The sequence below is a fragment of the Microcebus murinus genome, chromosome X (genome assembly GCF_040939455.1).
Source record: "Microcebus murinus isolate Inina chromosome X, M.murinus_Inina_mat1.0, whole genome shotgun sequence".
NCBI lineage: Eukaryota > Metazoa > Chordata > Mammalia > Primates > Cheirogaleidae > Microcebus > Microcebus murinus.
Window position 1 is genome coordinate 67,430,003 of NC_134136.1, and position 72,089 is coordinate 67,502,091.

At 39.2% G+C, this 72,089-nt stretch overlaps 1 pseudogene; it reads left to right on the forward strand.

Annotated features, from left to right (window-relative positions):
- Positions 1–40,556: 40,556 nt before the first annotated feature.
- LOC105863100 (large ribosomal subunit protein eL15-like) lies at positions 40,557–41,354 on the forward strand (annotated as a pseudogene).
- Positions 41,355–72,089: the final 30,735 nt, after the last annotated feature.

Here is a 72,089-nt window from a genome sequence, read left to right on the forward strand (position 1 = left end):
ATGCATATATATAGTGTGTTACTGTCTGTACAAAAAGGTGAATATATATATATATATATGTGTGTGTGTGTGTGTGTGTGTGTATTTCACACAAATGGTGACATGCTGTGTGTGCTGTTTTGCGCCATGTGCTTTTCCCTTAACAGTAATCTTGGAGATCTTTCTATATCATTGTAGTGAGAGTGTCCTCATTCTCTTTTACAGCTGATGAGCAACATCTAATGGGAATGTACATGTTGTAATTTATTTCACACATTCTCTTGTGATAAACTGTAGAATTGTTTTCAGTCTTTCCTATTTGTTGGGCTATTTTTAAACTTTTACACATTTTATTTATTATAAAAATTGCATTAGTATAGACTTTAAATTGCAAATGACAGAAATTCAACTTAGATTAAATAAAAAATGGGATTTGTTAGAAACTTGAATAACTTGCAACATCAGGAGGAACTGAAGGAACCTGAGTAGTTCTATACACTTCAAGGCCTGGAACTGGGGCCTAAACAAGCTAGAATAGTTCTTTTCACACTCTCTCTCTCTCTCTCTCTCTCTCTCTCTCTCTCTCTCTCTTAGACTTTTCTGTGTGTTGGGGTTTTGATAACTCTGGGGCCATATTCTTATAGTGGCAGGCCAGAGAGGGAAAACAGATCTCGCCTCACTACTCTAGCAGGAAAGTCTCAGGAAAGATCTTGAGTTGACTTAGGCCATGTGGACATCTTCTGACCAATCACTATGGCCAGGGTATAGGTTACTTAATATGACTCAGTATGTGTCACATGTGCCATCCTTGGAATCAGGGGTAAGATCTGTTACCTGAAGGAAGTGAAGAAGTGTAAAACAGATAAGACTATAGCCACTACAGCCATGAGTCTCAACTTTGAGTAACCCATGGCCTTATTTAAAAGGCAAAACATCTCAGAGACTGCCTACTCACTCTGATTTAAATTAGTTTTATTATAACATTCCTTAAATATGGAAAAATCTAAAATGTGTAAAAGCTCTTAGCTCTTATTACAACTATAAAATGAAAATAAATTTATAAATTAAATATAAATAAAGCCATGAAACCAATAAAATTCAAATGACCACCATTGATGTGATGGATGATGTTGTTTTGTGGAAACAAATATATGGCTTGCAACTGAATATGGCACAGATTCTTTTGAATTCTTTGGTGTGATTATACTACTGACTGGTGACTCCATCTTCTCTTCCTTTTTTCCATTCAAGCTACTTTTTTCCATTCAAGAAATCTTTGCCGTTACAACAAACATCTGGCCTTTGCTTCTCTTCTTTACCCACTAGCCCAATACAATTCAAGTATCAATGCTTAGAACCTCCTTGATCTTAAATCAAAAGCAGACTCAAGCCCAGTTATCCTATGTTAATCCTGTGTTATAAGGTGGCCATCCAGATTATTCATAACATGTCTACCTAAAGGTCTTTTTAGATAAGCATTAAAATAAGAACACAAAATTATAATATTCTCATAGAAAACTCATATGTTCACAGGATTATTTCTCAGAGTACCAGTGGGGCAAACATTGGACTTCAGTATGTTTCCAGGAACATTTTAGGTGTAACAATAGAGGTCTGATTACACAGAGAAGGAGAGGACTTAATCCAAGACAAAAATAGGCATTCCTGATGAATGAAAAGACTTGCCCAAAGAGTGGGGAGAGTCTGTACTTCAGGAGCTAGGCAATCCTGCCACTCTTAGAAGTCAGCTTAGTGGGAGGAGCAGTTGGTTTGCCCTGCATCCAAAAGTCATCCCACCCAGTGTGTGTAGAACTTTATAAACAAACAAACAAAAAAGACCTTTGGAAGGGCTGGAAAATAGGCCTATATGAAAAAAAGTGGAATAAATTGGTGTTATTCAGGTTGTGGATGAGAAGAATAAATTAGAGTAGAATATATAAATCAGGATGAAGATCAGTTAATCTCTGCAGGAGGAAGAGAAAATAAGCACCCTTCACTTGCAGATAGATTATAAATGAGGAAATACCATCTGACAATTAGAACATTGAGCAATGGAAAAGGATTAGGAGTCCTTTTGCCTAAAGGTAAAAACCAGCCATCTGTTTATGTGTAGAAGCAAGGTGGTAAATCAAAGGACCTTGATGCACCAATTTTAAGCATAATGGTAATGCCTATGGCCCTCACTAAGAGTTGAGGTAAACTGGAAATGCACTATTGATATCTTTGGGGACTTGAATCAGTAGATAGAACCTACAAAAAGATTCACATCTCTTCCTCAAATCTGATTTAACTGTTCAAATATTAAAGTTACAGGTTTATTCACTTAGAAAATGGCTGGACCCCTTAGAAGAGAAAGAATGATGGATTCTGCTATTTTGTCTAATCTTAAAAGCAACTGTGGGGCTGGGCATGGTGGCTCACACCTGTAATCGTAGCACTCTGGGAGGCCGAGGTGGGAGGATTGCTCAAGGTCAGGAGTTTGAAACCAGCCTGAGCAAGAGTGAGACCCTGTCTCTACTAAAAATAGAAAGAAATTAATTGGCCAACTAAAAATATATAGAAAAAATTAGCCAGGCATGGTGGCGCATGCCTGTAGTCCCAGATACTTGAAAGGCTGAGGCAGGAGGATCTCCTGAGCCCAGGAGTCTGAAGCTGCTGTAAGCTAGGCTGATGTCACAACACTCTGGCCTGGTAACAGAGTGAGACTCTGTCTCAAAAAAAAAAAAAACAACTGTGGCAAATGTCACATTATCACTTGATTGAGTAAATTGCCTGGGATTAATGTTATTGCATTGTATCTGCAAGACACACAACCTGACATTTTGTCTGTTTTTCCCCCAAAATCAACCCATGGTGCCATACGCCTAGGATGATCTTGTTTTCTGAACAAGAATTGTTAACACATAGTTTGAGAAGAACACCCTTAGGGATAGGAGTGTGGATATTTCTATTTATTCATTCAACAAATATTCACTCATTCTGCACCTACTACATACCAGGAACTATTCTTTCAATAGATGCAGAAAAAGCATTTGACAAAATTCAACACCCCTTTATGATAAGAATGCTCAACAAAATAGGCATAGATGGGGCTTACCTAAAAATGATACAAGCCATATATGACAGACCCACAGCCAATATCATACTGAATGGGGAACAATTGAAAGCATTCCCACTTAGAACTGGAACAAGACAAGGTTGCCCACTATCTCCACTTCTGTTCAACATAGTGCTGGAAGTCCTAACTACAGCAATTAGACAAGAGAGTTCAATTAAGGGCATCTAAATGGGACCAGAAGACATCAAACTCTCACTCTTTGCTGATGACATGATATTATACCTAGAAAACCCCAAAGATTCAACCAAGAGACTACTTGAATTGATAAATGCATTTGGTAAATTCTCAGGATACAAAATCAATACACAGAAATCAGAGGCATTCATATACGCCAACAACAATGAAAGTCAGAACCAAATCAAAGACTCAATTCCCTTCAAAATAGCAACAAAGAAGATAAAGTACCTTGGAATATATTTAACTAAGGAGGTTAAAAACCTCTACAGGGAGAACTATTCAAAACTGAAAAAGGAAATAGCAGAGGACATAAACAGATGGAAGAATATACCATGCTCATGGGTTGGCAGAATCAACATTGTTAAAATGTCTATACTATCCAAAGTGACCACCTACAGAGTCAACACAATCCCTATCAAAATGCCATCATCATTTTTCACAGATATAGAAAAAATAATTTTACGCTTTGTATGGAAGCAGAGAAGACCCCGTATACCAAAATTAATCCTAGGCAATAAAAACAAAATAGGAGGTATCAATTTACCATACATCAAAGTATACAACAAAGCTATAGTCATTAAAAGAGCTTAGGACTGGCACAAGAACAGGGACATTGACCAGTGGAACAGAACAGAGAACCTCGATATAAAACCATCCTCATATAGCCAACTAATGTTTGACAAAGCAGACAAAAATATACACTGAGAAAAGAATTCTTATTCAATAAATGGTGGTGGGAAAACTGGATAGCCACATGTAGAAGACTGAAACAAGACTCACACCTTTCACCTCTCACAAAAATCAACTCACTCTGGGTAACAGACTTGAACCTTAGGTATGAATCTTTTAGAATTCTAGAGGAAAATGTTGGAAATATCCTTGTAGACATTGGCCTAGGAAAGACTTTATGAAGAAGACCCCAAAGGCAATCACAACAGCAACAAAAATAAACAAATGGGACCTGATCAAATTAAAATGCTTCTGCACAGCCAAAGAAACTGTCAAGAGAGCAAGCAGACAACCTACAGAATGGGAGAAAATTTTTGCAAGCTACACATCTGATAAAAGGCTGATGACTAGAATCTATTTAGAACTCATGAAAATCAGTAAGAAAAAAAATCAAACAACGCTATCAAAAATGGGCAAAGGACATGAACAGAAACTTCTCAAAAGAAGACAGAAGAATGGACAACAAACATATGAAAAAATGTTCAACATCTCTAATCATCAGGGAAATGCAAATCAAAACCACAATGAGATATCACTTAACTCCAGTGAGAATGGCCTTTATCAAAAAGTCCCCAAACAACAAATGGTGGCATGGATGTGGAGAGAGAGGAACACTCTTACACTGCTGGTGGGACTGCAAACTAGTTCAGCCTCTGTGGAAAGCAATATGGTGATGCCTCAAAGCGATACAGGTAAATCTACCATGTTATCCAGCAATTCCACTACTGGGCATCTACCCAAAAGATCAAAAGTAACTTTATGAAAAAGACACCTGTACTCGAATGTTTATAGCAGCACAATTCACAATTGCAAAGCTGTGGAAACAACCCAAGTGCCCATTAATTCATGAGTGGATTAATAAAATGTGGTATATATATACCATGGAGTACTATTCAGCTTTAAGAAACAACGGTGATATAGCACCTCTTGTATATTCCTAGGTAGAGCTGGAACCCATTCTACTAAGTGAAGTATCTCAAGAATGGAAAAACCAGCATCACATATACTCACCAGCAAATCGGTATTAAAGGATCAACACCTAAGTATACATATAGGAGTAACATTTTTCAGGTGTCGGGAGGGTGGGAGTGAGGAGGAGGGGATGGGTATATACAAACACAATGAGTGAGATGTGCAACATTTGGGGGATGGACACATTTGAAGCTCTTACTGGAGGGGGGCATTGGCAATATATGTAACCTTAACACTTGTACCCCCATAATATGCTAAAATAAAAAAAATAAAAATAAATATTTGTAAAAAAGAAAGTAAGTAAATTGTATGGTGTGTTAAAAGATAATGAGTGCTACTGGGAAAAGAAAGGGCAAAGCCATGCAAGATGGGTGAAGCATACTGGGGTGGGGGCGGAAAGTAAGGTGCAGGGTTAACCAGGCTGAATAGCATAGACCTCTATGAGTAAATGAGTTTTGAGTAAAGACTTAAAAGAAGTGAAGAAATTATCCATGTGGCTATCTGGGGGCCAGAGTGTCACATGCAGAGGGTACAGCCAATGGAAAGGCCTTGAGGCAGGAGAATTCCTGGTCTATTCAAAGAATAGCTGGGAGGCCAGTATGGTCAGAGGGCAGGGAGTGAGATAGAGAGTAACAAAATGGGAGGGGAAGCTCATGAGGACCTTGTAGATCACAGGAATTCTTCGGCTATTACTGTGAGAAAAATGGGAGTCATTGCTGTCTTTTGAGCAGGAATGTCGGCTAATTTCTATTTTAAAAAAATTACTGTCTTGCTGTGTTCAGAATCAACTGAAAGCAAGTGGCATACACATTTCCCATATCCATGAATTCAGTTGCCATAGCTTAAATAACACCAGCCCCCAATAAAACACTTCAAATCTCAGTTGTCATCAAATATTAAATAATTGCATAAAGTACAATTTGTGCTGATCACTCTTTTCAGTCCACAAATCACTGCATAATTAACAGATGCATATTGTGATCAGTGATTAATCACATTACTTCTTTTGAAGACTTTTCAAGTCTATTGGTGATTGATCACTATTCATGTTATTCAATTCATGCACAGACAGCAAAGTGTGTACTTGTGTCACCTCCTTGTCTGACAGTGATAAACCTGCATGATATTTTGCAATAATGAATGATAAAAAAAAATCAGAACTGGCCAACAAAGATTAAAATGTGGCAAAGAAATGAAAAATTATGATACTCAAAGCGAAATTTAAATCTGAGGCATGTGGAGTTACAGAACAAATGGCCTACTGTAGGGCCATAGAAATGTTGACACTGCCACCATTTGAGAGACTGTAGAAATGCAACCAGAGAAACTTAGTGACGGTGAGCTTAAAACTGACACAAATGAGGAAACTTCTTGTGACAAAAAGGACAAAGATGTCTCAGAGGAAGTGATGCCAGCAAAAAGATTCACATTGAAAGAACTCCTTAATATATTTCATACTACTGACAGCACAAAAGATAAAATGTTGAAAGTTGATCCAAACTTCAAAAGGAGCATGACAATTCACTGAGGCACAGAAAAGGTGCTTGCTGGCTATCATAAATTAAAGATGCGAAGAAGGCGGCAAGCACTGTTCAAACTATCCTTGATGAGTTTTTTAAATTTTGAAATATTAAGGGAATACAAATGTTTTTGTTACATAGACACATTGTATAATGCTTGAGACAGGGTTTTTAGTGTGCCCATCACCAGAATAGTGTTCAGTGTAAAATAGGTAAGTTTTTCCTTTTCACACCCTTTCCCCCCACTCCCCTTCTTCGTTTCCAATGTCCTTTACGTCTCTTTGTGCCTAGATGAGTTTTTTTCTTTTTTTACAAAGGAATAAATCACTTTAACTTTCAATGTTTCTAATGTTTTCAATTACAATGTATTGAATAAATATTAGTTTTACTATTTTGTTTTCATTCCACTATATATTTATAATGGCATGGACAGTAAAGGAGTTTTTAATGTTTTGGCAAAAAATTTTAAAGATGACAATTGTAATTTTTCCCACTGATTAAGATTGCTTTGTGTTGTTTTAGCATACAGTTATTTTCAATATCTACACCACCATGCACACTGAAGACTGCCCTGTGTTTATGATAGTGACTACATTTGGGCTTTGACCTTGGAAGTGAGTGGCTATTGTGAAGTGGAGCTGGCTTTGCAGCTGAAGGCTTTTTGGTGCTCCTTTTCAGTAGAAAAAAATCTAGAATCCACAACATCTGTCAGAGATTTTTTATCAGTGACTTGTTAGTATAACCAACCAATCAACAGGCTGTTTAGTGGTGTGAAGAGAGGGGCCAGGAAGGTCCCACAGTCCCCACCCTTCTCTTCTTGTTGCCACTGTATCTTAAAATGCCACTGTTAGAGATTTAGTCGTTCAGGTTAAGCATTGCCACTCTTGAATCTTTAAAAAATATGTACCTAGAAATATTGATACAGCAAATAAGGGCACTAGGAAACTACAGGAAGACAGGAATACTGAGGTTGGCATAAAGGAAAGTTTCATCTTTTTAGAAAAAGGAAGACATTTGGCAATATATAGCTAGAGCCTTAAAAATATGTGTTCCTTTTGACCCAGTAACTACACTTCTGACAGCCTACCTAAAGGGAAGCAGACTAAGAATTATGCACAAAATTGTTTATCATGTTAATCATTTATAACAGGTAAATGTTAGAAATAAGAGTGGAGGACTGCTTAAATAAGTGCACAATACATGTAAATAGGACAACGTTATACATTCTTTAAAATTATATTTATCGAGATTGGGAATTATCTTTGAGTTATGAGAATATCATGGGACACATTTGTGAAACAATATAAATTGAGAAATTAAGAATACAAAATTGTATATACTCTGTGATCTCATTAAAGACTGGAAAAATAGAAAAAGATTGGAAGAAAAAATGCCACAATGTTATCCTGGTTACTTTTGTGTGTAGAAATTGCAAGAGATTAAAATACAAAAGAAGTACATTAAAGTACAAAAGAAGTACATGTAAATCGTTAAAAAATAATAATTCACAATAATACAGACTCTGGAGTCAGACTGACAACCGGCTGTTTTGAACTTGGGTAAGTTCCCTAGGTTCTCTGTGCCTCTCTTACCTCATCTATAGAATACAGATAATAGTAGCATTGACCTCCTAGAGTTGTTATGATGATTTTTTTCCTTATTTCAGGGGTACAAATTTTAAGGTTAGAATACATGCCTTTTATCTAATCTACAAGTCTGAGTCTCCAGCATGACCACCACAAGTCTGAGTCTCCAGCATGACCATCCCCCAGATGGTACACATCTCACTCATTATGTATGTATGTACCCGCCCCCCTCCCCACTCCCACCTGCCCAATTCCCTATTACTGTAGTACCTATGTGTCCACTTAGGTGCTGCTCAGTTAATACCAGTTTGCTGGTGAGTACATGTGGTGCTTGTTTTTTCATTCTTGGGATACTACACTTAGTAGTATGGGTTCCAGTAGTATGGGTTCCAGTAGTATGGTAACCAGGAAAATATAAGATGTGCTATATCACCGTTGTTTCTTAGAGCTGAATAGTACTCCATGGTATACATATACCACATTTTGTTAATCTATTCTTGGATCGATGGGCACTTGGGCTGTTTCCACAGCTTTGCGATTATGAATTGTGCTGCTATAAACATTCGAGTGCAGGTGTCTTTTTTGTAGAGTGTCACTGGATCTTTGGGGTAGATGCCCAGTAATGGGATTGCTGGATCAAATGGTAGATCCACTTGTATGGCTTTAAGGTATCTCCATATTACTTTCCACAGAGGTTGAACTAGTTTGCAGTTCCACCAGCAGTGTAGGAGTGTTCCTCTCTCTCCGCAACCACGCCAGCATTTATTGTTTGGGGACTTGTTGATAAAGGCCATTCTCACTGGAGTTAAGTGATATCTCATTGTGGTTTTGATTTGCATTTCCCTGATGATTAGAGATGTTGAGCATTTTTTCATATGTTTGTTGGCCATTCTTCTGTCTTCTTTAGAAAAATTTCTGTTCAAGTCCTTTGCCCAATTTTTAATAGGGTTATTTGATTTTTTCTTGCTGATTTTCATGAGTTCTAAGTATATTCTAGTTATCAGCCCCTTATCAGATGTGTAGGATGGGAAAATTTTCTCCCATTCTGTAGGTTGTCTGTTTACTTTCATGACTGTTTCTTTGGCTGTGCAGAAGCTTTGTAGTTTGATCATGTCCCATTTATTTATTTTTGTTGCTGCTGTGATTGACTTTGGGGACTTCTTCATAAACTCTTTGCCTAGGCTGATGTCTAGGAGAGTGTTTCCAACATTTTCCTCTAGAATTCTAATAGTTTCATACCTTAGGTTTAAGTCTGTCATCCAGCGTGAGTTGATTTTTGTGAGAGATGAAAGGTGTGGGTCCTGCTTTAGCCTTCTACAAGTGGCTATCCAGTTTTCCCAGCGCCGTTTATTGAAAAGGGATTATTTTCCCCAGTGTATGTTTTTGTCTGCTTTGTCAAAGATTAGATGGCTATATGAGGATGGTTTTATATCAGGATTCTCAGATCTGTTCCACTGGTCAATATTCCTATTTTTGTGCCAATACCAGACTGATTTAATTACTACAGCTTTGTAGTATAGTTTGATATCTGGCATATTAATACCTCCCATTTTGTTTTTGTTGCCTAGTATATGCTGTCTTCAGGAAACACATCTAACCTGCAAGGATGCATAGAGACTAAAAGTAAAAGGGTGGAGATCAGTATTCCAAGCTAGTGGAAGCCAAAAGAAGGCTGGCGTGGCAGTTCTAATTTCAGACGATTTAGTTTTTAAACCAACCAAAGTAGTGAAAGACAAAGAGGGTCATTATATAATGGTGAAGGGCACAGTTCAACAAAAAGAGATAACAATTTTAAATATATATGCACCCAACTTAGGTGCACCCAGATTCATAAAGCAAACCTTACTGCAGCTAAGCAAATGGATTAATAGCAACTCCATAATAATCAGAGATTTCAACACCCCACTGATGGCACAAGACAGATCCTCCAAACACAAAATTAATAAAGGAATAATAGACTTAAACAAAACTCTAGAACAATTGGGTCTGACTGACATCTATAGGACATTCTACCCCAAATCCACTGAATATACTTTCTTCTCATCAGCTCACAGGACATTCTCTAAGATTGACCATATCCTAGGACACAAAGAAAACCTCAAGAAATTTAAAAAAATAGAAATCATACCATGTATCTTCTCAGATCACAGTGGAATAAAAGTAGAAATCAACCCTAACAGAAACTCACATTGCTACACAAAAACGTGGAAATTAAACAACCTTCTACTAAATGAATACTTCATAAATGAAGAAATCAAGATGTTATGATGATTAAATGAGGTAATACTTATAAAACATTTATAAGATTGTCTAGTATATAGTAAGGGCTTAATGAATGTTAGCTATTATAATTATTATTGACATGTATGTAGTTAAAAGATGAAAGTTTATTTTTTATTAATTCTCTACATTTCCACTCTTCAGGAATAATCACTGTTAACAGTTTGATGGGTATCCATGCAGTCCTTTTTATGCAAACAAGCACATATATATACATATATGTGTATATACATGTATATATACATATGGTATATCTGCATATATGAGTGTATATACACACTCATATTTGAAATAGCAATGGGATCATGCAATGAATACCATTAAGCAACTTTATTCTCTTAACAATGTATCAATACATTATGGACATCCTTGTATATCAGGAGTTCAGATCTACTATTTTTTTTAATGGCAGCATTAGTATTCCAGAATATATACTATATTTTGTTTAACTGTTTTCTTACTAATAAATATTTAGTTTATTCTCAAATTTATCACCTTTACAACTGATGCTGCAATGATTTTAAACTTATACATATATTTTTATACACTTATATGAATATTTTTGTAGAACAGATACCTACAAGTGAAGTTATTGAGTTGAATGGTTTATGCATTTATTATATCAACAGATATGTCCAATTTCCCCCTCTAAAGGTAATGTACCATTTTCTCAATATATAAGAATGCTTTTTCCCTAGTCTGGATATTATCAATCTTTAAAAATTTTCCTACCTATTAGAAATATGGTATCTCATTAAGGTTATAATTTTCATTTCTCTGATCACTATTGAGGTTGAGCATCTTTTCATATGTATATTGGTAATTTTCATTTCCTCTTCTGTGAATTGCTTGCTTAAGTTCTTTTCTGTGAGTGATTTTCTTTTTGATTTATACTTCTCTGTATTTAAAAAGAAAGAGATAAATGTTTTGTATTCTTTAAGTACCCTTGTGATCTATTCTTGATCAACCTCCTAACAGAGGAAAATATTTAGTCAATTCAAAACAAGGGTAAAAAATGAATATTTTTTGTTATTAGTTTCTTTTAGGAAGAAGAGGAACAGGAACAATTTTAATTGCTTAATTCTGGTTTTCTTAACTTAATATGAAAATAATCCTCCTTTTATTCCCTGGGCCTTCACAACTGGAAGATGCTGTTTGGTAATTTCAAATTACCATGGACCTCTAACACATTTGTCTAAGTCACTCAAGCCTAAACTTTTAAAAATTTAACTCAATAGTTAATAGTTTAATAGTTTTTTTAAAGCCATCTTTGAGGTAGATCCAGAAGGAAGTAGAGAGCTGCACAGTTATTTGATATATTCAGGCCCATTCCAACAATCCAGTCTAACCATTCAGACAGAGGCAGATGTATTTTTTTTCTTTCGGAATTCTTTCAGAATGACCTCATAATTGGGCTGCCCCTGTAGGCTCAGCATTGAAGAATAATGAGTTTTTGAACAGTGAGGAGGACATGTTTTGAAACAGAAGCAAATAGCAGATTATTTACAATGCTGCCATCGAGGGAATCTGAGCTAGAATAGCTAGAAATGCTCCTGGGACTGGAGCTGGGGATGGCCATTGCAAAGAGTCCAGAGTAGCAATGACTGCCTTTTCCTAACTGTCCCTGCTTCCATTTTTCCTTTACATGAGTAACATGCTAATTGTTGAGCAGCAGAGAGGCCAGCCCAAGCTGATTAACAGTCTGGCTTAGTGACAATTTAGTTCAGTTCCATTTCTCCTAAGTGATACTTCAGCTGTTTAAGGAAAAAAGGCGTGGGGTGGGGGGCTACCTTATTCTTGGTAACACAGGCTTAGGGACATTTCTGTAGCAAAGCACAGTAAGTATTAATTTCAGTAACCTGGTGCCTCCTAGACCCTATTCATTCATATATTGAATGAAAAAACTTGCAGATGCTTTCTGACATTTCAATTCAGTATCTTTACTATTAAATTCAGATTGAGAATTTTGTGTAATCCTGGATGTATTAGCAAGCAAGTAATTACCTTGATCATAATTAGTATCAAGGAGGTGTTATTTCAGGATACAAATTTAGATTACTAGAATCTCAAACCTTAAAGGTAATCTAATCTATCCTCCTCCCAGTTTTGATTATCCCTTCCAGGTCTCCCCTGCCTTCCAACTTCTACCAAGTGGTGAGGTATCCCCAGCTCAGCCTGAATCTTTCTAGTACTGTGGAGATCACTGTTGTATAAGAGGGCTCAATCCATCTTAAAATAGCTCTGTCACATAGAAGGTTTATTTTTCTTATTATTTTTTATTTCAGGATATTATGGGGGTACAAATTTTAAGGTTTCAAATAATGCCTTTTCCCCCCTCCCCCCACAAGTCTGAGTTTCCAGCGTGACCATCACCCAGACGGTGAACATCTCACTCATTATGTATGTATATACCCGCAGCCCTCCCCCCTCCCCCCTGCCCAATACCCTATTACTGTAGTACCTATGTGTCCACTTAGGTGCTACTCAGTTAATACCAGTTTGCTGGAGAATATATCTGGTGCTTGTTTTTCCATTCTTGGGATACTTCACTTAGTAGTATGGGTTCCAGCTCTAACCAGGAAAATATAAGATGTGCTATATCACCGTTGTTTCTTAGAGCTGAATAGTACTCCATGGTATACATATACCACATTTTATTAATCCATTCTTGGATTGATGGGCACTTGGGCTGTTTCCACAGCCTTGCAATTATGAATTGTGCTGCTATAAACATTCGAGTGCAGGTGTCTTTTTTGTAGAGTGTCACTGGATCATTTGGGTAGATGCCCAGTAATGGGATTGCTGGATCAAATGGTAGATCCACTTGTATGGCTTTAAGGTATCTCCATATTACTTTCCACAGAGGTTGAACTAGTTTGCAGTCCCACCAGCAGTGTAGGAGTGTTCCTCTCTCTCCGCAACCACGCCAGCATTTATTATTTGGGGACTTTTTGATAAAGGCCATTCTAACTGGAGTTAAGTGATATCTCAGTGTGGTTTTGATTTGCAATTCCTTGATGATTAGAGATGTTGAGCATTTTTTCATATGTTTGTTGGCCATTCTTCTGTCTTCTTTAGAAAATTTCTGTTCAAGTCCTTTGCCCACTTTTTAATAGGGTTGTTTGATTTTTTCTTGCTGATTTTCGTGAGTTCTAAGTATATTCTAGTTATCAGCCCCTTATCAGATGTGTAGGATGGGAAAATTTTCTCCCATTCTGTAGGTTGTCTGTTTACTTTCATGCCTATTTCTTGGGCTGTGCAGAAGCTTTTTAGTTTGGTCGTGTCCCATTTATTTATTTTTGTTGCTGCTGTGATTGACTTTGGGGTCTCCTTCATAAATTCTTTGCCTAGGCTGATGTCTAGGAAAGTGTTTCCAACATTTTCCTCTAGAATTCTAATAGTTTCATACCCTAGGTTTAAGTCTGTCATCCAGCGTGAGTTGATTTTTGTGAGAGATGAAAGGTGTGGGTCCTGCTTTAGCCTTCTACAAGTGGCTATCCAGTTTTCTTAGCACCATATATTGAAAAGGGATTCTTTTCCCCAATGTATGTTTTTGTCTGCTTTGTCAAAGATTAGATGGCTATATGAGGATGGTTTTATATCAGGATTCTCAGATCTGTTCCACTGGTCAATATTCCTATTTTTGTGCCAATACCAGACTGATTTAATTACTACAGCTTTGTAGTATAGTTTGATATCTGGCATATTAATACCTCCCATTTTGTTTTTGTTGCCTAGAATTGCTTTTGATATGCGGGGTCTTCTTTGGTTCCATACGAAGCATAAAATTATTATTTTTTCTATATCTGTGAAGAATGCTGATGGGATTTTAATAGGTATTGCATTGAATCTGTAGATAAGTAGTATAGACTTGGGTAGTATAGACATTTTAATGATGCTGAGTCTGCCGATCGACGAGCATGGTATGGATTTCCATCTGTTTACATCCTCTGCTACTTCCTTCCTCAGTGTTTCATGGTTCTCCCTGTAGAGGTCTTTTACCTCCTTGGTTAAGTATATTTCTAGGTACTTTATTTTCTTTGTTGCTATTGTGAAGGGAATTGAGCCTTTGATTTGGTTCTCAGGTTGAATTTTGTTGGCGTATATGAATGCCTCTGATTTCTGTGTATTGATTTTGTATCCTGAGACTTTACTAAATTCATTTATCAGTTCCAGGAGTTTCTAGAAGGTTCTTTTTATTGAACTGAAATATTTCTTTCTGTAGATTCAACAGACTGAACCAATGAGAACCCAGTGGTGCTTCCTGAAGAAGTCTAATCTTTCTTACACATCACAGATCCTGTAAATATTTGAAGATAGTTCCCTTCCTCTTCTTTCCTTAGCTCCACCCCACCATCCTCCCCACTACCACTGGTCAGATTTACTATTCCAGGCTTTTGCGACTTTTCTCATAAGGAACTTCTGGCTACTTCTTTAACCCTATCTCTTCCTCCCTGCCTGTGCTCCTGCCACATGACATCCTTTTGTTCCTCAAATTTGCAGAGCATATTCCTTTATGTTTTCTGTTCCCACTGTCGGAAATGTTCTTCCCCCAAACAGTAGCAAGATTTACTTCCTTACCTCATTTTGCTTAAATATCAATTTCTTAGAGAGGCCTTCCCTGACTATTGTATCTAAACAAACCTCCTATCTCCGTGACTATCCCTTTACCCTGTTATATTTCTTCATAGTGTGCATCACTCCCTGAAACATGATTATGCATCTGTTTTTATGTTTGTATATCTCTCCAGCTAAATATAAGTGTCAAGAGGGCAGGGACTATGGCTGGTTGTCTAACACATAGTAGGTGCTCAGTAAACATTTGTTGAATGAATCAATAAGATATGATTTTTGTTCCCTTCACTATCCTGATGACTCTCTTAACTTTGTCAATATCCCTCTCGAAGTGCAATGGCCAGATCTGGTAATAGAAACCTAGCTATGAGCTAACCAAAGCAGAATAAAGCAGAACAACCACATTATCTAGTCAATGAGTATATACTATGTAGTAGGCACCATGGTAGGTCATGGATATATGAAGGTGAACAAACTCAGCAGGGTCCCTGCCTCCAGAGATCTCTCTGTCTGGTATCTTATAGTCATTATTCTGGTATGATAAAGTCTTAAGATCACATTTGCTCTTTTGGAGGCCATATCACACATCACACTGGAGAATTTACAGTCAATTAACACTTAAAAGCTCCTTATCATGTGTATTTTGGGGGTTCAATGCAAAATCATGTATTTATTCTATTGAATTTTATTGAGTTAAATTTCATCCAGCATTCTATTAATTCAAATGATTTGGGGATCCCAGATCAGTGAACCAAGATATTTACTAGTCTTTTCAGCTTTGTGTCATATCCAAATGTAATATATATGCCTTCCATGTATGCAGGTCTTTAATAAGAATATTCACCAGGACAAGGCTAAGGAAAAATCATGTGGCACACCACCAGCAGATTTCTTTCACTTTAACACCCAAGTGACAGTACCTACAAATGTCTTGATGCTGTCCAGATTTTCTGCCTACCCTGTTTCCATATTTATCAATCTGGAACTCTTATCAAAGAAGGAGTTGAGGTTAGTCAGACATATCTTGTTCCTAGTGAACACATGTTGGGTACTAAAGACCATTATTGGACCCTGGAAACCATTACAAATTCTGTTAGGTGCACCTAAACCATACTTTTAATATATTTTTTTAATTTGGTTTTTTTGTAAGACAGAGTCTCACTCTGTTGCCCAGGCTAGAGTGAGTGTCATGGCGTCAGCCTAGCTCACAGCAACATCAAACTCCTGGGCTCAAGCAATCATTCTACCTCAGCCTCCCGAGTAGCTAGAGGTATGCATCACCATGCCCAGCTAATTTATATATATATATATATATATATATATATATATATATATATATATATATTAGTTGCCCAGCTAATTTATTTCTATTTTTAGTAGAAACAGGGTCTTGCTCTTGCTCAGGCTGGTCTCGAACTCCTGATCTTGGGCTTTCCTCCCGCCTTGGCCTCCGAGAGTGCTAGGATTACAGGCATGAGCCACCATGCCCGGCCCATACCTTTAATATTTTATTTGATACCCATATTTGATATCAGCAACAATCTTTTCAATTTGTAACCTCCAGAATCTAATTTTTTTCCATTTTTGAAAGTCAAAATAAATATCCATTTCCTTGATTCACAATCCTCTCCTATTTTCTCTGATTCCTCAAACTGTGTTATGATAGTGCACATGCTTTCTCTCTCTTCTCTCTCCCTGTGTTCTTTTTTCTAAGCTTTCTTCACTGGAGACACAATCACCTGGGTAAGGAGTTTAAGCCTCATTTAAATAGCCCCTATGTGTTCTCTTATACCCTCACCTTAATGTTGGGCTTCTGTTGCCTCCCACTAAGGTTTTTCTTTAACCTTTCTGTCTGAAGCTTACTATCTTTTGTAGAGAATACAACTAATTTGGAGTTTTGGGATTCTCCTTTTACTCTGTTTTTCATCAGCATTACTCTCTCATCCCTAAGCAGCATATCTATCCTCTGACTTCATTCTTGCTTGGAACATAACTACTGAGCCCCATGCTTTCATTCTAGACATTGCCTCCTAGCCTTAGCTCATTGAAATCTTTCACCTTCCTGCCATTATTCGCGTCAGCTGGTGCTTCTCTTTAGGTTCATCCTGAATCTCACCTCCTATCATTGTCCCCACCCTCTAATTCAGCTGCAAATCCCTCCTTACTGTTCCATAAAGATGCTAAGCATATCCCCAAATCAGGGCCATTGCATTTGCTGAAACCTCACCCCTGGAATTCCCTCTAATCAGATATTTGCAGGGCTCGCCCCTCACTTCATTAAGGTCTCTTTCCAATTGTCTTCTCATCAGAGAGGTAATCCTTGTCACTGTAGCTGAAAGAGCATATACATATACCCAGCTCTGCTAGTCACTCTCTGTCCCTTACTTTGCTTTGCTTTTCTTCTTAGCATTTATCACCATCTAACATATTTCTTTGGTTATTGTTTGTTCCCTTCCACAAGTTGCACAGGGACAAAGATCTTTGTTTTGTTTATTGCTACAACAGCACTTGTCACACACTAGGTGCTCAATAAATATGTGTTAAAAATTAGTGATGCCTAGGTATTTCTCTTAGCACACTGTTTCATGAAACCTACATATAATTTTTCCACCATGAAAGTGACTTTGAAGGACCTAACAACAAATTTTATTGCTATGAGAATATTGAATAGAAAGTGGTTGGAAATACAACTTACAGCACATAATTTCTATGAATTGATCCAAGTGACATGCAAAGCCAGTTTAAAGGGCAGTACATGTGGGATTGCAGTACTCATGGGAACTTAGTGGGACAAACCTAAAGACTGGAGGCAGAAGGGGCTGCCTTATTTAAAAGGAATATGTATGCTGGGAAGGGAGGCAAAGTCATATTGTATGTTAAATTTGCATTCACTTAAGTCTATAGGTGTTGACACAGAGAGAAGTCCATGGCATTCTGTTAATTTAAAAAGGTAGGAAATTGAACATGTGTAGTATGTTTCCATATATTTGCTATATGATATCTAGAGGGATATATTAAAATATTAATATTGTTATTTCTAGATGGTGTCATTTTATTTTAGATTTTTAAAAAAATTCTTTTTGTTTGCCTCTGAGTTGTTTGATTTTCTATTAAAACAATGGCATGGACTATTTCACCCTAAAATAGAATTCTTTTTGAATGGGTCTACAAGGAATTGGAAACAGTGGTTGCCTCTGGAGAACTAGTAAAGAAGGAAGGATACTCACTTTTCACTCAATTTTATGCTGGTTGATTTTATAGCATGTACATGTATTGTTTTTTAAGTATACATATAATTGGAAATCTTTAAATATGATAGTACATATTATATGTATTATCTGTGGGAAGTTAAAGGTCACCTGACCAGAGAGCAGCTGAAAAGTTATTAAAATTGTGTTGACAATTTCCTGAGCCTAGAAAAAACTAGAGGGACTATGATTCTAGACCTAACTCTGAGATGAAAAGGGATTCTTTTTATTGAGATGAGAACAAATGAGGGAGGATTGTGTCTTGGGGGATGGTGATCTAGATTGATTTTAAGATATCTATTAGATATTCTGGCAGAGATGTTGGGTTGAAGACACATACATGAGTGTGGAATTTAGGGAGTGGTCTTGGCTAGAGAGGTAAATTTAGGAGTTAGCATATACATAGTATTTAAAGCCAAGGGACTGGAGTAACAAGTGAACAAGGCTGTTAATTAGGCTTTTCTTTTTTACGTCAATACATTTAGGAGATGCAAGTGTTTTCTGTTACATGAATGAATTGTATAATGCTGAAGTACTGAATGTTTATCGCAATACAATTGCAAAGATATGGAATCAACCTAAGTGTCTATCAACTGATGAGTAGATAAAGAAAGCATTGTATATACATAATATATATGTATATTATATATACACACAGCATGGAGTACTACTCAGTTATAAAAAGGAATGAAATAATGTCTTTTGCAGCAATTTAGATGGAACTATAGGCCATTATCCTAAGTGAAGTATCTCAAGAATAGAAAAAAGAATAATTAGGCTTTTCTTACCATTACCATTCCTGTTCCTTTTTCCCTGCCTCCACTATGCCTGGACCACAGGGATAACTTATCGCTTGGATATATCTCATGTCCCTTTTCAATATGTTCTGCTTGGAGACAGATATGTTCTGTTCTGGCCTAGAGAATAGAGCATCTCTACTCCTTTGACCTTCATATGGCAAAAACCAAAGGGGTTGGGGTAGGCATGGAGAGCAGATATTGAATATAGGCACAACAAGCAGCCACTGTCGTGGAATGAATTCTGAGCTCTGAGAAAATCTATTATCCTCCAACCTGAGGCATTTCTCTTAGCTGTTGGCAGAATCCCCTGATCATTTCTTTAGTTAAGCTGAAAGTGGAGAATGTTTTTTGATTTTGAGAATTTATGACCTCTAGAGGGAAACCTTTGCAGGCCACTCCACAAAAAAGCACCTTAGAGAAAATAAACTATTCAACTAATTTACTTTTTAAATTGAGGGAACTTCAATCTTTAACCACAGAAAATATTAAAATTATGCTTCACTTTCATATAATGGCTAGTTTTAGAAGAGAAAGAAGGGAAAGAGGGAAAGGGACACCCCCTACACACACACACACACACACACACACACACACACACACACACAGCAGAAGAAGAAAATGTGGGGAGAGTCACCTTGCATTCCTATTTTATACCAAGTACTCTGCTAGCCCTGTATATGCATTAACTTAGTAATTAATCCTCACAATAATCCTATGAGGTAGAAATCATTGGACCCAGTTCACAGAAAAGTAAGATGAGGTTCAAAGAGTTTTTAAGTCACTTGCCAGCAATCCAGCCTGGGGTTCCCCTAGACTCCAAAGGCCACGTGCTGCCCTAACAAGGTGGAGAGAACAAGGTAGAGAGGTGCAGAAGGTGAGAGCATTCATCAGAGGCCACATCCTGAGCCTCTGGGATTCACAGTATTTATTACTTGTTCCCCACCTCTTTGAAATGCTAATTAGCTGTTGTTCCCAGCTTGTCAAGTGCTTTCATCCTTAAACCTTTAAAAACCTTTAAAGGCTTTTTACTAAATGGGGCAACCACCATTTCCCACTAAGCTGCAAACTATTTTCTACCCTTAGGCCAAATAAGCAAAGTTATCCCAGGTTTAGGAAAAGCTCAGGCAAGGTCCTTATCTGGTTCCCTATTCTCCCTAAGGCAAAGGTTTGGATTCCTGTGAAAATGCAGATGCCCCTGGAAGGAGAAATGCTGGCACTGGCACAGTCAGATGTCTGCAGTCTTAGAGTAGAGGAGTATCTGACCTTTTCCAAGGGCAGGTATGAATGAGGTTGAAGTCATACCGGTAAGTCATACAATGAGCTAGCCCCAGCCAGGAGAGCATGCTCCTTAACTTGTGCACATACTTACTAGGTGGGTCTAAGGCTGCTTAAAAAGAGGAGGTGACTTCAATTTAGCAATAGGGGACCAGTACCATATCTTACAGATGTTATGACTATTTGGCTGGTGGTTGGGCATCAAAGAGTTGCAGCAGGATCTGTGTCCTGATGGATAAAGCAAAATTATCTGTTTTGGAGTTTATTGGGTCCCAAAGAGTTTCCTATTACCAGTTAGCTGCGTTAAAGTGGACGTTGGGCTTCCAAGACAACCCAGTGGCCCGCCCCATCTAGATACAGCCAGAATAGTCTAAAGTCTTGTCGACATTTTTCCTTCTTGAGTTGTTAGAATAAAACAGTGTGTCATATTTATCCCTCACTCTGCCAAGAAAGCTCTCCTGATGTTCTCGGTTGAAATTAATTCCCCCCTCCCCATATTCCCATAGTCATTTACTAGTACTTCTATTCCAGCATTTCCCAGTGTCATCCTTATTAGCACAATTTATGTGTGCCTCTGTCTTCTCTTCCAGATCATGAGCTCCTGGAGGGCAGAAACTGCAGTTTATTCATCTCTATCCCCCATGGACTGTGCACAGGGCCCTGCACATCGTAAGCACTCAATAACTGCTTGTTGAATTGAATTATTACTCTCCACCACTGTCGTTGTGATTGGCATGCATTCATTTAGTCCATTTGCCCCTTAAGAATCTCCTGCCAAGACTCAAAAAAGTAAGGATGCACAAGTACAAAGAGACACATTTTTAACAGTTGATGGTTTTCAGTTGTTTCATTTAAAATGGGCCCAAATGAAAAGAAATGTTTTCTTAAGTCTTGCCAGCCAGACAGTAAAGGTTATCAGCAGATTAAGAGGAGTGTTCTCAAACAGCATCAAGTGTCTTTCAGTGTGCCCAATGGGTGGAGAGCTTTGTGTGGTCGTAAAAGCTGGCTCAAAGGCTACTTGGATTTATTCTGACATGTGTCATATTTTCAGGAGAGGTGTTGAAAGCAGAGTCAAACAAACAGCCAGTCAAAGTGCCGCTTAGCGCACTGGAATTGGCATTACATGAAAGCATTAGTGAGCACCTTGGTGAACAAGGCTGCCTCCAGGTCTTCCCTGGGAACTACTTGAAAAGTTGAGAAGTGTACAAGGGTTCTCATCACATAGCCACATTCCCTCCATTCCACACCATGTAGCTGGCCTCATGGACACTTTGTAGCGACTACATTCTAGCTGTCAGGTTGCATTTATCTTCAACGTGTTGATGCCATCAGTTGAAAACAGCACATCATTATAGACTGACACATTTAGGAAACTCCGTGGCATATAAAGTGCAGATTTTCCCTGCTGTGCTGAGAGAATTGAACAACTAAGAGAAGATGTGTTATCTGCAGCACCAAAGGCAAGAGGTCAGGCAGGCAGGCAAGGTATGAATGTTTACTGTGTACCCACTATGGCCTGGTTCTGGGCTAGTGGTAACCACAACAAACACGATATCAGTCCCTGGGGAACTTAGAGCTCTGGGGGTTCAAGGTGGAGGTGGAAAAGAGGTAGGGCAGAGATTGGCATTAAAAAAGTAATTCCAGGCTGGGTGCAGTGGCTCACACCTATAATCCTAGCACTCTGGGAGGCTGAGGCTGGAGGCTTGCTTGAGCTCAGGAGTTCGAGACCAGCCTGAGCAAGAGTGAGACCCGTCTCTACTATAAATAGAAAGAAAATTAGCCAAACAACTAAAAATACAAAAAATTAGCCAGTCACTGTGGCGTGTGCCTGTAGTCCCAGCTACTGGAGAGGCTGAGGCAGGAGGATTGCTTGAGCACAGGAGTTTGAGGTTGCTGTGAGCTAGGCTGACGCCACAACACTCTAGCCCAGGCAAGAGAGTGAGACTCTGTCTCAAAAAAAAAAAATTAATTCCATAAATCAAGGACTAATTCCACATATAATAAGGGCTCTGACAGAGATGCTAAGAGAGTGTGTAAGAGAAAAATCAGACCCAATCCACAGGGTCATTGGAAGCTCTTCTGATGGAATACATTTAAAGAGAGATTTGAAGGATGAGTAGGAATTAACCAGGTGAAATATGTGTGTGCATGTTGGAGGGGGTAGTGTTTAGGGAAAGGGGACAAGATTTTCAACAGCACTGTGGTGGACAAGATCATGGCACATTGGAGATCTGGAGGAAGGCCAATATGCTTGCAGTGTCGGGGTAGGGGTTGTTGCAGGTTTAAGAGATGAGTTTAGAGAAGTGAGCAAGCTGCAGCTGGATTGTGTAGGGCCTCACATCTGGTACTTTTTTATCCCCCTTTGCTTGGGGGAGGAGGAAGTAAGAAGTAGCTTTCTAATTCTATTCAGCAGGAATAGAAAAGGAAAAGGAATAGACTACTGATGTATGCTATAACATGGATGAACCTCAGAAATATTATACTAAGTGAAGGAAACCAGTCACAAAAGACCACATATTCTTTGATTCCATTCATATGAAATGTCTCAAAATGGCAAAGCATATTAGTGGTTGCTTAGGAGTGGGAATGGGGAATGAAAGAAAATGGGTATAACAGATATTTTGAGAGTGATGCATTTAATTCTAAAATTGAATTGTGGTGATGATTATACAACTCTGTAAATTTATTTAGATCATTGAAATGTACACTTAAAATAAATTAATTAAAAACTTTAAAAAAAATATGACCTTTTTGCTTTCCCATGGAAGGAACATGAGCCATGTCAAATAGGGAGAAGAACCCTTCTTCCTATGCAGCCTAAAACACCCTGAGGGCCATGCAGGTCTCAGACTCCACTCCTAGTATCAATAGACAAAGAAGATTGGGAGGAAATCTGTTGATTTCCTTGGTACATTTAGCTCCATGTGGAGAGTGGGCATGAACAGAAAATATCTGCAGAACTATGAATTGGGAACACAGTGGGAGTGATTAGTTACCCAACAGATAGCTGTTATCTTTGTAGATGGGAGAACAGAAGTGCCCATGACCAGCCATTAGAAGAGAGTTATTATAGCCCAGTGAACACCTCTGCTTTCCAGAGGGCACACTCTTATACTGGTTCCTGCCTAGAGAGCCAAAGGAAGTTGGGCCATGATAAAAATTAGTAGCTAAATGCCCATCCAGATGTTAGGGGGGCAGTGCCATCATTCATGGGCCTTCATGGTCCCCTCGCTTCTTCTGAGGGCAGCCTTCATCTGTTAAATCTATCTCAACAGTTTTTATGGTAACAGTCACCTAATTGGGGAATTGAAAGTGAAATCAGGAGGAAATCTGAAGCTCATTCACTAGAAGCAGTGACTTTCCTGTACCTCTGATGAGAGACAAAAGATCATAACTGATTTTCTGCTCTTCCCAAGGGAACAGTTTGCAATAGTCTAAAGCAATCAAGCACCAAAATGAATTGGCTTTCCCACCCTGCAGTCCTTGGGGAAAGTTCTATAAAAGGCCACCAAATTGTTATATTTGTATAATTAAATCCGACACTTTGATCAATTTGATAAGGACAGTGTTCTCTGTTGCCTTTGAAATCTGTAAACAAACTCTCTCTTCTCCAGCTGTGCCAGATCTTTAGGTGATGTTCATGAGTTAGATCAGAGGCTTACCCATGTCTTGCTTTTATACCAAAAGAATTGGCCATGGAAACCAGGAAGTCACAAAATGGAATTGAAGGAAGTGATAGGAATGCAGAGGGGAATAATCTCAAATGGGTGGGTTTCTGAATTGCAGGCACTCCCTATAACCAATCTGATACTTGGAGAAGAACTTCCCATGTGCCTTGATGTTGACTTGAAGAAACAGACCTTCTGCTTGTCTAAATTCTCTTTGCTGTAAGTTAGCAATGAAGGCTGCAAAAAAGGGCAGAGTTGGACAAGACGCCCATCTGTTGCTGGCGGAAGGTTGCATAAAGAGTCTCTGTTCTGCCAATGAGGTGTTCTCTGTGGAACTTTGGCTTGACTGACTTAACTTCTAGGTGCTATGTTTCCTCTGCCCCTGCCCTTCCCCATCCCCCATTTTATTAAGGACAGAACTGCACCTTTTGTATTTACTGGCCCCTCTTCCTTTTTGTCTTCCTTCTGACCATCAAGATGATGCCAAAGAAAGAGAGATCCCTAATCACTACTTGCAGAGAATGCCAAAAGTTATGAGTCACAACTTGGCAGAAGGTGAGCCACTTTTTGGTAAGATGACTTTGGACATATTACTCAACCCTATACACCTTCATTTCTTCATTTGTAAAATTAGCATGATAGAACCAATCTCACAGGATTGTTGTGAGATTAAAAGTAGTTTGAAACCTGTAAAGTACTTAAAATGCTGCTTATATTGCAGTAATTGTTCTCCATTCAAGCAACCACTGGATTGAATACGTAGTATATATGGGCAGTGCTGTGGGGCATGTGGTACATTACATGGAGATCATATGAGTGTATGAAAAGCAACATGGTATAATGGAAAGAATGTGAATTTAGACTTGGAAATCTAGGTTCAGATCACCACTCTGACTCTTACTTGCTGTGTGATGTCAGGCAGGTTACCTGAACTCTCTGATCCTGTTTCTTCATCTATAGCATGGGAATGACAACACCTTACACGGTTCTGCTGGTAATTAAATGATATAATGCACATAAGAGCCCACAAATCTACTGTAGCCTAGTATATAAGGGAAGAATAAATGTGAGACTCATTTTTCCTCATTAGGCATAAGTCCTGAACCTCCTGCCAAATATTCATATCCAGGAAAAAGACAAATTCAAAGATGCCTGTGCTTGCAATCATGATGTCTCTCTGTCTGACTTAAAAAATCTCCTGCTCCCCAGTTTACAGATGGAGACAGTGAAGCACAGAAATACTACTGAAAAGAAATGACAGGCAAGAGTTTGAAGCTATCAGTTCTTCTCTCTAATCCTGTGTCTTTGTTTTCAATGAACTGAGGGGAAAAGTGAACTATTATCACTTAATTCTCAAAAACTCCACCACAAGTATTTTCTGTCCCTGCAGTGTATCTGCAATAGCAGACTATATTAAAATGTTTTTCATTTTTATATTTATCTTCTCTCTACTCATAGTTTATTGGAAGCTTTTGGGAGTGCCCCCGTTTCTCCCTTTGATGAGAGGCTTGAATAATGAGACTCTGGAAGGTGACTGCCAGCTCTCACATTATGCAATTGTAGGGATGTCTCTGGGATTTTCAAGAATGCATGCAATGGTGTTTCCTTAGTAAAGGTCCTTGTAAAAGAAGGGTATGTCCACCTTTCCTTGTAAAAGAAGGGTATGTCCACCTTTCCTTGTATAATCTCATCGGATACTTTGGGAAATTGCTAGAAATAATTAACGTGTTCTGGATGACGCGTGCTTAGCTAATTGGACTGAAACCCAGGGTTGGTTAGCAAGTTGGCTGAGTGCCAGGTAGCAGGTGTCTGCATAGAGTCAGCACTGATTCTTTTTTTCAAACAAGGGAGGAAGGCCTATGCATGTTTTGTTCTGCAGAAAGTTTGCCTAGATTTTGTCCCACTCCCACCCTCATTTAAAAATGCTGAGGGCAAAAAAAAAATGTTTATTAGCACTAAAATAAAGGTTATTTCTTTTTACTTTAGTTTTGTTTCTTTTCACTTTTTGAGATCTGGATTTTAAGAGGTCATTGCATGTTTATATTTGTCTTTATTTACCTCTGATTTGATGAAAGACATACAACTAAGATTATTTTATGAAGTTTTGCTTTGAGGCAAGTTGGATTGGGGCTTTTTGCATACAGATGACTTTTCTCAATATATTCCCAACTATTTAATGTTTTGCATTTCCAAATGAGTGTGTCATTTTGACCTTTGAGTTAACTTGTAGTTTAGTTCTTAAAACAACAAATTTACATTATATTCACTTTTCTTCATCCAAATATAAAATTTCTATTAATCAGAAGCCCTCCAAGGAAAGGTTAAGAACATTCAGTGATGGGTACATGGAATTTAAGCAGGATTTCTGGATCTTGCAAGTGGGGAACAACATTCCCTGCATACCACTGATAAACAAGCATCCCTGAATATGCATCTGAATCGCTGCCCCCAGGGGTCATTTGGATAAACACGTGCTTGAGTCTAAGGAGGGAGGGTTTCCCTTGGCCTGAAAAAAATTGGGCTAGAGAAACTTTCCCATGAGATTTCAGAATCTTGCTGCAAATAATAGAATTCTACTTGAGCTAGCAGTATAAGAATTCTAGGAGTCTCACAGAACTCTAGGGCAGGAAGTGGAAAGCCACCAGGAAGCAAGGCAGCCATTGTCTGTCTTTTTCTCTCTGGGCTCTCATTTTTGTATCTCCCAGCACATCTTCTTCAATCTCTATTTGCAGTAGGGCTTTCTCAGAACTAATGACTGGATAAACAAAATGTGATCTAACTATACAGTGGAATATTGTTCAACCATAACAAGGAATGAAATAATGCTACATGCTCCAAAGTGGATGAACTTTGAAAACATGATACTAAGTGAAAGAAGCCAGACACAAAAGACCACATATTGTATGATTTCATCTATGTGAAGTGTTTAGAATGGGAAAATCCACAGAATCAGAAAGGGCACTGGTCATTAGCCAGGGTTAGGGAGAGGGGAGAACAGAGAGTGACCACTTAATGTGTACGAAGTTTCATTTTTGGGGTGATGAAAATGTCCTGGAATTGTATTGTGATAGCAGCATAACTCTGTGAATATACTAAAGCCATTCAATTGCACACTTGTACAAAAGGGTGAATTTTATTGTATGCAAATTATATTTCAACAAAAAAGAAGAAGAGAATCCTTAGCACAGCACTTCAGGAAACCACCACTAGTGGAATTAGCATGTGTCATAAAATCCGAAGTTTTGCTGTTTAGCTTTTTAAGTCCACCTGTGCATGAGCTGAGCTCCCTTCCAGCTATACACTACACAATTACAGACCTTTGGGTCTTTGTTTCTATCAGGCTGTTATCGCCATTTCCCCTCCCTACCTATTTCCTATGCCACCAGTATAAATGGAATGTCCTCTGTGAAGCTTTCTCTTACTCCTTCTACCTTTACCTTGACCCCAGAACAACTAAATTCTCCCTTCTCTATACTCTAACCACACTTTATGCATCCCTCTAGCCCAGTCCATATTGCACTATATTGTAATTGTCTACTTATTGCTCAGAATGTCTCTTTCAATTGCTTTCCTCATCTTTATACCTGTAACCCCTCCACAGAACCTAATACAGAGTAATCTTCCTCAGAAAATGAATAAAATATGGTCTGAGCCTTCAAGATTACTACAGATTATTAGGAGGAGATAGACACCCAATAACTACAAAAGCATGTACCCCAAATTAGACAGTTATGTAAGCCCTAGAGAAGAGGCATAATAGAGGAGGTGACATCTGAACCTAGACTGAAAATATTAGTAATATTTCATCAGATGGAAAAACTATGTGTGATGTGCTGGGGGGGGGTTGAGGAGTGGCTTCTAACATTTCAGGTAGAAGAAATGACATGTGCTGGGACAAGTGTGTCAAAGTGCATGGGTCATACTAGTACTCCAAAAATACACTGCTTATGGCTGGCAACTGGATAGAGAGATCAGGGCCAGAACATGCAAAGCTTTTGTCAACATATGAAAAAGTTTAGAACTCTTTCTGTGGGCAGTGAGAAGTCAACAATTTGTTTTTCAAAAAGAGATGACATAATCAGATGTAATTTTAACATGAGGAAGAGAGGACCTAAGGGACCCAAAAGGAGACCAAATAGGTCACTATTTCAATAGTCCAAGTGAAAACGAATGAAAATTATAAAAGTAGGGCAAACTGCTATGATGTAAACTGCCTGTTGTACATGGCCTCTTGGAACTGAGGGCTTTGGCCCTATAACCACATGGAACTAAAATCTATCAATATCCCCAAAGCTTCAAAGAGGATTCTAAGCTCCACATAAGAATGTACTTGCCACCACTTAGACTGCAGCCTTGTGAGATTCTGAAAAGTGAATCCAGCTACTCCATGCCAGATTTTTAAACCATAGTACTGTGAGCTAATAAATGTATGTTGTTCCAAGGCACTAAGTTACGGTAATTTGTTACACAGGAATAAAAAAAAGGTTACAGAACCATTCACCATTCATGATTAAATTTACAATTTGCCATTTGCGATAAAGTATTTCAGCAAATTAGAAATACAAACTTACTAAAGTTGATGAAGGGCTTCCACAAAAAACTTACAGTGAATATTTTTTTTACTAGTGAAATATTGAATGTTACTTCCTTAACAATAAGGAAAAAAGCAAGGATATCTGTTATCATCACTTCTAGTCAAAATTGTACCTGAAGTTCTAACCAGTGAGGTAAGACAAGAAAAAGAAATAAAAGGCATACAAATTGAAGATGAAGAATAAAACAGTTTTTATTTATAAATGGCATGACTATGAGTGTAGAAATCCTAAGGAGTCTACAAAATAGCTGTAGGAACAAATAAATAAATTTAATAAGGTTGCAGGATGCCAGGTCAATATGCAAAAATCTATCGTATTTCTATATACTAGCAACAAGCAGCATGGTGACTACAGTTGGCAATATTACATTGTATACTTGAAATTTGTTAGGGGAATAGATGTCAAGCATTTTCAATACAAAAAATAAACAGATACATATGTGAGGTGGTTGATATGTTAGCTTTATTGTGATCATCATTTGATAATATATACATATATCAAAGCATCACATTGTATACCTTAACTGTATATAATTTTTATTCATCAATTATACCTCAATAAAGCTCAAAAAATCTAAATAAATGAAGAGATATACTATGTTCATGGATTGGAGCAGTCTATAGTGTTAAGATATCATTTATGCACAAATTGATCTACATATTTAATGCAATCCCATTTAAAATCACTACAGTTATTTATTTGTAGAAATTGACAATCTGATTCTAAAATTTATTACTGATGAAAAAGGATCTAGACTAGCCAAGAACAACCTTTAAGAGGGTAGAACTATTTTCAGAAACTTATACTACCAAATTTCAAGACCTCCTACAAAGGTAAAGTAATCAAGACAGTGAGTAATTTATCCTCACTAAGAACAGACTAGCAACTAATGGAAGAAAAGAGAATCCAGAAACAGACCCATACACATATTGTCAATTAAGTACTTTATTGCAAATCAATGGGGAAAGTAAAATCTTTTAAGCAAGTGAGGCTGGAGCAGCTGGATAAATGTATGGAAGAGAATGAACTTTGACTCTTACTTTACAGCATGAACAAATATTAATAAGATTAATCATAGCCTGAAAAGTATAGGCTAAAGCTGTAAAGATTCCATAAGAAAACACAAGATGATATCTTCAGGACCTTGGGGTAGCCAAAAATTTCCAGGAGAGGGCAGAAAAAGAGCTTACCACAAAACAAAAATTGATAAATTGGACTTCATCAACATAAAAACAAACCCTTCTATTGTTTTATAATTTTTTTAAGACAGAGTCTCTCCCTGTCACCCAGGCTGGAGTGCAGTGGTACAATCATAGCTCAATACAACCTTGAACTCCTGGGCTCAACTGATCCTTTTGCCTCAGCCTCCTGAGTAGCTGGGAATATAGGCACATACCACCACAACTGGCTAATTTTTTTTTATTATTTTTTACAGAGAGGGGGTCTCACTACATTGCCCAGGCTGATCTTGAACTCCTGGTTTCAAACAATCTTCCCACCTTGGCCTCCCAAAGTGCTGGGGTTACAGGTGTGAATGACCTCGCCTGGCCAATTTCTATTCTTTTAAAGGAATGGTTTAAAAAGGGAAAAGGCGGCTGGGCATGGTGGCTCATGCCTGTAATCCTAGCACTTCGGGAGGCCGAGGCGGGAGGATTCCCTGAGCTCAGGGGTTCGAGACCAGCCTGAGCAAGAGTGAGACCCCGTCTCTACTATAAATAGAAAGAAATTAGCCAAACGACTAAAAATAGAAAAAATAGCCAGGCGCGGTGGCGAGTGCCTGTAGTACCAGCTACTTGGGAGGCTGAGGCAGGAGGATTGCTTGAGCCCAGGAGTTTGAGGTTGCTGTGAGCTAGGCTGATGCCATGGCACACTAGCCCAGGCAACAGAGTGAAACTCTGTCTCCAAAAAAAAAAAGTGAAAAGGCAAGCCATACACTGGGACAAATATTCATAAGGACTCTTATCAAGAAAATTTTAAAAAAATTTCTACAAATTGATCATAAAGGCAAAACATCTCAATCAAAAATATGCAAAGGCTTGAACAGTGACTTCACAAAAGAAGATAAAGAAAAAAACAATAAGCACATACACACAAAAGCAGTGCTCAACAGTATTAGTCATCAGGAAAATTGATTGTTCTGAGTGTCCATCCAGCTGTCTGTTCCCCATGATGGCAGTATTCTCTGTGTCCCATGGAGAGAGTATTACAGATAGCCAGCATGCATCATGTGGCCAGCCTCAGGTTACACAGCAGTGACAGGGCCCTTACAGCTTAAGGCATGCTAGACTTTTGCCAGTCCATCATGGGATTTCATTTAAAACATTACAGGCAGGTTCCAATCTCTGTCATCTCTTATGTGGATTACTATAATATAACTGGTCTCTTGCTTCTACCCTTGCTTCTATATAATCATTTTCCACACAGTTGCCAAAAGGATTTTTCTAAAATCTAAGTCAGACCATGTTATGCCTTTTCCCTAAACCCCATGATCACTCTTCTCTTATTTAGAACATAGAGCCTATAAGTAAATGGCCTTTGAAGCCCTACATGATCTGAACCCCTCCACCTCTCTGATTCCATGTCCTACTTCTCTCCCCCTTGATTGCATAAAGCAAGCCACCCTGGCCTTCTTATTGTTTGTCAAATACACCAGTTCCACTCATGCCTCAGGGACTTTGAATCTGCCGTCCCTTCTGTTTAAAATTTTCTTTCCCCAAATAACCTCATAACTTAATTCTTCTCTTCCTTCAGGTTCCTCTACTCAAATGTTACCTTTTCAGTGAGATATTGGCTGACATCTAAATTAAAATTATAACTTCTTCCCCTTTGGAACTCCCTATCACTATCTCCCATTTTATATTTTCTCTATAGCACTTATCATCTTATCATGGATTTATCCATTGTTTATCTCCCCCCAACTAAAAGAGGAGATCTGAGAGGAGGGCAGAAACTGTCTGAATTGGTCATTGCTGTATCTCAGTGCTAATGCCATGTTGGTGCATGGTAAGCATTCAACAAATATATATGTAGTGAATGAATGGATAAGCATATACATGAGTGAATTGAACAAACATTTTCTGAGTGCCTACTATTTGCCTGATGCTGAGCTAAGCACTAATTGCAAGAGGTATAGGACAAGTAGACTTCTCCCCACCAAATGAGTGATGGTTAAGTGACAGGAATGTTGCTGAAACCTAGGGTAAGAAGCAACCTGAGATGTTTTTGTCTCTAGGCTAGGCTAGGCCAGACCAGGAGACCCTCTGTCTGCAGCGCTACCTTTAATTGTATGTACTTTCTTCTGATGATCCTCTCTGGACAGATACTCCTCATATGTTTTCCTGGAAAAGGAGTTAGGGAACTTTAATCCATTGATATTTCCCCAGGAGTGCTGTCTTTGAACATCCCTGCATCAAGAATATAAAAATGAGAAATTGATTCAATTCTAAAGAATGGGCAACATTTTTTAACAGAAAGAGTAATCACATATTTTTTATTTTAACTAATTCTTTGCATGGAAATGGCTACAAAGCATTGCCACTAAATCGAGGATACTGCTGTTGCCATACAGTCAGCAAAGTTGTATTGGCTTCCTGCATACTTGGTGCCTTAAGGCTCAGATTGGCACAAATTATATATTAAGTGTAATGATAAAATATAAACTGAATTAATAACAATAGGATGTGAACACTGGTCTTCCTTCAAGATATGCAAAATCCAAAAGGGCTATTTACTGGAGTATGCATTGACATGTGCAATGCATAGAGGAAGATACCCTTATTAAAAACCTCTGCAAGGTTTCAGAAGTGTGACTTGATGAACTGCAAATACTACAACTAAGTATGAAGACTGGGGCTTCTTAGTATATCACATACTGCCTGGAACCTTGTACATGTTCTAAGAATTGGCTAGAATTTGACAGGGGTAGCTTTGCAAATGGCTCCATGATGCCAAGTCTCAATGCCAGAGATGTTATTCAATGAGAGATTGCAAAGGTCTCTAGGATTCATTCATTCACTCTACATTCATTCAATCTATAATTATTGTTTGAGGGCTACTATGTGTCAGGCTGTGTTTCAGGCACTGGGAAATACAGTAATGAACAGAACATAAACATCTCTTTCCTCAATGAGCTTGTATTCTAGTGTAGGGAGACAGACAATAAATAGGTAAGTCAAATATATAGTATAATAGATGGTGATGCATGCTATGAAGAAAAATAAAACAGGGAAGGGAGACAGTTAGGATGATAATAGGAAACCACACAGAGCAAGTAACATTTGAGTAGAAGCCTGTAAAGAGGTTATGGAACAAGTCATATTGTATTTGGGAGAAAAGTTCTAGGTAGGAGAAACAAGTACAAAGTTCCTGAGGCAGGAATGTGTCTAGTGTTTTTGAAAAACAGCAAGAAGGACAATGTGGCTGGAGTAGAGTGAGTTCAGTGGAGAGTGGTATGAGAGAAGGTCAGAGAGGTAATAGGAAACCAAATGAGTGGGCCCTCTAGGACTATATTGCTTTTACTCTGAATGAGATGAGAAGCCTTTGAAGGGGTTTGAGCAGTACAGTAGCATAATTTGGATTATGTTTTCATAGGATTACTCAGGCTGCTGGATAGAGAATAGGTTGGAATGGTGGCAAGATTAGAAGTTGGGAGACCATTTGAGAAGCTATCACCACAATCCAGATAAAAGATAATAGACATCATACATCAAAAAATTGGTAGCAGTAGTGGTTGAATAGGCTAATAGCAGTGGAGGCAGTAGGAGATAGTCATATTTTTCAAAGGTATACTTTGAAGAGAGAATTTACTGATGGAATAAATGTGGGATATGTTAGAAAGGAGTCAGGGAGACTTCAAGGATTTCTTGGACTAAACAGCTGGAAAGATAGAGTTGTCATTGCTGAAAATGGAGAAAATAATAGAAAATTAGTTTGGAGTGGTGGTAATAAGAGGTGCAATTTAGGATCAGTTAAATCAAGTAGCTAGATGGAATGAGAGTCTGAACGTTGGGGGAGAGGTCAAGGCCTAAACTATAAAGGTGGGAGTCATCTGCTTAAATTTGGTATTTATAGCCATGGAACTGGAGGAGCTCACCTGAGAAGTAAGTGAAGATGGAGAAGTGAAGTATGAGGATAGTACTCTAGGTCACTCTCAAATGTTAAATGAATTGAAGAATACATTGAAATGGGGTTTGTGAATTTCTTTTACTAAAAGGATCACAAATTACCTGCTGTGGTCTGAATGTCAGTGTCCCTCCAAAACTCAGATGTTGAAATTCTAACCCCTAATGTGATGATTTTTAGAGGTGGAACCTTTGATGGCTGATTAGGTCATGAGGGCGAAGTCCTCATGAATGAGATCAATGTCCTTAAAAAAGAGGCCCAAGGGACCTCATTTATGCCTTTCACCATGTGAGGACACAGCAAGAAGCTACTTTCTATCAACTAGAAAGTGGCCTTCACCAAACACTCAATGTGCTGGCATCTGGATCTTGGACTTCCTAGCCTTCAGATTTATGAGAAATAAAATACCAATTTATGGGCCGGGCGCGGTGGCTCACGCCTGTAATCCTAGCTCTCTGGGAGGCCGAGGCGGGCGGATTGCTCAAGGTCAGGAGTTCAAAACCAGCCTGAGCAAGAGCGAGACCCCGTCTCTACTATAAATAGAAAGAAACTAATTGGCCAACTGATATATATATAAAAAAAAAAAAATTAGCCGGGCATGGTGGCGCATGCCTGTAGTCCCAGCTACTCGGGAGGCTGAGACAGAAGGATCGCTCGAGCCCAGGAGTTTGAGGTTGCTGTGAGCTAGGCTGACGCCACGGCACTCACTCTAGCCTGGGTAACAAAGCGAGACTCTGTCTCAAAAAAAAAAAAAAAAAAAAAAAAAAAAAAAAAAAATACCAATTTATGATATTTTGTTGTAGCAGCCCAATGAACTAGGACAATACCCATCCTGAAATGCCAATCCAGAAGTAATTTTTGGAGACCATTAAAAAACTTAACGTTTGGGGTCAGAATTTTTTCCCCCTTTCCCTTTTACCATCCCATAAAGAAGGGATCAGGAAGTTTCTCTTTAGATACTAAAATGACTTAGTATAGTGTTGTTTCCAGAAAGTACCTATATAGTTAAAGCAGGAGTCTCCCCTTCCTTGAAAAGTGGTGCTGTACTTAAAAAAAAAAAAGCTTATCCATGAAAAAGGCTTCTGGCAAAGCTCCTGTGATGATTAGGAACTTTCTGTAAAAAGAATGCCAGGAATTTGATTCTTTGAAAAAATTAAAGGAAACAAAATTACTTTATTAGAAGGGATGCAAAACTGATCTTAATTCTGAGATCTTTGCACCTTCATTTTTATTATTTAGTCCTAAGGAATTTCCTTAAAGGTAAAATTTTAATATCAAAATACTTAAGAAATCATTTGCTCTCCAAAAAGTCACCAAGGAGATTTTGTATGTAATCTCCCCAAATCTGATTTTGAGATGGGGACTGGTTAATAGTAAAAACAATACTAATTTCCTCCTGACATTGCAGAGGAGGAGGAGTCAAATTAGGCTTTTGCATTTTGCCTTTTGTTTAATCTAGAGACCACTTTTTGGCATTGGTTTCCCTTGCAAATGCCCTGAAGCTGGCGTGGTGAAGGAGACTGCTTCTGCCTGCTCTGTCTGTGATGAGCTCTCATTTAGAAGCTCTGTTTAGTTGATGGCCCTAAGAGTGCTCTCTGGAATCCCTTTTCACCTCCTCATTACAAACCTCTCCTGGGACAAGTGGACCTCAGGAATAATGCAATTTATATATTTCTTAGAGCAATAGATAGCACAATTTATGCATGCTGCCCCCAACACACACACACACACACACACACACACACACACACACACACACACAGAGCCCACTTTTCTATCATTTTAGGGAGAAATCTGATTACTTTTTGCTAAACATTCATAGAACAACAAGGCCTTCTCTGATTTTCTACTGAGCCGGCTTTATAGCTTAGGCCAATTTCCGTGACCCTAATTCAGTCTCTCTGTGCCCTGATAGCACTTAATTTTGCTATCTAAAGAATGTCAAAGTAGTGGTCTTCTGAACCACACATTCTAACCTCCAATGTAAGTTCAAGTGCACAATTGATGAACTGTATGCTCTACATTGTTCTGAAACTGAAATAAGTCAAGTTTTGATAGGTTGTTAAAAGCAAAACCTCACAGTTATGTTGTGCCACTTGGTTATGAGACTGCAATCGTCAACTGTCAGGTGTCTTCTTCAGGATTTCGTGATAAAAGTTGAGTTACTTCACTCTCCTCTCCTTAGTGCCCCAGGCCTCTTAATGCATTCATTTCATGAGTCTACTCAACAACCATATTGAACGTTGAACTATGCTCTGAAGTGACAAGGTCTGCCCTATGGAAAAAAAAAAAAAACAATAAAGCTGAGGAGATGCAACATGCAGTCATGAGAGGGAAGAAGCAGCACAACATAGCCAAAGACCTGAGGTGAATACAGAACACTAGAGGAACAAAACTAAGAATTTCTTCTGTGAGACATAGAGGCTTGAGTGAACCTGGAAGAATATTAGAATTTAAATAGAAAGAAGAGAGAAGGCAAAATATTTTTGGCAGTGGGAGCAGCAAAAGCAAGGGCTTGGAGATGGAAGTTAGAGCCATACCTTCAAGGGGCAGCAAGGAGAGGAGCCTGGAAAAGAATAGGTTGAATGAAAGACTAGGTGAAGGAAACGAATGATGGATATTGATTCAGTCTTGAGAAGCGAAGCTGGATGTTCAAGTTGGACCATATTGTAAAGGGCAGATCCCTTTTGTTCAGTTTCTGAATATCCCATTGTCTGTTCAGTCTATACAATATTCCTTTTGGACAGACCCATTCTCTTTGGACAGACTCAGCCCACTCACAAAATGCTGCATGGACCTTGTCAAAGACCAGACATAGGTTGCCAATATTTTCCCAAACTGTTTTCCCACTTTCCCATCTATTCTTGCTATTCCTTGCTCCTGCTAGCCCTGTGGCTACTCTCCAGCTCTGAAATTTCAGGACTGTCTGACCTTGGCAACACATTTAGTTGGACCTGCTTGGCTGGCAGGCACTCTATGGTATTCCCTCTAATATGACTTGGTTCTTCCCTCAGCCTCCCCACATACAATCTGGCCAAGACTTAACCTATGGATAACTCCAAGTTGAAAAGCAGGGTTGTTTGCAGTCTTATCCACCCAACCAGCCTTCTTTTCATCCTTCTAAGCTGCCATTTATTCTTGAAACACATTGAATCTTGCTGCTTGTAAGGTCCTATGCTAGGAGCAATGGGAGAGAACAAAAGGAAGAACAGTCCTCCTGCCTTAAAGGACTTACAAGCTAGAAGGAAGGAAAAGATGTAACACTTATAACAGTAATACATATTAGAATGTGCTGTATGATATACTTAATGCTTGTAAGTTCTACAATGAAATACATCTCTTCTGGATGGTGAGAATCAGAAAAAGAAGTACTGATTTGTCATTCTTTCATGAACTAATTTGTTCAGTGCCAAGTATGTTTCAGGCACTGTGTTCGGTATTGGGGATACAAAGATAAACAAAGTAGATGTATCCTGGCCCACAGAAAGCCTTCAGTCAATTGGAATGTTAAGCTTTGAAAAGGTAATAACAAATGTGATTATTGTCACCAAGAAGAAGAGGAGGATGCTCCGGGAATTTATAGCAGAGAAAACCTCGCCTAGTTTTGAATGTTGGGGAAGGCTTCCATATGAAATAACTTTTAAGTTGAAGAATGAGCAATTGTAGTAATAGTTGTAGCTAATATTTATTAAACACATACTGTGTGCTCCAACACTGTTCTGCAGTATTTTACATGCATCATCTCTTGTAATCCTCCCAATAGCCTTACAACTAAGGTTCTGTTTTACAGAGTAAGAAAGTAAGGCACTGAGAGGTGAAGCAACTTGTACAAAGTTACACAGCTAGTAAGTGACAAAGGTAGGATTTGAATCTAGGCAATTTGCTTTAATACCTACAGTCTGAATTGCTGCCACTATGTTATCATTGTCCGTACATTGGAGACGAGTACCCTGAGGTTCAGAAGAATGAAGTTATTTGTATAAGGTGGAAGGGGAATTAACCAGGTAAATATTTGTGGGAAGAACTTTCCAGGCAATAGAGACAAACATATGTGGTGTTTTTGAAGAACGAAGAGGAGGAATTGAATGAAAGCATTATGTATTCAAGAGCCTGAAATAAGGCTAAGTTTTCTGAAACAGAGAGTGTGAGAGGGCAGGGGAGATGGGTTTTTGGTATAAGATGGGGCTTGAGAAGTAGGTGGGAACTAGCTCAGAAGAGGTCTTATAGACCCATAATAAGGAGTTTGGACTTGAACGTGAGGCCCATCCAAAGCTACTGCAAGGTTTGTGGCCTCTGATCTGTGGAACCCTCTTGATGGAGAAGATTTAAACTTGAATAGAAGAGAAAAAAAAGCATTAACAGCCAAGAAAACAGCCTGAGCCAAGTCATGGATCAGATTTGGCCGCAGTGCCTGGAATTGAGCGCACCCATGAAAGGCTGGTGGGGAATAGACTAAAAGGGTAGTTTAAGGCCAAGTCATGGAGAGACCTGAATGCCAGGCTGAGGGGTTTGGTTTCATGTAAACGTGATAAACATAGCAGGGGTTTGTGTAGGAACAAAAATGAGAAGAGCTGTGTTGAAGTTGGAAGCCTACAGGAAGTAGGAAGACCAGTTAGGAAACCATAGCAATAATCTAGGGAAGTAGAAAAAAACCATGAACTAGAGCAGGACCTTGGGCTAGGAAAAGTAGAAATCCTCCCCCACGACCTGAAACCTTCACTCCAGAGAAACAACTCAAGGCCAGTGTCCCTCACCAGTGTCATCTTCTTATGACAAGAATAGATAACTCATTGCTACCTGCTATGGCAGGATCCTTTAAAATGTTGGAATCTAGAAAATACTGAAAGAATAATTCAAAACTTAAGGTACTGTGAAAACTTAAAGATGGACGATGGACGGTGCAGGGGGAGAATGTATCAGACTGGGTGCTGAGTAGCTGTGGAGAAGGAGGCAGTCAAAGCAGCTCTAATGGCATTGGAGGCAGCAGCCAATGCCAGGGCATTAAAAAGGCCACTGACAGGAGAATTAATGAGTTTGAGCCTGTTGCATCTCCACATCTGATGGAAAGCTCAAGTGCCAGTGTCCAGGAGAGAGCTGGAATTGTAGCAAGTGGAGCTGAGAAGAGAGATCTGAGCAGAGATCAAAAGATATGGGTGTCCTCAGCCACAGAGGCTAAATGAAGTTGTGGCAATTAAAGTTGCTTAGAGAGAGGAGGAAGAGGAAGAGGAGAGAGTCCTGAGGAAATACAATAAGTGGGTATAGTGATGGTCCCGAAAACTAGGCAAGGACCCAGGGATGTGTCAATAAGATCTTCCTGGCTGGGAAAGAGCTGGGGCACATTCTAGAAAAGAAGATGAATATACAAACATGTCCTTATCACCTGAGAAGTCCTTGCCACAAAGAAGGAGAGGACAAGATGGCTTCTTGAGGATTTCTCAGGCTGGTGTAGGTAAGAAAGCACCTGGATTGGGGCAGAGAACATCACTGCAGCCAGGTTTCTGTGTGCAGCTTGAGGCAGCTTGGTCCCTGTGCATTTTGAAGATTCAGGAAATAGTGAGAAGAATAAAGGCCAGAAGAGAACAGAGTGGAGCTAGCCAACAACTCTCTGCATCCACTCCCTACGCCAACCCTAGCCAGCTCATTATAAACCATGGAGACTTGGGCAAAGTATGGCACACTCAACGGAAATCCTTCTCCCCTTCCCCCTCCACTACCTCTACCCCTGGCACTCTACCAGCTGGTACTCAAGGTCAATGTCCCTCAGCAGTGTAATCTTATGACAAGGACAGACAGCATATTGTTAGCTCCTATAACAGTATTCTTTAAAGCATTGGAATCCAGAAAATGCTAAAAGAATAATTCAAAACTTAAAATAATATGAAAACTTAAAGCTTCCTGTTATTAGGAACAATTAATGGAGGCAATGTAGTATAGAGTGGCAAAAGCAATGGACCAGGAAAGCAGAAATGCTAATTCCTATGCTCTGTGACCTTAGGCAAGTTACTAAACTTCTCTAAGCTCAACTTTCCTTATTTTCCAAATAAGGAGTTTTTAGTAAAGAAAAATTTGAGTGTGCCCACAAGGGTGCACTGCAAGGAAATGTAGAAAATAATTAAGACCATGGATTTGGGAGTCAGACCTGAGTTTGATTGCTAGCTTTGCCATTTAACCACTTTGTGGTCATGATAAAAGTATACAGCCTCTCTGAACTTCAGTTTTCTCATCTGCAAAATACAGAAAGGAATATTGCCTGTCAATACACAGGGAGTAGAAGAATTGCATGATATGTTATTGCATGTGAAGCCACTAGCTCAGTATTTGACATAGTGTATATAAGAAGTAAGGGCAAAATACATTATATCATTGAGGCTCAGGGAGAGCAGAGTCTCAAAGAGAAGTCAAAGGCAGTACTGATTCATGCATGTAAGCTTAAGGAACGAAAGGAGCCACACCCTTACAGCAAGGCAATATAACATGGTGATAAAGGGCACAAGCTTTGGAATCAGACAGAAGCTGAGTTTGAAGGAGTGCTCTTGGAATTTACTACATATGTGGACTTGGTTGGGTTACTTAGAGTCTCAATTTTCTCATCCGAAATGGGGAAAATAATAGTACCTCTCTCAGGGTAGTTGCCATGGATTAAATGAAATCATGTATATGATGAGCTTAACATGGTACCTGGCAAATAATAAAGATACAAAAAAAAATTGTGATTCTAGATCGGTGGCTCCAAACTTTATTTCATAAAGGTCCATATAGTAAATATTTTGGCTTTGTGGGACATACGATCTGTCACAACTACTCAACTCTACGATTATAGCATGAAACGACTATAGAAAATGCATAAATGAGCAGGCATGCCTATTTCCCAATAAAACTTTACTCTCAAAAACAAATGGCAGCTTTTTTTCCGTCTGGCGTCAGCCATCAGGTAAGCCAAGATGGGTGCATACAAGTATATCCAGGAGCTGTGGAGGAAGAAGCAGTCTGATGGAATGCGCGTTCTTCTGAGGGTCCGCTGCTGGCAATACCCGCAGCTCTCTGCGCTCCACAGGGCTCCCCGCCCCACCCGACAGGATAAAGCACGCAGACTGGGATACAAGGCCAAGCAAGGTTATGTCATATATAGGATTCGTGTGCGCCGTGGTGGCCGCAAACGCCCAGTTCCTAAGGGTGCAACTTATGGCAAGCCTGTCCATCATGGTGTTAACCAGCTAAAGTTTGCTTGAAGCCTTCAATCTGTTGCCGAGGGGCGAGCTGGACGCCACTGTGGGGCTCTAAGAGTCCTGAAATCTTACTGGGTTGGTGAAGATTCCACGTACAAATTTTTTGAGGTTATCCTCATTGATCCATTCCATAAAGCTATCAGAAGAAATCCCGATACCCAGTGGATCACGAAACCGGTCCACAAGCACAGGGAGATGCGTGGGCTGACATCTGCAGGCCGCAAGAGCCGTGGCCTTGGAAAGGGCCACAAGTTCCACCACACTATTGGTGGTTCTCGCCGTGCAGCTTGGAGAAGGCGCAATACTCTCCAGCTTCACCGTTACTGCTAATAAGTAATGTTTGTAAAATTCATACCTAATAAACAATTTAGGATGGTCATGTCTGCTTAAAGGTGTTATTTGTCTGTTAAACTAGTCTGCAGATTGTTTCATGAATGCTTTGTCAAATATGAAGTTAAAAGTGCAATAATGTTTGAAGACTATAAGTGATGGTGTATCTTGTCTCTAATAAGATAAGCTTTTTTTGTCTTTGCTTTATCTTATTAGAGAGTTTTATGTGGGTGTTTAAAACATGCTGTGTGGTATAATAGGTGTAAAATAAATTCTTTAAAAGAGGAGTGCTACAACTACCCTGTAGATTTGTTTGGTGCATGTGGTGAAACCTACAGCTTTACTGGGATGATGGCAATGCTCTGCTGGCTTTTTAATTGGGTTTTGTTTAGAAATTTTTAGGGTAGGAGGAGGATATCCTAACCCTATGTTGTGGTCACATAGAAAAATATGAGCTCGTGTAGAGCCCACGTCTTCAGATTTAGTCCAGTGTTCCATTTGTTTCTGAAAGAAAAGTTTAAAATGCCACCATATTTTGGAACTGGATATACTTGTTGCAAGAGGCTTATCTTACGAATGAAACCTCTGGGTTAACCTAAAAATTGCCTCAGTCTTCATTGTACCATTTTAAATTAACATAAGAGATAAAAGCTGCTCCTGATTCAATCCCATGGCTCCATGAAATCTGGAGTCCTGGATTCTATACATATAGACAGTAGTGATATTTACACTGTATTTTGAAACTGATGGAAATTGAATGTTAGGCAAATAAGAATCATTAACCTTATGTTTGTAAGCTGGCAAGCCAGTGGCCATTAGGTAAATACATTTCAAATGTGAGGTGAGAAAATTAAAGTCACCTTTATTCAAGATTTTTAAATACTTACCTGTAATACTAACTTGTGACCATTATAAAACCTCTAGCCACATGAGGGGTAAAAGTATAGTTGGCTGCTTAAAAATATGTCATTCTCAGTCCATTCTTAACAAATCATCTTGGGTCAACCCAATCCATAAGGTTACAGGCAGGGAAGAGTCATACATAGTTGGTGTCAATGTAAATTCATGGTTTCCAATCTAACCTTACATATCTGCAGTTTGTTTCTGATCAAAATACCCTGAAAATCCTTAGCCTTTCACAAAGTTGGGCCATCAGTTAACTTTAAGGGAACCTTAACTTTAAGCATCCTACCACATTTATGTTTCATGTGTTCAGTGGACTAGGCTAATGTTTCCCAGGGTAAATTTGAGTGTGAAGGAAATACAGAAGAAGAGTTGCTCCATTTTTTCCAAATTCTGAGTTTTCTGACTTAAGAGTAATTTGATTTCAAAATTCAATTGATGGTTTTCCTGAACCAATTTTTCTCTAGGGGTTTCAAAAGGTTCAGTTAATCGATGTCCAGAAAATATTAATAGGCTCATAAAATTTGAGACCTAAGACCTAAATTACTTTCTAAAAAAAAAAATTAATTTGGATTTTGTGTAGACGTTGTTTAATGAAAGGAATAAATGTCTATTAAGCTAAAAAAAATGGCAGGTGCCACTATTCAGTGAAAATATATAGTGTTAACTACATATAAAATTATAACTATTCTGGTAGATACTTTTCAAATTATTAAAAAGAAACAGATGAAATTAATTTTAATGGCATATTTTATTTAACTGAATATACCCCAAATATTATCATCCAATATATAATCTATAGAAATAATTATTGTGATAGTTTACCTTCTTTTCTTTATACTGAGCCTTTAAACCTGGTATTATTTTATACTTACAACACACCACAATTTAGACTAGCCCCATTTTAAGTACTCTAGAGTGATGTGTGACCAGCGGCCACCATATTGGGCAGCGCAGTTCTAGATATTGAAGTAAGTTATCTAAGGAATTCTTTTCGCCTCCAATAGTCTATTAATTTAAGCCTCAGGGAAAAATGAATACTAGTTTTGGGTGTCATAATTTCAGAAGGTTTAAAAGTGATTGACACCATATCAACAAGACAAGATGTAAAGTTTTGCGTGTCTCAGGGGCCACAAATATAGACCACTTTTCCATGCCCCTCTGGCTTCTGCTCCAAATGGTATTCAGAGCCAGTTGATCACAATACCTTTATTTTTCTGGCTGACTACAGTCCTGGCCTCCCAATCCGTATAGAGCTTCATGCATCAACTGCCAATGAATCCATGCAAGTAAGCAAAATGCTTTCTACAGATGTCCTCAAAGAAGAAAACATGAGCTTTCTCGTAAAAGGATTTGGGATCAATTTGTAGCTCTGCTACTCACTGACTATAATCTTAAGCAGATCACTAGCTCACTCTGGGCATCAGTTTCCTTATCTCTCAAACATACCTTAATAACAATACCTCACAAAGTTGAAAGAATATTATGAGACACTGCATTGAAAAGTAATGTGTAGTTTTAGAACACTATACAATGTGAGGTCCCCCCCTCTGGCATTTCAAACTACAGCTGTGACCAGTAGACATGGTGGGGCTATTAGGATATCAATTAGAGGAAATGTCAGAGCCACTCATGAAGAAGCAGTAAGGAAATTGAAGCTGCATGGGGTGGAGGGACTCATGGAAACAGGCAGAAACCACAGCAAAGGTGGAGAGTGAGTGACAAAACCCCAGGTACTTTAGATAAGGCCACACAGATAAAGCAGATTACCAGGAAGAACTACCTCAGCCCTTCCTTGGCACCTAGCTAAAGTGTGAGCCTGAGGCCCTTCCAAAAAGCCCCCGAAAGCAAGTGCAGCATTTTGACACTTGAAAACCCGCCCTACACATAGTCCTGACTGTGGGGACATGCTCATGCTTACAGGTGGTTTTGCCTAAATTCCAGACACTAAGAGAACTCTGGATTGGTGGTATGTTTGTCTGCTTTCCCCAATCACAGGTATTCCCCAATCTCTGTAATGTCAGGTGCAATTCTTGAGAGCCAGAGCCTAGACCCAGTGCATTTCATATTGGAAGGACCTTCATAGATCACCCAGAGATGATTGGTGCCTTTGGAGTGCTGGCCTACCAGGTGTTAATAGCATAAAAATGTGTGCCCTGGTCACATATTTTTGAGAATTATTGAATTAAACAACATGAAAATGTTGTGTTACTGCAGGAATTTTCAGAGCCTTTATAATGTGCTGCTGTGGTTTGAATGTGTCCTCCAAAGTTCATGTGTTGGAAACTTGATCCCCAGTGCAGCAGTGTTGGGAGGTGGGGCCTAATTGGAGGTGTTTGGGTCATGGGGGCACCACCCTCATGAATGGATTAATGCCATTATCCTGGGAGTGGGTTTATTATCACAAGAATGGGTTACTCATAAAAAGACAAGTCTGATGCCCTGTTGTCTCTTTCTCTCACCCTCTCTTGCTCTTCTTTCTTCCACCATGGGATGATGCAGCAAGAAGGTCCTTACAAGATGCTGCCTGTCCTGGGTTTTTAGGCTCTTGGCTTCAGACGGTGAGATATGCCATCAGCTTCCATTCCGAGGCTTTTGCACTTGGACTGAACCATGCTACCAATGTCCCTTGATATCCAGCTTGCATATGGCCTATCATTGGACTTCTGAGCCTCTAGAACAGTGAGCTAATAAATTTCTGTTCATTATAAATTATCCAGTCTGTGGTATTTTGTTATAGCAGCACAAAACGGTCTAAGGCATATGCCAAGGTACATTGTGACATTCTAATAAAGGCACATAGAATGGAATGATTCCCGAACATATTTTGCTGTTGAACTATTTTGTTGGGTTGTTTTCTTCTAAACCAGCCCTACCTTTGAAAATCTGCATCCAACATATACTTCCAATAAATTCTTTTTACAAATGTAAGTCTAAGGCCCAGAGAGGAAAATAAACTGGCCAAAGTCATTCAACTAGTCAGTGGCAGAGCTAGGACTAAACCTCAGTTTCTCTGCTTCCCAGACTGATGCTTGTCCATATACCATGCAGACTCCCTCTAAGCTCACTTCATTCCCAAGTGATTTGAATGCAAACTATAAACCTAACCACAAGGAGTATTCTTGATCAGAGAGTAGAAAAATGTCACAGGAAACTTTCCTAGATGTCATCTCTCATAAACAAGTCTGTGGTTATTCATGCCATCACTGGTTCATTATTGAAGTTCCAATATATTCATTAGCTTTGGAATTAATAATGTGCCATGAAAATGATGTTTGTCAATCAGCACAATCAAAGCAAATCACTTTTGGGTGAGGTTTTCCCCAGATGGAAATTTTTTGTTTCCGATTAAAAGCAAAAAGGTCTCTTTAGAGCAAGGGCCATTTGTGGCTGACTTTCCATTGGCACTGAGCTGTGATGGTAGGAACATGAAGGCGGCAGTTTTGAACTCTTTCTTTAGAGCAGTGATCCCTGGACCAGCAATACCTGCATCACCTGAGAGCTTATGAGATTTTCAAAATCTTGAGCCTCCCCCCAATCCTACTGACTCAGAAACTGTAGGGTGAGGCCCGGCAATCTATTTTTTGTTTTGTTTTGTCTTTTATCAAACCTTCTAGGTGATTCTGAATGGACATCCAAGTTTCAGAACCATTACATTACAGAAAGTGAGGCTTTTAAGGGATGAGAAAGAAAAGCAGTCCAACTTCAGGTGTGAAACCCAGGCAAAAACACCTGGTAGCAGCACGAAGGCCTTTATTTTTAACTTGAAGCTTAGGAAAGAGGAGATGAGTGGTTAAACAGCAAGAAAAACATTTAGAGCCTACTAAGAAAAAGGAAGGAAGGAGAAGGGACCCAACATAGAAAGATGAACAAACATGAGAAGGAAAATGCCAAAAAATAAGCCCGTTGGGCCATTTAGAGGATGCTTTAAGACTGTAAGAGTGTATATCCTGATTTTTTTGTTTGTTTGGTTTGGTTTTGGGTTTTTGTTTGTTTGTTTGTTTGACACAGAGTCTCACTTTGTTGCCCAGGCTAGAGTGAATGCCGTGGTGTCAGCCTAGCTCACAGCAACCTCAAACTCCTGGGCTCAAGCAATCCTACTGCCTCAGCCTCCCAAGTAGCTGGGACTACAGGCACGTTCCACCATGCCCCGCTAATTTTTTCTATATATTTTTAGTTATCCAATTAATTTCTTTTTAATTTTAGTGGTCTCGCTCTTGCTTAGGCTGGTTTCAAACTCCTGACCTTGAGCAATCAGCCTGTGTGGGCCTCCCAGAGTGCTAGGATTATAGACATGAGCCACTGTGCCCCGCCTGGTTTTGGTTTTTAATTGCCTGTTTCCCCACTTTGTGTTTGGAATTTCCTATAACACAGGGGGATCTCAGGAGAGCATTGCCGCTTTCTGGTGGGAAGGCACGAGGTAAAGAGACCTGTTTCAGTTCAGATCCTTTGACTATTGGTGTGATCTTCGGAAAGTCACTTAATTAATCTGGACCTGTTTCCTATTCTAAAAAAAATGAGCATAAACATCTCTGTCCACTTTGAATGTCAATGCTACATCTAAAATGAAATTTTGAAATCATCTAGATCAGTCTCTCAATTTACCAAATTTGGAGTCTGAGCCCAGAGAGGTGGGCTCTGCCTGGGTTTTCTTTAAAGTTATGGGGCTAATTAGTGCCATGCCAGAGTAAATACCAGGTCTCCTGTCTCCCAGGCCAGTGGTTTTCTGCTACACAGGTGCTTTCCTCCTATATTCACTACCTTTCCTACTGGGGGGAGGATGTGAGGTGCAGTGCGTGTGTATGGGTGGGGCAGGGTGAAGTGAAGGGTAGAATGTGCTTGAGTACTTCAAGCAGGAATGGGAGGAGGGTGCACTGCTAGGCTTGGTGTATTTTCTCTTGACTTTGGATGCAAATTACTGGTGCCTCAAAGCCAGAGTAACAGTCAAGGAGCAAAGCATAAGCTTCCAAGTCCTCTCTGATGTATCCCTGACTTCTGTGGTTGTCCACTATGTATTAATTGCAATGAATACAATAAGAAGCAATTGAGAATGCCTCATCTACTTTCTGCTATGCAGTCAGGAGATGTCTGCATACTAGAGAAAACCCAAGCAGAGAAAATCAAAGAGCCTGTCACCCACCTCAGTTGTGGCACTGTCCTCTCAGTAAATTAGTACATAATACCCAATATTGATGGCTAACACTTACTGAAACATTACATTTTGTAAAACATTGTTGTAAGTATCCTCTAGATACTGGTTCGCCAGGTGTTAATATATGTGGCATGAAAAGGGTTGTAGAGTATATAATTTGTAGAATCATGGAGTTAACAGATTTTACTACAGGACTTGTCAAAGCCTTTAGTCACATGCCTAGGTGTACTGTGACTCTCTAAGGACATATAGTGTGCAATAATTCCCAAACTTATATTCTACTGAACTGTTCCTATTGTTTTGTTTTCCTTTATTTTCCCATAACCCAGCTACATGTATAAAAATCCACATGGAATATTCCTATTTAATCCTCAAACAACCCTTTGAAGAAGAAAAAATTATTACTCTTATTTTACAGATGGCAAAACTGAGGCTCAGAGAGGTTAATTGACTTGTCCAAGGTCACACAGTGAGTAAGGTGTAGAGTGCAGAGCTATGATTCCAGTCTGACAGACTGATCCTAGACTAGCTCCTGAACAATGCCTACTGATGCATTTTTTTTTTTTTTGAGACAGAGTCTTCCTCTCTTGCCTGGGTTAGAGTGCCATGGCATCAGCCTAGCTCACAGCGACCTCAAACTATTGGGCTCAAGCAATCCTCCTGCCTCAGCCTCCCGAGTAGCTGGAACTACAGGCTATTAGCCAGGACTACCTGGCTAATTTTTATTTTTTATTTTTAATTTTTATTTATTTTTTTATTTTAATTTTAATTTCTATTTAGTAAAAATTTAATTTAAATTAAATTAAATTTAATTTTTATTTTTAATTTTAATTTTAATTTTTTATTTTTATTTTATTTTTATAATTTATTTCTATTTTTAGTAGAGACGGGGTCTCACTCTTGCTCAGGCTGGTCTTGAACTCCTGAGCTCAAGCAACCCTCCCACCTCAGCTTCCCAGAGTGCTAGGATTACAGGCGTGAGTCACCACGCCCAGCCCTGATGCTCTTATAATAGTAATAGCTAAAATTTTTATAGCATTTGTTATGTGACAGGTACTATGTTGAGTGTTATATATGAATGATCTCATTTGCCCTCTCAACAACACTGGGAGGTATGTATGTGTTACTATAATCCCACTGAATATGAAGTCGCTGATGCTAGAGCAGTTAAGTAAGTAGCCTGAGGCCACATGGCCTGACTAATAGTAGAATCAGGATTTGAACCTAATTCTGTCTCACTCCAAAGCTCATGCTCTTAACCACTAGGTGCTGCTATGTAAATTGTTTATATACTTAGATATTTTCATGACCACCAGCAATTAGTGTTTCTTGAGTTAGGTGGATCAATTGGTACTTTGGGTTTCCTAAGTGGTTCTGACAGTGGAGATGGGTGATTTTACATAGGCAGCTAGGAAGTGCTCACAGGAAAGCCAAACAGGATTGTTGGTAGGTTGTCTAGCTGTGTCTTAATCAACTCATGCTTCTATAACAATGTACCTTTGACTGGGTGGCTAATAAACAACAAAGCTTGATTTCTCACAGTTCTGGAGGCTGGAAGTCCGAGCTCAGAGTGCCGGCATGGTCAGGTTCTGGTGAGGGCCCTCTTCTGGTTTTGCAGACTGCTGAGTTCTTGTTGTGTCCTCACATGGCAGAAAAGGAGCAAGAGAACTCTCTGGGGTCCCTTTTATAAGGGCACTAATCCCATTCACAAAGGCTTCACTCTCATGACATAATCACTTCCAGAAGGCTCTACCTCCTAATGCCTTCACATTGAAGCTTAGAATTGCAACAAATGAAGTTGGGTGGGGCTGGAGTGGGCACAAACGTTCAATTCACTTATTAAAATTTTTTTAAACTCATATTTTCCTGATGCCTCAACATCCCCATAAACAGTCTGTGAGCACCCCACCCAGGTGACCAGGAGCACTAGTGTGGTAAGGCTGATCCCTGCCAAAAGTTTCTCTTCCTGCCCTTCCCCAACTGAGACCTAGTGACATTCAAATGTACCAGTAAAATCCCCTCATGCCTTTCGCTTGTGTACTTCAGTCTGACTCCCAATAAAGGTACTTGACTGTGGGTCCACACTCTCTCTCAGCTCTCCACCACCTGCTTGGTCCAGCCCACTCCGTGGGAGCTCTTCCCATATGGCCCCACTGCGCGATGTGCCCTGACTCCCTCTCCAGGACCTGTGGGTATAATAAATCTTTTCATTTCACATGTCTCTCTCAATGTAATTTCCACGACTGCATTGGAGTAATCCTTAAAGACCCCACAAGAGGGACTGACTCCCCCATTTACAACACAATCCATAACAAGTCACTGTGCTTCAGAGTCTCAGCTGTCAAGCAGAGGGCTTGCCCTGGAATGAGGACATTTTGTGGGACCTCTTTGTCGGAGCACCACTCTTGGAAATGGGTCCCGATGCAGTTCCTACTCTTTGAGGAGTTGCTCTCATTAGCAGAGAGGCAACCACACCCAATTTGTGGCCTGCTGTGTACACATCCAAAGTTAGCTGACCACTTGCTTCATCTGGTGGCTGGGCAGGTCCTGCCCCATACTGGCTGGGCTGAATTTGAAGCAGTGAAGGAGCACAAACAACTAAGAGAGGTTCACACTGTTGTCTACAGCCAAGGGTGAACACAAATGGTAGACACTGCTCTAACACTGGCAAACCTAGCCTCATGCCATGTGGGTATACAAGCTAGGATCCACTGGAAAACACTCAGGCCTGATGGGAAAAGGCCAACCCCCAATCTCAGCTCTAAAGCTTTATCTCCCTTTTGCTAAACATTGTGAATATAGGTATTCTGGCTGCCTTTATATTTGTTGGGGCTGGTGCCCACCTAGAGATACCAAAAGTAGTGCTCTCTGGGAGTTAGGAATTTTATAAACTTGGCCCTTGCTCCAATAGGCCCACTTGTCAACCCACCCCAATCCTCCACTGCTGAGATGGTATATAAGTCTGTTAATCAGCACAAGCAGGCACTGTTCTAGCCACTGGGGATAAAGTAGGGAACAAGTCAGAACACAGTTCTTGCTTTAAGGGGGCATGTTTAGTGCATTAGACTGACATTAAGTGAATATTACACAATTTATCTTATTACATGATAATTCCTCAAAGAGATTATACGGCAAGGCCTTGTGGGTCCTTTGAATACTCTCTTTTTGTGCTACCTCTGGTGTTTGGTCTTGCTTACTTTTAAGTCCCAAGGCTATGGCTTGGCCTACAGTCATCAGTGTTACATGTGTGTAGCCAGGGAAACTGCCTGGCCTATCTCACCAATGCCCAGGGTATCTGAAAGTATACTACCAGTCTAGAGAGCTTCTCAGGTTATTTGGCAAAGGAGCCAACCCCAAGGACCAGTAACCTGAGGCCCAGGACAAGAACTAATTATCAAACACAAAAACCAGGCACTATGACTTTACAAGAACTATGTAAGCCCTACTGTAGTAATGGTGGATGATAGTATCAAGTTCCTCTTATCCTAGAGCCCTGGGATTAATGAAATATAGGAAGTCAAAAATGAGCACTCTCTCCTTTTCCTTCTACATGATTGGCCACTCCTTCTCAGTCTCCTTTACTGACTCCTTCTCCTCTGCGTAGCCTCTTAGTGTTGGGAACCCTCAGGCTTCAGTCTGTTTCCTTCTTTTCATTATATACACATTCTCCCTAGATGACCTCATCAAATCCATGACTATAGATAACAACATATGCCAATGACTACCAAATTTATATTTTTAGCCCAGAGTCATATCTCTACTTGCCTAATTAGTATCTCCATGTAGATATTTAAAAGGCTTTTTCAAACTTAGCAAGTCCAAGACTGAACTATTTTCCCCCTAAACACTGTTCCTTTTCCAGTCTTCCTTGGCTCGGTGAATGGTACCGCCATTCACAAAATTGTTCAAGCCTGAAATGTATGTACAGTTCATCCTAGGCTCCTGTCTTTCCCTCGGTCTACATATCCACTGCATTAGTAAGTCCATCGCATCTGTCTTTAAATATATCTTAAGTCCATTTTCCTTTCTCTGTCTAGACCATCATTGCCCTAGTCCCAGTCACCACCATCACTTTCCTTTGTATCTACAACAGTGGTCTTCCCTCTTCTGCTCTGGCTTCCCTCCAACCCAGTCCCCACAACTGCAACCACTGATCTACCTTCAGTGACCATCAATCATGTCATTCCTCTGCCTAAAACCATCCAGTTTCATCTATAATCAAATTCAAAATCTTTACCACAGTTCAGAAAACTGCATGAGCTACTTCGAACCTTCTCTTCCACCTTATCTTGTTTCACTGCTTCCCCTCACTCACCATATTCTTGCACCATTGGCCTTTTTCCATTCCTTGAACAAACCAAGCCCCATTCAGCCTCAGGGCCTTTGCACATACTGTTTCCTCTTTCTGAAATGCCCTTGGCCCCACACTTCATGTGGCTGTCCTGCCATCCTGTCACTGCCTTAGAGAGGCCTAAAGTAGGTGCCCATGTTATTCTTCATCTCAGTTTCTCACCTGTTTTCATCATAGACCTCATCACAATTTGCAATTATCTGTTTACTTTTTAAAAATCAGGGTGATTTAGTTGATTTGGGGGGAGGTAAGCCTTCCCAACTAGAATGTAAACTCTCTAAGGGCCACCACCACTGCCAGTTGTACTTACAAGTTAACATACAAATTCACTAGGAAAAAATAAGTCACTTCTATCAGAATTATCACATTTATCAAATAATTCCCAGAATTTCTTTAAATAGCAAGCTCTTCTTCAGCATCTAAAATTATATGATTTATAAATGCCTGATTCATTCCTAGCTTTCTTGGAAGTCTTCTATCTCAAAACAAATAACTTATGGGTATTTCCATGTTTTTATTTGGTATGAAAATGAAAAAAATTTTGTGAATGTATTAAGGTTGGAAGGACCACTCCTCACATATAAATGACTTTTAGGGAAGGCAGCATGGCATGACAGAAAGAGCACTCACAGGCTTTGCAGCAGATAGAAGAAATGGCTGTCAATATCGGCTCTTCACACTGATGAGCTGTGACCTTGTGGAAGTTACTTGACTTCTCTGAGCCCCATTTCCTACATGGGAATAATGATACCTACCTTAATGCAGTCATTTTAAAGAGCAAATGACATTAGGGTCATGTACGGGGCACATGATGGGAGCTCAGTAAAAGTTTTTTCTTTTCCCTTCAAAGTTAGCCACTGAGAAAAGCATTACTCTAATTAATTAATTAATTAATTATTTTTTTAGTTATTCATTTAATTTCATAGAGATGGAGTCTCACTATGTTCCTAGGCTGGTCTTGAACTCCTGGCCTCAAGAGATCCTCCTTCCTCAGCCTCCCAAAGTGCTGGTACTATGGGTGTGAGCCACTGTACTCGGCCATTACTCTATATTTAAATGGTATTTCCTGAGCTACCGACTTGATTTTTGTGTTTGGTAACATGGCTTCTTTCCAAAAATTAAATTCAACCTCCAGACATATAGGTTTGTCATCATTTAAGAGATTCTCCAGAATATAGTGCAAACTCTGAAGGCAGTCCCCAAAACGGGGTCTTGAAAATGGTTTTGACAGTGGCAGAATCCCTAAAATAACTGGCCAGATCCCCAAAAGCTGTCTAGGTTTATATATAACAGTAGCTGCCAGGCTTGTTACTTTTCAGTCATACCTTTAGATATGAAATCATGATTTCAGAATGAATCCAACCCACCTTGTGCACTTAAAGAACCTCTTTGACTATAACTACCTTTGTGGGAAGTATTGCAGAAGCGAAGACCCTACACTGGCTAGCTCCTGGCAGGCCCTAAGGCCTATTAAAAGGACTAGTTCCTACAATGAAACCATCTTGAGCTCAAGAGTGGCCTTGAGGTTAAAAGACAAAAGCATATTTTAGAGGAGTTAATGAATGAATTCATGCTGGAAAATGTTTCCCCTGTGGCAGAACTCCCATTGATTCCTTTCACATTCCCAGTCCCTGCTTCCCAGAGGCATCTAGTCACATATGACAAATGGCTGATCATCCAAGTGAAGTGACCTGCCATTCAATAAACCATATCTCAGCCAGTGTAGAAGGCAGCTCATTTTTCTCCTTAGGGATCTATTTTCCCTTCATCTGTATGAATATCCCAAATGGGGTTCATTGAGGCCTTTACTCCTGCTGAAGGAACACAAGCTCCTCTAACCTGCCTGTAAGATCGTTCTTCCCTGTGGAATGAACTTGGAAGGGCTCTAAAGGTTTTATTGCTTCAAGTTAGGCTTGGCCAAATTACTCACAAGTGCTGAATCTTCTTAGGGGTGTCAGCCTGAGAGAAGGAGACTATTCAGATTGGGGCTTGCATTGAGGCTGCAGACAAAGATCAATTAGTCTTGATTGTGCTTGCTGCACACTGGAGGGTGACTGGCCTCAGATCACCAACTCATGCCACCAAAGTGCTCATCCCACCGAAGAGGTAGCTACTCTCCCTCAGTTCCCACTCTGGCTTCTCATGACCTCTGGGTCAAATGCCTCTCTCTTGCCCCTGCTTTCACTTCTGCTAGGTTGGGGATAGTGTGCTTCTCCCATCTGCATTCTTTTCCCACTCTGTCTGAGGGCTGGTCATGTTTGTATGGTTGTTGTGAGAAATGAAACAATCTAACCTTCCTCGTAAAAAAAACCATGTGACTTAATTTTGATGTATTTTGCCTCTTGGTGACCCAGACTATAAGCTTTGTTTGGAGGAATTCAGATCTAGCCTTTAGATTATAGCCAGTTATAAGGCTCTACATTTCTGTGACTAGAAATGTAGTTAAGCAATGTGATGATGTCTTTCATCCAGTCAAATTCCATTTACTGAGCACCTACAGAGTACAATGCAATGTGGGAGGTTGGCCATTTAAGACACAACCTCTACCTCTCCAAGAGCTGGCTGTCAATAGGGGTTAAAGCCAAGTACACAAATGATCATATAATAATAGTTTACTTTTTCATTAAGCATTTATTATATGCTGGCACCATGTTAAGTGTTTTTTGTTCTTGTTGTTTTGTTTTTGTTTTGTTTTTGTTGTTTTGAGACAGAGTCGCGCTCTATCACCCAGGCTAGAATGCAGTGGCATCATCATAGCTCACAGCAACCTCAAACTCCTGGGCTCAAGCAATTCTCCTGCTTCAGCCTCTTGAGTAGCTGGAATTATAGGCACGCACCACCATGCCCAGGAAATTTTTCTATTTTTTTCTAGAGACAGGGTCTTGCTCTTGCTAAGACTGGTCTCAAACTCCTGGCCTTAAGCAATCCTCCTGTCTCAGCTTCCACAAGTGCTAAGAATACAGGTGTGAGCCACCGCGCCCGGCCCATGTTAGGTGTTAGACATATTTCATTTAGCCCTCACAGGTCCACAATCCTTGACCCCCAATTCTAAAACACAAAGCTTTACAAATCCAAAGTTGATTCATATGATTTCTTTAGAACTAATTTGGCAGCAAAAGCTGACACAAACTGACATAAGCTATAGTTACTACACTGTTTTCTGATAAGGGGTTGGTATAGTGCAGTGGTTAAGAGCATGGACTCGGGAGCCAGACAAAACTGCATTCCAATCATGGTGCTTATAGTTCCTGGTTGTATGATGATGGTTATGATTATGATCATTTTATCATTTTATCTCAATTTGTGTAATTATTCATTTATTTCACTATAGAAATACTAAAGTGGTTACTTTCAAGGCTGTATCCTAGATCTTCTGCAGGGTGTTTTGTAGCACACAAACTGTGCACTATAGCTTCTAAAATCCTCAAATTTCCGAATTTCAAAATTCTCATGGCCTCAGGATTTGGGGATAAGGAAACTATTATTGTGTCCATTTTATAAATGATGACACTGAGGCTCAGAGGAGTGATACAACTTGCCCATAATCATACAACAAGGAACTATATGCCCCATGATTGAAACTCAGTCTTGTCTGGCTCCTGAGTCCATGCTTTTAATCACTGCACTATACCAACCTCTTATCAGAAAACAGTGTAGTAACTAACATAAAACAGGCTCAGACAGAGGGCTCCTGGAGATCTGAGAAGGGAAAGGGGACCTCTTGTTGGGGATTTAGTCAAAGCTTTGGGAAAGGAGAATGCATATAAAACTGTAGCTTAAAGGAAAGAATGGACTGGAAAAGGGAGAAAGTGATCTAGCTAAGGCACATGTGCACAAATAGCATGTAGCCTTGGCCAGGGAGGTGAGAAGCTGGAATTCAGACTGAGAGGGTAGGTCAGGGGCAGAGTAAGAAGGGCCAGATGACTAAGATAAGGAGTTTGCAACAAGAACCAGTTATGTTCCCTTGTGGATCCCAAAGCACATATAGGACATCATGTCATACTGTCTCCATCTTGCCTTGGAGAAGTAGATTAATGGGATATGTTGAAAAGGCAGCCAAGAAAAGTGACATAGTCAAGAAGAACAAGTCATAAACATATAGAGTAGAAGTATCTGTGCTGGGCTTTGTTGCTTCTTTGTAAGCAGAGAGTTAAAATTTAACTAAGGCGCTCATGCCTCACTGCAGCTGGCAGGGATTCAGTGGGAACCCGGCTGGCACCCACATGATAAATCACAATTCCCCTCCTTCTGTGCTTAAACAGCTCTTTCCTTCTCCTCTTTCCATTTGGAATCCCAGTAAAGGTCTTAGGAGGATACATCCATTACCAGGAATTTAAACCTAGAATCTAAATATGTTCTCTTTTCTCACGAATAATCAAAGTTCTAAATTGATATTTTAGAAACCGAGTCCACTTGATGAGTAGTGAATTGAGTGTGGCTAATTACATTTTATAGTCATTTAACAGCTGTTAATAATGTAATTTTGTGTTATGCCCAATTTGCACTGAATTACTTTAATAGCACACATTGTATTTATTTTCCTTTTGGTGAAACAGTAATCAAACACTAGGGAATCAACTTGGACATGCAAAGAAATAATTTATTATTTTTATAAGTTTGAAGAAAAGGGACGTTTTAAAAACACACAAAAAATAAATCACATAATAAAACTAAAAGTAGTTTAACACACACAAATGCATTTGTTTTATCCAGCATCTCTTTTTGTAAAAAAATAATTTAATGAGCACAATACATTTGTTTCCCATCCAAGACTGTATTGTTTGATGTAAACCAACTGTTTGCAAATACACATTTGAGTGACAAGCTAATGAGATCTCCCCCACCCACTTCCTGCCCCCCAAATATCCTTCTAGAATGAAGAAGCCAGATTTATAAGTTTCTGGTGTATGAGTAAAAAAGACATAGCATCTTTTTAAATAGACTCCCCAGTGGAAACTTGTATTTCCAAGGTGAGGTTAGATGAGAAAAACAGTGTAAAGACCGGAACACAGCTTTAATAGAAGAAAATGGAAAGAAGGTGGGCAGGTATTTCTCCCATAGGTTAGAAGAAACTTCTACATGAGATCTTTCTTAGCGTAAAAAAAGGGTCAATTTCAGACTGCACTAGAAATGGTGAGATAATTGGAATGGTACATTATGAAAGGCCTACTTTGTATTTTTTTCATTTGCTTTAAGCACTTGAAGATCCAAGCATCTGATATTGTGCCCATATGGAAGTGTTTTCTGCAGCCCACGTGGATCAATGTCCTTTGTATTTGAAGTGATCTTCAAGAGGAGAGCAGAAAGCACTTCTCTCTGTCTGTGGGATGCTGGCTGCCATCACTACAGCCAGGGTTCGACCCAGTATTTCTGCCTTTGCTTACTAGGACCTATGTGGGAGGAACTACAAATGGATGGGCCTTTTCTCCTGGAGAGTCAGAGTTATTCTGAAGTTTGTCAAGAGTAGGAGGCTAATTTCATCCTCATTATTTCTCAGGCCCCAGTGATTGGGGCAATAGTGTGCCAAGGGGAGAGGGATGGTGAGAGATGTCCACCCCAGGTGCAGGCAATAAGGAGGGGAGGGGTGACATCGCCTGTGGAGAATTTAAAAACAATAATAAAATGGACCCAAAATCGGTCTGCTTCTCATGATCATCATGTGCTAGCCGTCCTAAACAATGTCAGTGATAAAATCCTCCTTCCTGTGGGGTTGCCTACTCCCACTGATGCTGCCCTCATGTGGGTTGGGGTGGGGGCGGGGCTCTGAGCCCTGGCCTGATGGGAACGTTACCCTGCCCCAAGCTCTCCAGCTTTTTCTTGGATTGGTGGGCATTATTACATTATTCTGCAGCTATCACCAAAGTCACTCTCCTCTTGGCCTCTTGCTGGCCCTGATTAGCAGCTGCCACTTCTGTACCCCTGTTCTTTAGCCTTTGCAGAGCTCTTCTCATCACTGCTATTGCTCTTGCCAGTGTGTGGGTGGGTTCTCTCCCTGCCAATGTTTGCAGCTCTTTATTAGCTTCCTAAAGGATGTTGTGGCTCCTTTAGTTGACAGAGCCTTCTATTGAGGAATTTGGGACAAGTTGCCAAGGGCTGGCTTGAGGGCATTTAAGTGACACCACCCAATGTCTTACTTGTGCCAACAATCAGCCACTGTCCCCAGCCAAAGCACATGGCCTTTGGATCTTTCCTGCTTCAAGGTAAATTCTCTCCTTACCCAGAGCACTACCCTCAGGAGTTGGTAGAGAAAGGAATAGACTTAGGACTTAATCCTGGGTCCTGGGACCAACTTCAAATGCTAAATTTCTCTTTACCTGAGCAATCCTTCAGGGCTGTTAGGACAGAGTTCACGATATTATTGTGCCCATATGTGTGTGTGGGGTGATGTGGGGCAGTATCTATGCTTGAGTCAAGGAGCATCTAAACCTAGGCAACTACCTCTATAGTCCATAGAAATACAGAGGTTGAGTTATCTCAAAATGGCCTGGTATGGGATTACTCAATGTACCTTCATTATAATGGGTGGTCTATTTTTTCTTAATGTTTTCGGACCATGGGTCCTTTGAGAATCTAATGTAAACTATGCACCCTCTCCTCAAAAAATAAAAATAAAGGCCGGGCGCGGTGGCTCACGCCTGTAATCCTAGCTCTCTGGGAGGCCGAGGCGGGCGGATTGCTCAAGGTCAGGAGTTCGAAACCAGCCTGAGCAAGAGCGAGACCCCGTCTCTACTATAAATAGAAAGAAATTAATTGGCCAACTAATATATACAAAAAATTAGCCGGGCATGGTGGCGCATGCCTGTAGTCCCAGCTACTTGGGAGGCTGAGGCAGGAGGATTGCTTGAGCCAGGAGTTTGAGGTTGCTGTGAGCTAGGCTGACGCCACGGCACTCACTCTAGCCTGGGCAACAAAGCGAGACTCTGTCTCAAAAAAAAAAATAAAAAATAAAATAAAAATAAAAATAAAATACACACCTCTACACATGTACAGAAGTTTGCACACAACTCAGTTGAGTTCAGTGACTCAGGTTTTCCGTGAACCTCAGGTTAAGAACTGATATAACAAGTCATCTTTATCCTGCTGCCTCACACTATCCAGAAAAATATCCGGGGCCATCTTCCCCATTGGGCATAGGAGGTGCAGAGCATATGGGTCACAATAATTTTAGGAACTCATGAGGCTGTCTTAATTTCTTTTAAAATCAGAAGAAAAAAATTGAACTATTACATGAAAGAAAATGTTTTTTTAATATATAACATAATATTCATCTTTATAACAATGAAATAGTAAAACATAAGTTTTATATTTTTATGAAGGAAGGAGCTCATGAAGTCAAGAGCACCTATGACCAATGAAAGCCATAATGTGGCTCAGAAAAGACCTGTGTGGTATTGTGGAGACACAGGATAGAGAAACTGTGGTGTATGCACGCCTCTCCATTCAAGTAGACAAGGGACCTACCTGCACCACCATCTCATGGGATGATAGAAGAGCTCAGGAATTGGGGATCTGGGTTCCAATCTTGGCTTAGCCATTGACTACTGGTGGGACTTTGAGAGAGTTATCTCATCTTTCATTGTCTTCATCTGCTGACTGGAGATAAATCTGAAAACTCTGCCTTGACCCCACTCTGGGATCTGGGGTATAATAAGAATAAATATGTTGAAAAGTGCTTCATAAATTTTAAAGTGCAAGAGATTGCAATTACTAGCGTGATAATCCAAGATTGGAAGTATTAGTGATGAAAGCTACTCTGAAGTAGGTGGCTACTCTTGCTATTGATGTAAACTCACAGATTTGCAGGATAATGGAGAAAAGGACAACTCTGGAAGAAATGGCTAGAGATACAAACCCACAGGCCAATTCAAGTAACAGAGTATAAAATATGAATATAATGTAGCAAAGCCAACTTTTAAACAAAGGTAACATTTTTTTAAACTCTTATCTAAATAAATAATGCTGTCCTAAGTAGTCATCCTGAATAGTTATACACTATTTCCAACCATGCTGGCTGCCAATTTTGATAACTCTTCTGGGAATTGCCTTTAGGTCTAGATTATAAAATCCACGCAAAAATCATAAGTCATGAAACTGGATTAAAATTGGAAAATCTAATTTCATGCCTTAGCTCTGCTCTTTGTCAGTCACATTACCTTAGGCAAGTCACTTTTCCCCTCTGAGCCTTAAGTTGCTCCTCTATAAAGTGGGGGTGAGATCACAATAAAAATAAATAAATAACAGACATATGAGCTGAAAGCTTCCCACTGACAAGGCCATTTCTTTCCAATTCATGTAGGCCCTGGACCACCACTTTTGTGGCTATAAAGTCTTGAAGACCTACCAATTGACTTTGGAGCCTAGAGAATGAGTAGGAGTAAGGTTGGCAGTGGCAGCGGCAGCAGCAGCAGCAGCAGCAGCAGCAGCAGCAGCAGCAACTAAGTGTTTAAAATCATGAGCAGGTCTAATTTTGGAGGAACTAGCACCCCTACAGGGGGATTCACTTTTGGCTCTGCAAAGATAACAACCACTATTTCAATTATAGGGTTTACTTTCTCTGCATGCAGTACCGGAGGGCTTACTTTGGGGACTCTCTTCTAACCAATCACAAGTCCATCTTCAACCCACTGTTCTCACTCAGTAACCCAGCTCCAGCTACACAGACTACAGGATTCAGCTTCAGAACACCAGTTGCATCAACTCCTACCCCAGGAAAAACTGGATTTTCCATAGGAACAAAGGCACTGAAGTTAAACTTGGGAAATACTGCTTTTACACAACTCTTGGTAATTACAGGGGCTTCTGGCCTGGGTACAAATTTACTAATGTTGTGGTCAACAGTGCCCGATTAAACCAGGTTACAGCATCTACTTTTGCTTTCGCCCTGCTACCAACTCTGCTAATCAGTCTGTGGCTACCCCAGGGTTCTCATTCATTAGTAGAAGCATGTCTCAAACTGGGAACACAAATTTCAATATTGTCTCAATGGGGAAGCAGTGCAACAAACAGCATTTGGAAGATTATTCTACATTCCTATTACAAAGCATGTTCTCTGACCACAACAGAATTAAAGTAAAAATCAACCACAGAAAGATACTACAAATATATGTATATCCCCAAATAATTGGAAATTAACATACTCTAAACAACTAAAAATTCAAAGAAATAAATCACAAGGGAGATTGGAAAACATTTTTTAACTGAATGATAATTACACTATTCCAAAATTTGTGGAATTCAGATAAAGAAGGTCTTCGAGGGTAATTGATAAACGTCTGTTAAAAAAAAACAAAAGTCTATAATGAATTATCTAATTGTTATCTTTAAAAGCTAAAAGTTAGAGAAAATTAATCCCAGAGTAAGAAGAAGAAAAATAATAAAGATAATAGTGGAAATTAATCAAATAGAAAGCAAACAATATAGAAAATTAACACAGCCAAACGTTTGGAAAGGAGGAAGTAAAATAGTCCTTACCATCAGAAAATATTATGTACAAAGGATAGCCAAAGGGATCTAAAACAAAAACTATTAGAAGTAATAAGTGAATTTAGGCAGGACACTGGATACAAGTTGTATTCGTTTTTTATTACCACATAATAATATTACCACAAACTTAGAGGCTAAAATATATTTATTATCTCACGGTTTCTGTAGGTCAGAAGTCTGGGCACAGCATATCTGGGTCTTCTGCTTAGGATCTTACAGGGCTGTAATTAAGGAATTGGCCAGGGCTGGGTTCCCTTCCAGAAGTCTTAACTGAGCCAGGACCCACTTCCTGTTCTCATGATTATTGGTAGCTTTCAATTACTTTGGGCTGAAGGAATGAGAGCTATCCACAGTTCCTTGCCATGTGGGGTTTCCCAATACAGCTGCTTGGTTCCTCATAGGAGTAAGGTAGAAAGAGAGACTACAGCCAGTGGATGCTATAATCTTATGTCTTGTAATCACATACACATAATCATGTGTACTTCTCAAATTTGCCATATGCTATTGACTATCAGCAAGTCACAGGTCATACCCATATTTGAGGGGAGGAGGTCACACAAAGTCATGAATACCAAGAGGTGGGGCTCTGGGGGACCATCTTAACGACCAGTCCACCATGCAATGCCAAGTTAAAAAATCAGTTGTATTGCTATATACTAACAAAAACAATTGAAAATGAAATTTTAAAAATGTCAGTCACAGTAGCATCAAAAAATATAAAATATATGGAAAGAAATTTAACAAAGAATGTGTAAGACATCTGCAGTGAAAACTACAAAACTACTGACAGAAATTTAACAAGACCTAAATAAATTGCAAGATATAGGCTATATGTATGAATTACAAAACCTAATATTGTTAAGATACTGGTTTCCCCCAAATTGATCTATGAATCCAAAACTATCCTACTCAAAATCACAGTAGGATTTGTAGTTGTAGACAAGCTGATTTTAAAATGTATGTAGAAATTCAAAGGATCTAGAATAGCCATAACAAATTTGAAACAGAACAGTGTTTGCATTTTCATATAAGTTTTGCAATAGCTAAACCAAACTGGAAGAAAAAATTTGAAAGATTCACATTATGTAATTTCAACAAATCATGGTGGAAAAATGGGATATCTTATGGAAAACTGCACCTGAATCTCTCACACCATACAAAAATTAATTTGAAATTGATTAAAGACTTAAACTTAGAAGCTAACACCATAAAACTTCTAGAAGAAGATTTGTGATATCTTCATTACCTTGGCGTAGACAAAATTTATTAGAAAGGACACAAAAACTATCAGCCATAACAAAATTGATGAAGTAGACTACATCAAATTAAAAGTGTCTGCTTATTAAAAGACACAGCTAAGACAATGAGTAAGCAAGCCACAGACAGGGAGAAAATATTTACATGAGATAATTAATTATAATATATTAATGATAATATGCACATATATAGGACAAAAGACTTATAACCAGAATACATAAAGAGCTCCTTAAATTCACTAACAAATAGAGTAGCAACACCCCCAAAACGGCATAAGACTTGGGCAATTCATAAAAGAAGTTATAAGAATGGCTTATATCTTATAAGATAGAAGCACATTAAAACATTCAACATCATTAGCCATTAAGGAAATGCAAATTACAGTGCAATGAGATAATACTTTATACCCACCAGAATGACTAAAATGAAAAAGACTGACAATACCAAATGTTGAAGAAAATGTGGAGCAACTAGAACTCTCATATATTGCCCGTCGGGAAGTAGAATGTTACAACCATTTTGGAAAACTGGCATTTTCTTATAAAGTTTAAATGTATATCTCCATTATAACTCAGATATTATGTTCCTAGATTTATACCCAAGAAAAATGAAAATGGCCACAAAAAGACTTGTATATGAATTTTTATGGTGGGTATATGCATAATTGATACTGAAAACAACCTAAGTGCCCATCATCAGTAAAATACAAACAAATTGTTGTGTATTTATACAATGTAATACTAGAGAATACTAAAAAGAAATGAACTACTGATATGTGCCATTAAATCAACAAATCTCAAAAATACTATGATGAATGAAGTAAATCAAATACAAAAAAGTATAAATAGTATGATTCCATTAATATGACCCTCAAAAAAGGCAAAACTGTTCTGTGGTGAGAGAAATCAGAACAATGGTTGCCTTTTCGAAAGGGCATTATTTACTGTGAAAGGGCATGAGGGAATTTTCTGGAGTGATGCAAATGTTCTCTATCTTAACTGGGGTGGTGGTTACAAAGATGTATATAATTATCAAATCTCATCAAAATGTATGTTATATATATTTTATATATTATATTCATATAAAATACCTCAATAAATATTATTATTATTATTATTATTATTATTTGAGACAGACTCTCACTCTCTTGCATAGGCTAGAGTGCCATGGTGGTCAGCCTAGCTCACAATAACTTCAAACTCCTGGGCTCAAGCAATCCTCCTGCCTCAGCCTCCCGAGTAGCTGGGACTACAGGCATGTGCCACTGTGCCCGGCTAATTTTTTTCTATTTTTAGTTGTTTGGCTAATTTCTTTCTACTTATAGTAGAGATGGGGACTCACTCTTGCTCAGGCTGGTCTCAAACTCCTGAGCTCAAGCAATCCTCCTGCCTCGGCCTCCCAGAGTGCTAGGATTACAGGCGTGAGCCACCGTACCCGGCCAATAAATATCATTTTTAATGTTATTGCCTAACTTGATCATCTGCCTTATTTGCTACATGTGGTAGCAAAAGGTGACTTTTAGTTGCTTGCAAATATATATATATATATATATATATATATATATATATATATATATACACATATCTCAATTCATTTGTAAATCCACCAATCAATCAGGCAGCACAGAGCTTCTTGTTCTGTGACTATATTTTTCTCTAAGGCTCAGGGCATGTCAGAGACTTGCCTCTGGATGAGCGCTAGCTGCTGCTCCTGCAGTCATCTGCTCCTCACGTAGTCCAAGCCCACCCTGGCCTTCCTGCCTGGCTACTCAAAGCTTCTTGCCTGGTTCCTGCTGAGCTTCCCCTCCTAGAAGCAGCCTCTGCTCCTTGTTGTACAGGATTGGTTAGGGATGGGGGGCGTGATTTCCACATCTCTCTCACTCATCTCAAAAAGAAAATGGAACTGGGCCTGATCTTTTTTCACTGGGAGGGCCTGGAAACTCACTTGTCATTACCATGTGTTTGGCTTTCTCTAGTTTCTGGAATATACCAAACTTTTTTTAAAAATCTTGGAGCCTTTGTACTGTGCTGTACTTGCTGTCCCCCTTGTCAGAAAAGTTCTATCCCCCAGACTTCAGGTCTTTGCATGGCTAGCTCCTTCTTTTCCTTCAGGTCTTAGTATGACTCTCTCTTCTTCAGGAAGGCTTTTTCTTTGCAGCTTCCTCCTATAATATTCTGTTTCATGATACTACTCAATTCTTTCATGATACTGATCACTATTTGTAATTTTATTTTTATTTTAGGGGTTGTTTAAAAATCTTTCTCTCTCACTAAGGTATAAAGTTTCATGAGGATTCTAATTTTTTTGATATTTGTTTGCCTGGTTGGTTTTTCCTCTTTTGTGTATTCCATGCCCAACACAGGACCTCACAAATATCTGCTGAATGAAGTAACTGCTATTTTGAAGGTAAGGTACATCTGTGTTCTGGATCAATTTCATCTCCTCCTTTTTTGTGCCCCTATTTAACCAATTATATATTCACTCCCTGGTATTTCTGATGTCTCCTGGGCCATGGGCTTCTTCCCTTGTATCCTCAAAAACTATCTTGAACCTCTTTTTGTATGACTTGGTTTTCCCCTCTCACCTAGCTTTGTCCTTTCACTGCTAAGCTGTATTTACCAGCTGTTTCCTGTGCCTAACCACCCATGTTAACCTTCTAGAGCCTGGCTACCACCTGACCCAATCTATGGGTCACTGTCTGGAAGTTTCAAGACTTGCCCAGTTCATGCCCTGGTCTTGTTCTTACCTTCCTCCACATCCTGTATCATTTGTAAAGGATCATTGCCAAGTCCTTGAAATTCTCTCCTTGGACTTCTGTCTCTGCTCCTAGTTCTCTTTCTCCCTCTCTGATCATTCCTTTTTGGTCTCTTCCATAGATTTACACTTTCTCTTCCTATACACAAATGTCCCCTGGAGGATATCTTTAAGTCTTTTCCTCTTTTCTTTTGGCTTGTGCTTCTCTCCTTTCTTTCTCTATTCAAATTGTATTCACCCTTCAAGGTCAAGCTCAAAGTTTTCTTCCTCTGTGAAGCAGCCCCTAACTAGATAGTCAATCTTCTCCATTATCTCTCCATTTGCTGAACACCTCTGACATTTAGCATGGTCCGTACTTCCAAAGTAGCGCCTGCTACAGCAGGTGTGTTTTCAGAACCAGAAATCAAAACTCCTTATCTGACAAAACTGTTCTTTAAGGATTTAATTATATAGAAAAATTGATAATTATATAAAATTAAATTTTATTCAGTTATAATTAAATCTATAACTTTAGTAAATTACAATTGCTAAAATTATGACATTACATAAAAGCAGGAAAGTTTTGAATATCCAAGTTGTCATTTTGATCAGAGTCATTATCTAGGAGTGTTCTTTCCTTATTTTACATATCTGGTCTTATGTCCCTGACTATATGGTGATCTCTTGGCTGTGAAACACAGAAAACTAAAAGGAAATTCTCCATACATATTGATTGACTGGAGATACTTTTTGCTGCTTGTTTGATGAACTAGCTATACAAAATGGTGACATTGAAATTATTTAAAAGATTTTCAGACCAAAACTAATTTCAAAGTATGACATGACTTTAGTCTAGATCAACATGCAATTTATAGTTCTGTAAGAAGTACATAATGGTTAATATAAAACCCATGCTTGGTCTAAGGAATGGGTTTAAAGCTCTGCTGTGCCATTTATTATATGAGTTACCTTAGGTTGATTATGTAACCCCTCTGTAGGTTCATTTTCCTCATCTGTAAAATGGGATAATACTTTTACCTAAGCACTCAATAAATGTTACTTATTATTATTAATTTCCACGTTATACTTGAAAATTTGCCTAAGCAATTTTTTTTTTTTTTTTTTTTTTTTTTTTTTTTTTTTTTGAGACAGAGTCTCGCTTTGTTGCCCAGGCTAGAGTGAGTGTAGTGGCGTCAGCCTAGCTCACAGCAACCTCAAACTCCTGGCTCAAGCAATCCTTCTGCCTCAGCCTTCCAAGTAGCTGGGACTACAGGCATGCGCCACCATGCCCCGCTAATTTTTTCTATATATATTAGTTGGCCAATTAATTTCTTTCTATTTACAGTAGAGACGGGGTCTCGCTGTTGCTCAGGCTGGTTTCGAACTCCTGACCTCGAGCAATCCGCCCGCCTCGGCCTCCCAGAGTGCTAGGATTACAGGCGTGAGCCACCACGCCCGGCCTGCCTAAGCAATTTTGTACTTCCTGGTCAGGCATCTTTAGATTCTGGAATAAAAATGCATATTTCAAGTGTGACAGTCTTGTCACCTTCTTTCACTTAAATACTCATAAAGTGTTAAATTTGTAAAAGCTTTTTAAAGCAATTTGTCAAGCTATAGAAACCAATTAAGGACAAACTTTCCTTTTTACCCAATGGCTTCTAAATATTTGAGATTTATTTTTCTTTCCAAGAAACATCCCATGGCTGCTAAAGTCAAAGACTTTAAAAAGTGACTTGGATAGGAGTATGTGTTATAAGTAGGATAGCCCTACAACTATAGCAATTCAAACTGAAAATCTATGGATGAAAAGGGGACTCTAATTGTCGAACTTTCTACTAAAAACTTGTCATTGTGCCTGTATTAGTGATTTGATATTCCTTGGAAATGGCATAAATTTTACAAATATCTTATGCTAATTCAGTCAACTATAGTCAAACAGGTGAAGTTGAGAAGATTTTCTCTCTCTTTCTCTCTCTCTCATTGAAATCACCCAGTCTTCAAATTTTCACCTATAAATGTATTATCATTTTCATGTAAAAATATCTTTTATTTTTTGCCAAGAGTAACATTATTAGAAACCTTCAGTGGCAATTAAGCAATAATTGAATATTGCTTTCCACTATTTATAGCTAAAGGCTTGAACTAGAAAGGTGTATGCCATTGCAAGAGTTAGCTTCTGAAGAACAATATTGGACAGTTGAAACAATGATATATTGCTTTTTAGGAACACTAAAGTCACCAGAAAAAAAATAGAACAAACATGTAAAAAGTTTTGAGGGTAGCTGAAGCATTTCGAAGTTGATGTGGTTAGGGTTGGTTGAGAAAATTGTAAATGTAGGTGAAAGTTATCCTGAGCTTCCCCACATGGTCTCTACAATGCACAGAGCACTCTTTGGAACCAAAGCCACTATGGAGCACTGGCCCCATATACTGGCACCTTTTAAAGGTTCATTAAAATTAGTGAAATTATCATCCCTGTGTCTTAGTCCATTCTCTGTGGCTATAAAAGAATATGATGGACTGGATAATTTATAAGAATAGAGGCTTGTTTAGCTCACATTCTGGAAGCTGGGAGATGTAAGAGCATGGTGCCAGCATCTGGTGAGGGCTACCTTGTTGCACCATAACATGGCAGAGGGCTTCACCTGGTGAGAGTGCAAGGGCAAGAGAGCCAGAAAGAGCTTGTATTTATAACAAAGCCACTCCCATGATAATGAACCGATTCCCATGATAGTGACATTAAGTTTTTCATGAAGGCAGAGGGATTAAGTTTGCAACACATGAACTTTTGGGGGACACATTCAAATTATAGCACCTTATTTCAGAGAAAACATCAATGTCATCAATACATTCATTTATAATACAAACTAGAGACTGTTCTTTATCATATTTTCAAACCCTAACCTACAAATGAGCAGCCTGTAGACTCCCCAGATGAAGCTCATGGGCCACATTGATGGCAACTCCTTAGTCCTACAGTGTCATTGCTGTCTGCTCTGACCCGGGTACCATTAAGCCAGCCCACCCCATCCACACCATGCCCAGACAACATCACATAAATGTAAACACTTCATTCAAAGAGTGACCAAGGTTTTAAAAAAAAAAAAAAGAAATGTAAACACTTCATATCTGTTTTCTACCATCACTGTATTCCTCATTTACCTCTGTTCTGTTTCAGTTCTTCCTATCTGGCTCATGATTGTCTCTCATCTTTGTTCTTCCACTGCCATATCAGAATTGATATTTCCACTGGGTTTTCCAAGCTTTGAATCTTTATGATTTCCTATGACTAAAGTCTGTAGTCATTTCCTATTTCTGGCCTTCATGAATAGAGTGTTCTTCAATTTTGAAGATTCAAAACTGCAGCACTGCAATCCAAAATGTGGTACTAGGGCACTTGTTTTAAGGGTCTGTGATATATCTAGGTCCTGTAAATACATCAGAAATCTTGTGATGCTTCAGGAAAAGTTTCCGTTTGGTGGTTTCTGCTATAGGTAAAGATATGAATAATTAAATCCTGATCAAGTGAATTAAATAGGAATTGGGAGAATGTTGAGAAGGGATAGAATGTACTAGATTGTGATATTATCCTTAGAATAGCAGACAATAGAGAGTTTTCACTTCTTTTGCCCTTCAAGCATCAGCTTTCATAGTGACATTGCACTAATGATGGGATGCTAAAGATGAGAGCCATTGTCATGAAATACCTGTGGTTGACTAATGGCCACTGGTTGAGAGGGTATGCATAGTCCAGCTTGCCAATTACCATAATGGGAAAATATGTCTTATTCATTATAAATTTCATCAAATCCTTATCCCAGTTAGGAGGCTTAAAATGTCAGTTATGTATACCACGCTTCTCTGAATAGCATTGATTATGACATCCAGTGTCATTCCTCACAAAGCAGATCCCCATAGCAAAGGCTGTCTCACATCAAGCTCAAGCCTGTTTGAATTGTCACATTGGGAATTCCCTCTCTGGGGACTTGGGCAAGTCAAAGGCTTCTAACCTGTTAGAAAGGAAGGAAGGAACTCCTGCCCCATGAAATATCACAACCTTAGACAATGATGATAACTGTTGTCTCTAAAATGTGGTCACATGTGAGTTGTGCAGACCCAGAGTCAACATTTCTTTGCTGAGTGAAACCAGACTTACTGTTGAAGGGCAGCCCCTGAGAAGGATTCCAGCTACAGTTTTCCTTGTAGAGGTCTCCACCCTCTAGCACGAAGGCTATCAGGTGTTGGCTCTACAATTGGACAATCACTTGTCTCAAAACTCTCCAACTTGCTGAGAGGTATTAGTGACCTTCTGGTGACTCCACACCTACCCTTCAAACTTGAGGTCAATGCTTCTAACCTAGCATAATGACTAGGAATGATGAAAAAGAGAAATTGAATATAGATGAAGACAGTGTCAACAGAGAACAAATTGATTATCATGAAGAAGCTTGGCCCAAGAATGAAAATCATCTGGTCTCTCAGGAGTGATAACTAGATATACCTGGATTTATCCTCCTTACTAAAGGTTGCAAGCATCAGTTCATGATCACTAATTCCATCTTCTGCCTATTACTTAGGACAAATGCCAGTTAAGTGTGCATAAGTTTTTAATAGTATCACGTTTATCATGCTCCTCAATGGGACCAACAGAACACTAAGGTCACCAAAACCATCGAGGTGCTGAGTGCTGTCCTGATAAATACTTCATTTGCTCTGACCCCTAAGTGTAGGACATAGTCACTAATTTGGAAAAAAAAATAGTGAAGGGAGAAGTGGGTTAGTCTATCCAAAAACATAAAAGATTTGAGTTGTAGAATACTTTAATGACATTGAAGAACATGTGGGCTTGGATGAATGGAGAAAGAAACAAAGAACCATTTAGGTGAGAATATTGTTTAGGTGACTAACAGTGTGGGCTCTGGAACCTGACATCCTGGGTTGTAATCCTGGATTTACCACTGACTAGCTATGTGACCTTAGACTAGTAACTTGTAGTCTAATCATCAAAACTTGGAGACATAACTCTCTGTACTTTAACCTCAATTTTGCTGTGAACCTACATATAAGTAGGGTTCTTCAGAGAATCAGAACCAATGATAGATATATAGATTTATTATAAGGTAATGACTCATGTAATTATGGAGGCTGAGAGGTTTCAAGATATGCAGTCCAAAGTCCTGAGACTCAGGAAAGACAATGGTGTAAATTACTGTCTAAGTCTAAAGGCAGAAGAAGACCAATGTCCCAGTTTGAAGACTGTTAGGCAAAGATAAAAGATTCTTGTTTACTCAGTATTTTTGTACTATTTAGGCCTTCAACAGATTGGATGAGGCCCATCTACATTGGGGAGGACAATCTGCTTTATTCAGTCTATCAATTCAAATGTTAATCTCATCCAAAAAACACCCTCACAGAAGCACACAGAATAATGTATCTGGGCAACCTGTGGCCCCGTCAAGTTGACACATGTAATTAGCCATCACGACCTAAAACCACTCTAAAAAATAAAGCCTATTTTTTTAAAAGCAAGGAAAAATCGTAGTATCTGCCTCAAAGAACTGTTGTGGAGACCATGTGTACCAATTATTAGGTTGTTGTCTCTCAGCCTGAAACCCATCTATCTATACTCTGCTTTGTGATACTGAGACACGAACCCCACAAGCCATGTTTCTTTTCTTCCAGCTGGCTCCTTGTTAGGCTCTGCCAATGTATATGCTAGAGAAAGACTGGAAGCCTGGAGAAGAAAGAAGGGACTTGCTCTTACTGTGTGCATCCTCTTGATTTCGTATTCCTATAAATATCTTCCTAACAACACTTCTTCACTTCAGCAGTTTCAGTTTCTTCCAGAAACAGCAGCTGAATCCAGATTTTCATTTCCCCAGAGCTTGCAGAACTAGCCTTATCACATCCCTCTTAGAAAAACAGCCCTAGCCAACTTTGTCCCCTCCTGAAAGGTCTGGGTCACAGCTTTATGGGGCCGCTCTGCTCAGCTCAGAGTTAGCAGAACCAGCTGAGCAGTGCCTTCTTCTCAGAGGTCTGAATTTCAGCTCTTCAATGCTTCTCCTCCAAGCTTTAAGTTTTAATAATTCCAGTCTCTTTCCTTTGTTTTCCCAGGAATGGTAGCCACATCTTGCAGTTGCTACTTCTGTGATACTTCAGAGTTCTCTTTTTACCTTTTCAATTGTCTATGTAATGACTTTATGCCTAGTTAATAATTCGTTATACTAAATTATCTCTTCAAATAACTGATATGGTTTATGTCTATGATTAGACCCTGTCTGATATATTAGATAGCTAATATTTATTGAACACCTACTATGTGCTAGAACTTATTATGAATATTTTATGTTTTGACTACCTTAATCTCAATCTTAACCACTATGCTAAGGTACATGAAGTGAATATCATAATACCAGGCTGATAGTAAGTGCTCCTTTAGTGTAAGCCACTGTTTAAGTTTGGCTCCTCCAAAAAGAGACTCCGAAACAAAGACTACTAGGTTGCAGGTGGTTTATTTGGGAGCTAGCCTAAGTGATGAAAAGGGAAAAGTGAGGCAGGACGGGATAAAAACCAATAATATGTATGTTAATGAGCAGGTTATTGCTATGAACAAGTGGGGCTCAGTTCTACTGGAAAATCCTTTTGAGAAGCCTAGTGTAACATGCCTCCAAAGTATCCCACTGGAATCCAGGGAGGCTGGGGCATTTATCTACCCTCTATCATCACCAGGGGCATTAACCCCTACATTTCCAAGTTAGCCAAGTAGGTATGGGGCAGGGCATTAACAGCATCTGTTAAAGCTATTATTATCCTTGTGGGTGTGGACTACAGACTGGCCAGATGGAGGCCATGAAAAATATTTTCCTAATACAGATCACAAAACTGACACAGAGGTGAAGGAGAACCTATAAATAGTGTCTGGAATGTAACAGGCATTCAGTAAATGTTTGTTCAACAAAACAATTGATGGCAGGAATCTTCTAGGAGTACTACTGGCTAACAACAAAACAC